The sequence below is a fragment of the Manis javanica genome, chromosome 9 (assembly GCF_040802235.1).
Source record: "Manis javanica isolate MJ-LG chromosome 9, MJ_LKY, whole genome shotgun sequence".
In the NCBI taxonomy this organism is placed as follows: Eukaryota; Metazoa; Chordata; class Mammalia; order Pholidota; family Manidae; genus Manis; species Manis javanica.
In genome coordinates, this window is record NC_133164.1 from 73707552 (window position 1) to 73779640 (window position 72089).

Sequence of the window (72089 nt, forward strand, 5' to 3'; positions counted from 1 at the left end):
GCCAGGTACTTTCAACTAGGACACAGGATACTTACACAAGAATAAAAGTACAAGTTATATGACAAATGTGATGAAAAAGAAGCACACAGAGATACAGGGAATTGGCCTACTTGGGAAGGTGATGATTGGCTGGCAATGAGCCTTTACCAAGTGCCAGCCACTAGTATGAGCACATTAAAAGTACCAATAATTCTGTGAAGAAGGTTCTGTAATCAGGCAGAGAAGTTTTCTCCAAACTTCACACCTGATGGTGGTGAAGAAAAAGGAATTAATTGGGCAGGTTCACTGGAATCTGGAAATCACTGGAATTCTCTGGTAGAGAAGCCATGTACAGAGGCCATATAGGAAGCACCATGGGTTCAAGGGAGTGAAAAGAAAGCAAGTATAACTAGAGCAAGGATAATAATGGGGAGAAGGATTAGGGGCAGGTAAGGGGCTAAAGAGATGGTAGGGGTCAGCCCCCAAAGCCTAGTAAATCCTATAAAGGATAGTACTCTTTGGTAAGTCATCACACAAGAGTGCTGACAGAAGAGCCGTGTTTAATGACAACCACTGGCTGATAAAGAGAAGAATTGCAGTTTGGGTTTAGTGATGTGTAGAGGTCCTGATGAATGGAGGTAGCGAAATACTGAACACTGGACGAGACTCAAGACATAGGGAGAAGAGGGTGATGAGTTCAGTTTGGATCATGTTAGATATCCAAATGACTTTAAGTAGAGTAATTGGAAGTACTGGTCTGGAGCTCAGAGGGGAGGCATGTGCTAGAGATTTGAATCCTCCATCTATTTCTGTGTTTATTAAAGCAAGGGGTGTGATGAGACCACCTGTGTCTAGCATTTGGTGTGGGAACAGGGCTTAGGACTGAGTTGTGGAGTTCCAACATTTAGGGGGTAGGCAGTAGAGGATGAGCTTGCAAAGGTTAACATGGTGATAGGGATAAAGTTCTCTATTAAGATAACAAAAGTGCAGGATCAAAAAGCAAAGGCCTTGGGGACACCCAGTCTCACTTCAGTTCCTTAATCTCAGGCAAGTCTCTGGGCAAGTTCCTGAATATGAGCCTGTTTTCGCATCATACAATAGGAAAACACACACTGACTTCTTAGGGTTGTGAAGTTACATAAAACATAATAAGTGAAAGTATTTAGTGCCAAACTGATACGGCCTATTGCTCCTCTCCCCCTTTGGGTCAGAGTAAGCCACAAGGGCTTTAAAAAAGTGTTGGAATATTTTCACAAATAACCAAACCAAGAAACTTTTATATATAACTGAAGATCACATAAAACAGATTTGCATAAACTTATCATTGCTTTGTTTATATTTAACTTGTATTTTTGTACAAACAAGATTGTGTAAGATATAAAGTTTCAGTGATTTAACAGTCTTTCCAACTTTTCCTGATTTTTATGAGCAGACTTTCAAGAAAACACTTGAAAATAAATTACATTGCCATGTGTCCATTAATCAGCAAATAAAACATAACCTTTAAAAAAATCTGCTAGTGGCTGAAAACACCCTTGGCCCTCACCTCTGGTGCAAGATTTGCAAGGGCCTAATTAGAACAACCTTTTGTTGCTAAGATTCTCCTCAGTCTGTTAGCTCCCTAAAATTCTCTCCAGTCTTGGCAAAATTCCTGCCATCTGAACTTCACTTTGTGGCTTAAGTTTTGAACCTTGCTAAAAGCCAAACCGCATCAAAAGATGTGGCTCTGTTACCAGTCGTTGGGGCTTGGGCAGGGAGCAGGTTTGGTGCCCAGGCAGTTAAGCGAGTTGGACTCAAGAAAATCTGGGGCCTCCACTGTCCAACCCAGAAACAAGGACGGAGGGGAGTTGTCCCTTCAGCCCCGCCCCCTCGTGGCCCCTCCCCGTCGTCTCACTCCAGGGTACCCCAGCCTCCCGAGCAGTAAGCTAGGGCTCCGGGTGGAGGAAGTTCGGGCTCCGTGCTCAGCCTGAGGGCCCTGGCGGGTGGCTCGCTGCTGCTGTGCGCCGCGCTGCTGACCGCAGGCTGCGCCCTGGGCCTGCGCCTGGGCCGCAGGCGGGAGGCGGCTGACCGCGGGGTGCTCAACTGGCTCTGCTACGACGCCCTGGTGCACTTCGCACTGGTAAGTACCTTCGCCACAGGCCTCGACAACACTGGTGGAGGCGTCCTTTGGGACCCCTCTTTCGCTCGTCCCAGGGAGTTTCCTAAAAAGGACGGGGACGGTTGGCCATCCAGCCCCTGTCGGGAAGTCTGAGGAGTCCCCTGAGGTCCCAGGAGGCCGAGGTGCTCGTGGCCTTTGACCAGGTGCTGCATCCCTCCGAGTTCCCAAGTCTGTAAAAAGCGCACCATCACCAGCGGTGCCAATTCCTCTACTAAGTCAAAAACAAAACTCAAAACTCTGAAAATTGTTATTTCTTTACCATGTTGTTGGTCGTAAGCTACTCAAAGGCCTTGGCTTACTTGACTTCGTAACCTACACAGTAAGTGTTGAACTGAAAATAACTGATGAGAGTTTTTGAGCGCTCCAGAAGGAGCAGGGAGAGGCAAGAGGCTCAACGCACCAAATTCAGGGCCAATACCAAAGCAAAAACCCCAAAACTCCATGTGCCCTTGGAGTAATCACCAGTTACTGGATAACGACTGTGTGACAGGCACAGAACTGTTTTAAAATTTCTGATCTATACAACACTCCATAAGCTAGTTATTGTTATCCCTATTTTACAGAGGAGAAAACAGGCCCTCCAAAGTTAGGTGGCTTGACAGTGCCACACAGCTAGCATGATTCTGTTAGTTTAATCTGGTTCCAAAGGTTGTACTCTTCATATTGACACAGGTTTTAGGAAATAACATACCTAAAAGTTCAACCCACTATAAAAAGCCAGTAGGGTTATATTTAAGGGAATTCTGTTGAAATGCTCCTCTCCCTCACCAGCTCACTTTTACGATTTTTTTATAACTGTACCAAAATATCTTTTTTGCAAATTTGACCTTGCTTAAACCTAGGCTATAGGCAACTAGTATGGAGCCAAAGTCTGTGATATGGGGAAAGAGAAAAACAGTAATGATCTAGTGTGTAGATGTTTATCAGTTGGATGTGTGCATGGACCAGATGTTGCTGAGATGATGTTTGGAAATAAGAGACTGAATATTCCCTTCAACTCCTTTATTTATGGAACTGATTTTTAAGCTGTCATTGAACAAAGGGTCTCCCAAAGAACAGGGCAGTAAAATAGGTTGCTAGGCCCACTTAAAGAAAAGTGTATTACAGCATACTTTAATCATGCAAAAACAGTAAAAAATACTAAAACACATACCCGTATGTCCACCACCTGGTTTAAAATAAAGCCTACTTTTCAAGCACAGATTGTTACAAGTAGCATCACAGACATCTCCATTCACAGTGCCGATGCATGAAGTCATTGCTCTGCTCTCTCCCATCCCTGTTCTGAAGGAAGTGTTCTCCATATCTCCTGCCATTTACCTGTCCAAGGTGCAAAAGATTCCACTCTATGAGTCATACCTTAGCTCTTTAATTCTAAAAATGCACATTTTTGCACATATTAGGATAATCAATGACATAACCACCGTGGGCTATTTTACTAATATGTCTCCAAAATTGGGATGTGTCTTACAATTGATGATGTATGATTATTTGAACAGCCCATATTAATGGGCAAGTCTTTATTTTTCTATTTACACACAGTACTTCAGCTAGCATCTTTGTACACTTAGAGATCAACGAGGAGTACACTTGAATGAAGTGGGTAAAGTCTGCAAGAAAAATGCATGCCCATATTATCTTTGGTTGAGAGTTTATTGCAAGAACACCCAGAAATGTGGCATGAGCTACCATTGGAATGTAAAGCCTCGTGGAGAATTGAAACCACAACTCACTTGTTCACACTAGAACCTGAGCTGGGGCTCCTCACCCCTTTAAATTTTACTCCTCAAATGGAAGGAGATGTTTGGATTGGTTGGCCACCATCAAATGCAGAGCTTCCCTATTGGACACAGTTTTAAGCCGAGCATTCCCAGAAATAGTTCAGCCCTTTGATGTCCAACGAGAATGTGGTTTTCCTTGTGAAACCATCATCACAGTGTGTATCAAGGATACCTTAATAAAAAAAGAAAGAAAAATATACTGAGAAAAAAAAATAAAAGCAATTGCAGTATTCTAGGAGTGAAATGAAAGATTGAAATGGGGAGGAAAGCTAACTATGAGAGATATTTCCAGGGGGAAGATTTCAGATGCCCAAGATATTTGCTCAAATATTATTCTGAGCATCTCTGAAAGAGTGTTTTTGGATTAATTAACATTTAAATTGGTAAACTAAATAAAGCAGATTGCCCTTCCAAATGTGGGTGGGCCTCATACAATCAGCTAAAGGAAGGTCTGAATAGAACAAAAGGGCTGACTTTTGCTTGAGTAAGCTAGAATTCCTCCTGCCTGACTACCTTCAAACTGGGACATTAGCTTTTCCTGTCTTCAGACTCAAACTGAAATAATGGCTTTCCCTAGGTCTTGAGCCCTAGGGCCTTTGCACTAGAACTACAACACTGGTTCTGGTTCTCAGGCCTCTGGACTCAGACTAGAACAACATCAGTTCTGCTGGGTCTCCAGCTTGCCAACTCACCCTGCAGATCATGGGACTTGTCAGCCTCCATCATAAAATAAGCCTTATGATAAATCTCCATATACAGCTGACTCTTGAACAACACAGAGGTCGAGGGTGCTCACCCTCTGTACAGTTAAAAATCCACTTATAATTTTTGATTCACCTAAAATGTAACTACCGATAGCCTACTGTTGACTGGAAGCCTTCCCAATAATATAAAGTCAATTAACACATACTTTATATATGTATTATATACTGTATTCTTATAATAAAGCCAGAAGAAAGAAAATGTTTTTCCAATTTTTGCAAATCTCTAAAAATATTTTCCAATATCTTTACTGAAAAAAAATCTGTGAATAAGCAGACCTGTACAGTTCAAATGTGTTGTTCAAGGGTCAACTGTATGTAATGTTTACATCTTACATATGCGATATACTATATGATATGATTCTCCATCCCATCAATTCTGTTTCTTTGGAGAACCCAAGCTAACATAAGCTGAGAAATGGTACCAAATTGCAAGCCCTGGGAAGTCCTCCAGATGACCTACAGTCTCTTTTTTAGGGTGTGGGTGGATAGCCCTTGTACTTGAGAAGATTTCAGTTTGTTTTTTAACATCATGAACAAGACATGTCACTTTAACAGTAGGTATGGATATCTATGTAGCCACAGCTCAGAATATCCTATTCTGCTGTTCCTTATTCCCACAGATACTTGAATGCCTACTCTGGTTCCAGGTGCTGTGCTGACAACAGGCCAAATGGACAGCCCTTGTCCTCTCAGTTATGAAATAGCAGAGTTTCTCTTGTTTGGTATGAAGAATAGTATTTACTGATGTCATTCTCAGTGTAACCCATTTGAGAAATTTATTTTGCATATAAGTGCTAGGAAAAGCTTAAACTCTCTTAAAAATCTGACTTGTCTATTCCTCTCTAACAGCAAGAACAATATAAGTGTTTCTTCTCACTTCTTGCTGCTTAGAAACTCAGATCCACGTTAGCCTCTATAATAACAACAAAAGGTGGTCTGCATATATACATTCTTACTGACCCCTGATTTGGATTCTTTTGCATTTTTATATTTTTATAACTAATATTTAAAAATTCTTATATTTTACCATTTTATTGAATGTTATAATTGACCTAAAATCTTTTGTAAAAGAAGGAAATACATGAAGACTTCCAAAAAATTTAATGCTACTAAAATTTATTTCCTTTAAAATGTAAAAGATACTCTAGGAAAATAGCTTGCCTTTTTCTCTTTGTAACACTTATAACAATCTGTAACTATTTTATTAGTCTTCCTCTGCCTCCAGTACCTGGGATGGTGCCTTGTTTGTAGGCGTTATTCTGGAATATTTGTCAATACTGAATGAATGGGAGAATGAGTCTATCTTTGATATAGTTATCAGTCACTTGAATTTTAAGTCTCAAATTGCTCAGATATCAAAAAGTGAGTTTTTTCTCTGTCAGACAGTCTGTTAAAACAAAATTTATTTAAATTGTTATGATCATTTGTGAAACATATAACATTTATGTATCTAAAAGGAAAAAACATAAAATTACCAAGCATAATTATTGTTAGTATTCTTAAGAATAGTCTTCTAGAATTTATATGAAAGCATATATCCAGATAAATGTTTTTCAGAGTTCTTTTTACCAAAATTCTTTCCTGCTTTTTTCATTAAACTATGTTCAGTGACTATCCATATCAATATCTCTTGAACTGCCTCATAATTTTAAATAACTGCAGAGGATTCCATTATACTTTATGTATACTTTGCTTAAACAGTCCCTAATTTTTGGGTTTACAGGCTCTTTTCAGTTGCTGGCAGTTACATACAAGGCTTCTTGTGCATTTTCATGTACTTGTCTAGTCATTTACTCAGGAAAAATCCTGAAAGTACAGTTGCTGGGTCTAAAAGAAGCAGCAATCCAGAAAGATAGTAGCCACTTATATTCCCATCAGGTACTTTCTCAAACCCATGCCAGTGCCATCACTATTGTATCAGTTACCTCTTTTGCACTGGCTCACGTCTTCTTGGCCTCATCTGACCCTGGTGATCTGCTGTGCTCTAGCCACCAGTACATCAACCAACTCTGACTTCATTTGAACCCATGCAGATTACACCTGCTCCCACTTCCTTCCCAGCCTCTTGGATGCTGCTCAGGTGGGATCCTTAAGACCCACTCAGCTCCCACATACCTGCCATGGGATGAACCTTTGACTGTGATATGTGGGAGCCATAGGATAAATTCTTTCTCCCTGCTGCCCCAAGATGGACTCCCTGGAGAAGAAATTCATACAATCGCTGGAAAAATTCAAGACTGACACCTCAAGAAGCTTGTTATTAAGCAGTGTTCCTAAATTGCAAAACTCAGTGATGCAACTTCATATCTGATTGGTCCTCCTTCTCTGTCTCATTTCCCATTCTACCTGCTTCCAGCCTCCCTGGAACAGCAGTCCCCATGAAAGTAGGACATAGTGTATTGCCTTCTGGGGGGACCCAGTCCAAAATACTCTTTTCCTTAATAGTTGCATGCTATTCTATAGAATGGAAAATTGAACCATCCATGCAACTTCAGGTTATTTCTAATTTTTTGCTACTAAAAAATAAAAAAGTATCAATAAACGTCCTTAAATAGGTATCTTTGCTTCTGTAGGACAAATTCAAAAACTGATATTTTGGGTCAAAAAGTATATCTAAGGAGAAAAATTTTTTAAATGCAAAATGTGTCATGTGAGATATAGCTCTTCTTTTATTTTTTATTTTGGTATCATTAATATACAATTACATGAGCAACATTGCAGTTACAAGATTCACCCCATTATCAAGTCCCCACCACATACCCTATTACAGTCACTGTCCATCAGCATAGTAAGATGCTATAGAATCACTGCTTTTCTTCTCTGTGCTATACTGCCTTCCCTGTGCCCCCCATATTATTATTCTTTTATTTTTATCAAAAATTTTTAAAAGGTAATACATGAGGTGATGGATGTGTTTATTAACTCAATGGTGGGAATCTTTTCACAATGTATATGCATATCAAATCATCATGTTGCACACTTTAAATATATTACAATTTTATATGTCAATTATATTAGTAGACCTGAAAAAAATAAAAATAAATAGGACTGGATGTAAGTCATAACACCATAAAACTCTTAGAAAAAAACATAGGCAAAATCTCTTGGACCTAAACATGAGCAACTTTTTACTGAATGCATCTCCTTGGGCAAGGGAAACAAAAGCAAAAATGAACAAGTGGGACTATATCAAACAAAAAAGCTTCTGTACAGCAAAAGACACCATCAGTAGAACAAAGACATCCTACATTATGGGAGAATATATTCATAAATGACATATCCAATAAGGGGTTGACATCCAAATTATATAAAGGGCTCACACACGTCAACAAACAAAAAGCAAATAATCCAATTAAAAAATGGGCAGAGGAGCTGAACAGACACTTCTCCAAAGAAGAAATTCAGATGGCCAACAGACACATGAAAAGATGCTTCACATTGCTAACCATCAGAGAAATGCAAATTAAAAGCACAATGAGGTATCACCTCACACCAATTAGGATGGCCACCATCCAAAAGACAAACAATAACAAATGCTGGCAAGGATGAGGAGAAAGGGTAACCCTCCTACACTGCTGGTGGGAAGGTAAATTAGTTCAACCATTGTGGAAAGCAGTATGGATGTTCCTCAAAAAACTGAAAATAGAAATACCGTTTGACCCAGGAATTCCACTCCTAGGAATTTACCCTAAGAATGCAGCAGCCCAGTTTGAAAAACACATATGCTTCCCAATGTTTACCGCAGCACTATTCACAATAGCCAAGAAATGGAAGCAACCTAAGTGTCCATCAGTAGATGAATGGATAAAGAAGTTGTGGTACATATACACAAGGGAATATTATTCAGCCATAAGAAGAAAACAAATCCTACCATTTGCAACAACATGGATGGAACTAGAGGGTATTATGCTCAGTGAAATAAGCCAGGTGGAGTAAGACAAGTATCAAATGGTTTCACTCATCTGTGGAGTATAAGAACAAAGAAAAAACTGAAGGAACAAAACAGGAGTAGGCTCACAGAACCCAAGAATGAACTAACAGTTACCAAAGGGAAAAGGACTGGGGAGGGATAAGGGAGGAAAAAGGGGCATTACGATTAGCGCACATAATATAGAGGTGGGGCATGGGGAAGGCAGTGTAACAGAGAAGACAAGTAGTGATTCTATAGCATCTTACTACGCTGATGCACAGTGACTGTAATGGAGTATGTGATGGGGACTTGATAATGTGGGGGTCTAACAACCATAATATTCATGTAATTGTACATTAATGATTCCAAAATTAAAAAATTAAAATAAAAAGTAAATAAATAAATTGAATTGGAAAGCTATCCTATCTAGGAGTGGGAAATTCAGCCTCATTTATTAGAGGTTTCTTTTGTAGGGTCTCATGAGAACCAAGAAGAGTTACATGATATCCACAAGAAGGATACTCATCTCTTTGCTGCATCTTGAAGACAGCTGATAGATACCCTCAGACAAATGTTCATGCCTTTTGAAAGTGGGCAACTCCACTCCTCTGTGCCAGGCTTTGGGACAGGGATCTGGGCTTTAGATCCTGGGAGTCCATCTCCTACGGCTCATTTTACTGTGGGGTTGTTCATCTATCCTTAATTTCACTTACATTTTATTGTGCAGTCTTTTTTTCTTTTTGGCCAGGAAAAATCTCAGCTCCATTTGTTAACGAATCCATTCTTTCTCCACTTACTTGAAATTCTACCTTCATAATATACTGAAGCCTTTTATATGCTTAGATACATTATTTTAAAACTTCGGTTCTATTTCATGAATCTTTTGGTTTCAGTTCTGACCACACTATTTCTTATATTTTAACCTTATAATGCATTTCAATATCTGTTCTGATAAAGCTAACCTTTACCACTCTTTTCCAAATACTTTGAAATATCTTATTTATCTCTCCATATGAGCTTTAGATTCACTTTTCCAACTTCTAAATCTTGGAATTTGATTTGGGATTTTCTTAAATGAACAGATTAATTTGAGGTTAAATGATATCTTTATAATACTGAGTCTCTTCATCTAAGAACTGAGTCTCAATTTGTTTAAATTTTCTGTTATGGTGTCTTAAAATTTACTTATGAATATTTTATATTTTAGTGTTACTACAAGATATTTTTCTTTTGAATTTTTACTGACTTACTGTTTCTATAAATGAAAACTATTGGGATATATATATCTATGGTAACCAGCCACTTTCCTAAATTCTCTTTGCCCCTCTCCACCTTTATTGTTGTAATTTATATACAATAAAATTTACCCCATTGTGTGTACTGTTTGATGAATTTTGTAAGTTGTATAGACTTGTGTAACCACTGTCATGATCACAGTATAGAACATCTCTAACCCTTTTTTTAATCAAGTGTAGTGGATGTGCAATATTATATTGGTTTCTGGTATAAAACAAAGTGATTTGACAATTATTTACATTATGAAATACCCACCACAATGATTACCATCTGTTACCATACAAAGATATTACAATATTATTGACTATGTTCCCTGTGCTGTACATTTCCTCTCCAAGACTTGTATTTTGTAATTGGAAGTTTGTACCTCTTTACTCCCTTGACCTATTTCACACATCTCCCCAATCCTCTGGCAACCACCCAGTCTGTTCTCTCTGTTTATGAGTCTGTTTCTGTTTGTTCATTTGTTTTGTCTTTTAGATTGGACATGTAAGTGTACTCATGTATTTTTTGTCTTTCTCTGTCTGACTTACTAAGCATAATACCCTATAAGGTCCATCCATGGTGTTGCAAATGGCAAAATTTCATTATTTTTTTGGCTGAGTAATATTCCATTATGTATATATACCACATCTTCTTTATCCATTCATCTATCAATGGCCAATTAGGTTGCTTCCATATCTTGGCTATTGTAAATAACACTACAATAAGCATAGGGGTGCATACCTTTTTGAATTAGTGATTTGTTTTCTTTGCATAAGTTCTTAGAATTACTGGATCACATGGTAGGTATAATTTTAATTTTTTGAGGAGTCTGCATACTGTTTTCCAATGACTGAAACAATTTACATTTCCACCAACAGTACACAAGGGTTCCCTTTTCTCCACTTTCTCACCAATACTTGTTATTTCTTGTCTTGTTGATATTAGCAACTCTGACTGGTGGGACATGATATCTCTTTGTGGTTTTGATTTGCACTTCTCTGATGCTTAGAGGTGTTGAGCATCTTTCCATGTGTCTGTTGGCCATTTGTCTCTCTGCTTTGGAAAATGTCTATTCAGGCCCTCTGCCCATTTCAAATCAGATTTTTTGGATTTTTGGTGTTGAATTATATGAGTTCTTTACATATTTGGATATTAGCCTCTAATCAGATATATCATTTGCAAATATATTCTTCCATTCAGTAGGTTGATTTTTTATTTTGATGTTTCTTTTGCTGTGCAGAAGCTCTTAAGTTTGATGTAGGCCCACTTGTTTATTTTTGCTTTTGTTTCTCTTGCCTGGAGAGACATATCCAGAAAAAAATTGCTGATGTCAATGTTCAAGAGTTTACTGCCTATATATATTTCTTAGGAGTTTTATGGTTTCAGGTCTTATATTTAGGTCTATTCCATTTCAAGGTTTTTTTTGCTATCATTAATGTACAATTGCATAAACAACATTATGGTCACTATACTCACCCCATTATCAAGTGCCCCCCACATACCCCATTACAGTCACTGTGCATCAGCGTAGTAAGATGCTATAGAATCACTACTTGTCTTCTCTGTGATATACTGCCTTCCCCGTGTCCCCACCCATACATTATACGTGCTAATTGTGATGCCCCTTTTTCCCCTTTCCTCCCTAATCGCTTTCCCTTTTGTAATTGTTAGTCCATTCTTGGGTTCTGTGAGTCTGCTGCTGTTTTGTTCCTTCAGTTTTTTCTTTGTTCTTATACTCCACAGATGAGTGAAATAATTTGATACTTGACTTTCTCTGCCTGGCATATTTCACTGAGCATAATACCCCCTAGTTCCATCAATGCTGTTGTAAATGGTAGGATTTGTTTTCTTATGGCTGAATAGTATTCCATTGTGTATATGTACCATATCTTCTTTATCCATTCATCTACTGATAGGCACTTAGGTTGCTTCCAATTCTTGGCTATTGTAAAAACTGCTGCGATAAAAATAGGGGTGCATATGTCTTTTTCAAAATGGGCTGCTGCATTCTTAGGGAAGATTCTGAGGAGTGGAACTCCTGAGTCAAATGGTATTTCTATTTTGAGTTTTTTGAGGTACCTCCATACTGCTTTCCACAATAGTTGAACTAATTTACATTCCTACTGGCAGTGTAGGAGGGTGCCTTTTTCTCCACATTCTCCCCAAGATTTGTTGTTGTTTGTCTTTTCGATGTTGGCCATCCTAACTGGTGAGAGGTGATATCTCATTGTGGGTTTAATTTGCATTTCTCTGATGATTAATGATGTGGAGCTTCTTTTTCATGTTTCTGTTGACCATCTGAATTTCTTATTTGGAGAAGTGTTTGTACAGCTCCTCTGCCCATTTTTTAATTTGCTTATTTGCTTTTTGTTTGTTGATGTGTGTGAGTCCTTTATATAATTTGGATGTCAACCCCTTATTGGATATGTCATTTATGAATATATTCTCCCATAATGTAGGATGTCTTTTTGTTCTACTGCTGACGTCCTTTGTGTATAGGTTAGACAATGATCCAGTTTCATTCTCTTACATGTAGCTGTCCAGTTTTGCCAACACTAGCTGTTGAAGAGGCTGTCATTTCCCACATTGTATTTCCATGGCTCCTTTATCATATGTTAATTGACCATATATGTTTGGGATAATATCTCGACTCTCTATTCTGTTCCACTGGTCTGTGGGTCTGTTCTTCTATCAGTACCAAATAATCTTGATTACTGTGGCTTTGTAATAGAGCTTGAAGTTGGGAAGTGAGATGCCCCCTGCTTTATTCTCCTTCTCAGGATTGCTTTGGCTATTCGGGATCTTTTGTGGTTCGATATGGATTTTAAAACTATTTGGTGCAGTTCATTGAAGAATGGTGTTGGTATTTTGATAGGCATTGCATTGAATCTGTAGATTGCTTTAGGCAGGATGGCCATTTTGATGATATTAATTCTTCCTAGCCAAGAGCATGGGATGAGTTTCCATTTGTTAGTGTCCTCTTTAATTTCTCTTAAGAGTGTCTTGTAATTTTCAGGGTAAAATTCTGTCACTTCCTTGGTTAGGTTTATTCCTAGATATTTTATTCTTTTTGATGCAATTGTGAATGGAATTGTTTTCCTGATTTCTCTTTCTGCTAGTTCATCGTTAGTATATTGGAAAGCAACATATTTCTGTGTGTTAATTTTGTATCTTGCAATTTTGCTGAATTCAGATATTTGTTCTAGTAGTTTTGGAGTAGAGTCTTTAGGATTTTTTATATACAATATCATGTCATCTGCAGATAATGACAGTTTGACTTCTTCTTTACCTATCTGGATGCCTTGTATGTCTTTGTTTTGTCTGATTGCTATGGCTAAGACCTCCAGTACTATGTTGAATAAAAGTGGGGAGAGTGGGCATTCCTGTCTTATTCCCAATCATAGAGGAAAAGCTTTCAGCTTCTCACTGTTAAGTATTATGTTGGCTGTGGGTTTGTCATATATGGCCTTTATTATGTTGAGGTACTTGCCCTCTATACCCATTTTCTTGAGAGTTTTTATCATGAATGCATGTTGAATTTTGTTGAATGCCTTTTCAGCATCTATGGAGATGATCATGTGGTGGTTTTGTCCTTCTTTTGGTGATGTGGTGGATGATGTTGATGGATTGTTGAACATTGTCCCATCCTTGCATCCCTGAGAAGAATCCCATTTGATCATGGTGTATGATCCTCTTGATGTATTTTCGAATTCAGTTTGCTAATATTTTGTTGAGTATTTTTGCATCTATGTTTATCAGCGATAATGGTCTCTAATTTTCTTTTTTGGTGGGGTTTTTGCTTTTGGTATTAGAGTGATGCTGGCTTCATAGAATGAGTTTGGAGGTATTTCCTCCTCTTCCATTTTTTGGAAAACTTTCAGGAAAATGGGTATTATGTCTTCTCTATATGTCTGGTAGATTTCAGTGGTGCATCCCTCTGGCCTGGGAGTTTTGTTCTTGGGTAGCTTTTTGATTACCGATTCAATTTCATTGCTTGTAATTGGTCTGTTTAGATTTTCTGTTTCTTCCTTGGTTAGCCTTGGAAGGTTATATTTTTCTAGGAAGTTGTTCATTTCTTCTAGATTTTCAAGCTTGTTGGCATACAGATTTTCATAGTATTCTCTAATAATTCTTTGTATTTCTCTGGGGTCCGTTGTAATTTTTCCTTTCTCATTTCTGATTCTGTTGATGTGTGTAGGTTCTCTTTTTCTCTTAATAAGCCTGGCTAGGGGCTTATCTGTTTTGTTTATTTTCTCAAAGAACCAGCTCTTGGTTTCATTGATTTTTTTCTATTGTTTTATCTTCTCAATTTTATTTATTTCTTCTGTGATTGTTATTATGTCCCTCCTTCTGCTGACTTTGGGCCTCATTTGTTCTTCTATTTCCAGTTTCAATAATTGTGACTTTAAGCTATTCATTTGGGATTGTTCTTCCTTCTTTAAAAAGGCCTGGATTGTTACATACTTTCCTCTTAGAACTGCCTATGTTGCCTCCCACAGAAGTTGGGGCTTTGGGCTGTTGTTTCCTTTGTCTCCATATATTGTTCCATCTCTGTTTTAATTTGGTCATTGATCCATTGATTATTTAGAAGCATTTGCTAAGTCTCCATGTGTTTGTGAGCTTTTTTGTTTTCTTTGTACAATTTATTTCTAGTTTTATGCCTTTGTGGTGTGAGAAGTTGGCTGGTAGGATTTCAATCTTTTGGAATTTATTGAGGCTCTTTTGTGACCTAGTATATGGTCTATTCTGGAGAATGTTCCATGTGCACTTGAGAAGATGTATATCCTGTTGCTTTTGGGTGTAGAGTTCTATAGATGTCTATTAGGTCCATCTGTTCTAGTGTGTTGTTCAGTGCCTCTGTGTCCTTACTTATTTTCTGTCTCGTGGATCTGTCCTTTGGAGCGAATGGTGTGTTGAAGTCTCCTAAAATGAATGCATTGCATTCTATTTCCCCCTTTAATTCTGTTAGTATTTGTTTCACATATGTAGGTGATCCTGTGTTGAGTGCACAGATAGTAAAAATAGTTATATCCTCTTGTTGCACTGACTACTTTATCATTATGTAATATCCTTCTTTGTCTCTTGTGAAGCCCCTGTCCCTTTAAGACTTTCAAAAAGCACTTGCTTTTCTTTTGTCCCAGGTGAGCCAGCTGCAGGCCAGGTGAGTCAGCTGCAGGGACCTGCTCACAGATTTTACTTTTCCATTTCCCTAATATCCAGCACACTATGTAATGTGTGTCTGCACTCCCAGTGCAGATTACTAGGGCTGGTTATTTAGCAGTCCTGCACTTCCACTCCCTCCCCACTCTGACTCCTTTCCTCCCACTGGGGAGCTGGGGTGGGGGGAGCACTCGGGTCCCACCAGACCACAACTTGTATCTTATCCCCTTTGTGAGATGCCAAGTTCTCGCAGATGTAGATGTAGCCTGGCTATTGTACTGTATCCTCTCATCTCTCTTTTAGGAATAGTTGTATTTGTTGTATTTTCAAAAATATGTATGGTTTTGGGAGGAAATTTCTGCTGCCCTAGTCACACCACCATCGTGGCTCACAAAGCTGGAGTCTTGTGTTTTAATCCATTCAGTCACTCTATGTATTTTGATTCATGCATTCACACCATTTACATTTAGGGTGATTATTGATAGGTATATACTTATTGCCATTGCAGGCTTTAGATTCGTGGTTACCAAAGGTTCAAGGGTAACTCCCTTACTAACTAACAGTCTAATTTAACTCACTTTGTATGCTACTTTAAACACATCATAAAGGTTCTTCTTTTTTCCCTCCTTTTTCTTCCTCCTCCATTGTTTATATGTTAGGTATCATTCTGTAATCTGTGTCTATCCCTTGGTTGACTTTAGGGGTAGTTGATTTGATTTTGCATCTACTTAGTGTTTAGTTGTTTTACTTTGCTGTGGTTTTATTTTCCCTGGTGACATCTATTAGCCTTAGGAATACTTCCATCTATAGTGTTCCCTCCAAAATGCACTGTAGAGGTGGTTTGTGGGAGGTAAATTCTCTCAGCTTTTGCTTATGTGAAAATTGTTTAATCCCTCCTTCAAATTTAAGTGATAACCTTGCTGGGTAGAGTATTCTTGGTTCAAGGCTCTTCTGCTTCATTGCATTAGATACATCATGCCACTCCCTTCTGGCCTGTAAGGTTTCAGTTGAGAAATCTGATGATAACCTGATGGGTTTTCCTTTGTATGTGATCTTTTTTCTCTCTCTAGCTGCTTTTAAAAGTCTGTCTTTATCCTTGATCTTTGCCATTTTAATTATTATATGTCTTGATGTTGTCTTCCTTGGGTCCCTTGTGTTGGGAGATCTGTGCACCTCTATGGCTTGAGAGTCTATATCCTTCCCCAGATTGGGGGAGTTTTCAGCAATTACGTCCTCAATAACACTTTCTCTTTTTCTCTCACTTCTTCTTCTGGCACCCCTATAATGTGGATATTGTTCCGTTTGGATTGGTCACACAGTTCTCTCGATTTTCTTTCATTCTTAGAGTTCCTTTTTTCTCTCTGGGCCTCAGCTTCTTTGTATTCCTCTTCTCTAATTTCTATCCTGTTTACCATCTCTTCTACTACATCTAATGTGCTTTTAAATCCCTCCATTGTATGTTTCATTTCAGATATGAAAATTCTTAATGATTGAATCTCCATCTTAAATTCGTTCCTGAGTTCTTGAATATTTTTCTATACCTCCATGAGCATGTTTATAATTTTTATTTTAAACTCTCTTTCAGGAAGATTGGTGATTTCAGTTTCATTTGGGCCTTTTTCTGAGCTTTGTGATATTTTGGTCTGAACCAGGTTCCTTTGATGTTACATAATTCTGTGTGCTGCCCTCTAGTGCCCAGAAGCTCCACTCTCTGGAGCTGCTCAGCTCTGAGAGTGAAGTTGAGGGTCATAGGGGAGCGGTTCTGGTGCCTGGGGGAAGGAAAGAGCTGTTTCCTGATTCCGGCTGCAGCACCTTTCTCCAGTATCAGAGCCAGTGGGCCAAGCACACAGGTGTAAGCATCTGTGCTTGGCATCTCTAGGTGTTGTAGGTGGGCCCTCCCTCTGGCTGGCCTAACACCAGCGCAGTGACTGCCAGTTTGTGAGCAGGTGCCAGCAGGCCAGGAGGAAGGTGCAGCAGGCTGCATGTCACACTGGGGGGCTTTGGAGCTGAGTAGGGAGCCAGTGGGATGGGGCTCCTGAAGCTCCTCAAAGTTCCCAACCTGCTGGGCAGAGTGCACCCAGACAACCTTGTTCCCCTATCCCTTCTCCCACATAGCAAGCTCCATGCAAACCCCACCCCTTCAGCAGCCCTCTCACTGCTAGGAAGCTTCTGAGACCCCCTGCCTTTCCTCTGTCCCAGAGCAGCCAGATTTGGATCCCCATCCTCCACAAATAGCCAGAATCTCAGTCTTTCAAGCACCCACCTGTCCCAGCTCCCCAACCTCAATAATCTCCAGAGCAGCACACAATGTAGGTCTGTGTTCCAATGCAGACATCCAGGGCTGGGTGTTCAGCAGTTCTAGGCTTCCAGTCCCTCCCTGCTCCATTTCTCTTCCTCCTGCTGGTGAACTGGGGTGGGGAAAGGGCTCGTGTCCCACAGGATCAAGGCTTTCCTACATTACCCTGTTTCGTGAGATCTGCTCTGTTCATGAGGTCTTCAGGCAGTCTGGTGCAGCCTTCTTTCCTGTTGCTGTTTTAGGGCTAGTTGTATTAACTATATTTTCACACAATGTGTGGTTTTGGGAGGAATTCTCTGTCTCACCTCTCATGCCACCATCTTGAATCCATCTTTTTCATTTCAAGTTTGTTTTTGTGTGAGATATAGACAGTGGTGCAGCTTTGTTCTTTTGTATGAAGCTCTCCAGTTTTCCCAACACCGTTCATTGAAGAGACTGCCTTTTCCACATTGTATATGCTTGTGTCTTTTGCATACATGAATTGACCATATAGACATGGGTTCATTTTTGGACTGTCTATACTGTCCCATTGATAGGTCTGTTTTGTGTTAGTACCATGCAATTTTGACTACTATAACTTTATAGTATAGTTTGAAATCAAGGAGCAAGGTATTTCAGCTTTGTTCTTTCTCAAGATTGCTTTGGTTATTTGGGGTCTTTTGTGATTCCATACAAATTTTAGGATTATATGCTCTAGTTCTGTGAAAAATTACATCTATATTTAGATAGAGATTGCACTGAATGTATAGATTGTTTTGGGCAGTATAGCCATTTTAACAATATTAGTTCTTCCTATCTATGAGCACTGAATACCTTTCCATTTATTTGTGTCTTCTTCAATTTCTCTCATCAAAATCTTATATTTTTCACAGTAGAGATCATTCACCACCTCAGTTAGACTTATTCCAAGGTATTTTATTTTTTTTGATGTAATTGTAAATGATATTGTTTTCTTAATTTGTCTTTCTGACATTTTGTTGTTTGTATATACAAATGCATCAGATTTCTGTATGTTGAGTTTGTATCCTGTGACTTTACGGAATTCATTTATTAGTTCTAGTAGTTTTTGGAAGAGCCTTTAGGGTTTCTATATGCAGTATCATGTCATCTGTATGTAGTAACATTTTTTACACATTTCTTACCAATTTAGTTGCTTTTTATTTCTTTTTCTCTTTCTGATTGCTATGGATAGGACTTCCAGCACTATGTTGAATAGAAGTGGTGAGAGTGGGCATGCTTGTCTTGTTCTTGTTCTTAGAGAAAAGAGCTTTCAGCTTTTCACCATTGAGTATGATGTTAACTTTGGACTTGTTATATCAGGCCTTTTTATTTTGATGTGTATTCCCTGTATACCCACATTATTGAGAGTTTTTATCATGAATTGATGTTGAATTTTGGTAAAAGTTTTTTAGCATCCATTGTGATGATAATATGGTTTTTATCCTTTTTGTTAATGTGATATGTCACATTGATTTGTGGATTTTGAGCCATCTTGCATACCTGAATTAAATCCCACTTAGTTATGAATAATCCTTTTAATGTGTTTTTGAATTCCATTTAGTAATATTTTTGTTGAGGATTTTGACATTTATGCTCATTAAGAATATTGGTCCATAATTTTCTTTTTATGTAGTGTGTTTGATTTTGGTATCAGGGTAATGTTGGCCTCCTAGAATAGGTTTCAAAGCATTCCTTTCTCTTCAGTTTTTTGGAATTGAGGAAGATAGGTATTAATCTTTACATGTTTTGTAAAATTTACCTGTGAAGCCATTCTGGTCCTAGAATTTTGTTTGTTGCAATTTTTTTTATTCACATTTAGTTTTGTTACTAGGAATCAGTCTATTCAGATTTTCTATATCTTTCTGGTGCATGTTTTTAAGAATTTTCCATTTCTTCTAGGTTGTCCAATTTGTTGGCATATAATTTTTCATAGTAACCTCATATAATATTTGTATTTCTGTGGTGTCAGTGGTAACTCTCCTGTTTCATTTCTGATTATATTTATTTGAGTTCTGTCTCTTTTTGTCTTGATGAATCTAACTAATCTTTTATCAACTTTGTTTATATTTTCAAAGAACTTGCTCTTACTTTCATTCATTTTTTTCTTTTACAAACTATTTAATATTTTTAAAAATTTATGTATGTATATAAACACAAATCTTACTATACAGCTCAATGCATTTTGGTGTGTGTGTGTGTGTGTGTGTGTGTGTGTCTATATATACACACACACACATTCATGGAGCCATCATTTTTTGTATTGTTTTTTTAGTCTATTTCATTTATTTCCTTTCTGATCATTATTATTTCTTTCCTTCTACTAACTTTGGAGTTTGTTCTTTTCTGGTTCCTTTAGGTGTAGGGTTAGATTATTTGAAATTTGTTTTGCTTTTTGATGTAGGCCTGTATTGAATAAACTTCCCTCTTATAATTGTTTTTGTTGCTTTCCAGAGATTCTGAAACATTGTTTATATTTTCATTAGTTTTCTGGTATTTTTCATTTCGTCTGTGATTTCTTCTTTGACCCTTTGATTATTATTCACATGTTTAGCCTCCAACATGTTTGTGGTTTACCAGGTGTTTTTCTTGTAACTGATTTTTGTTTTTCCTGTTGTGGTCAGAAAAAGATACTTGACATGATTTCCATTCTCTTAAATTTTTTGAGACTTGTTTGGTAGCCTACCATGTGATCTATCCTAAAGAACATTCCATTTGATTGTGAAAATAATGTATATCCTGCTGTTCGGGGTTGGAATGTTTTATATGCATCTGTTAAGTAAATCTGGTCTAATGTGTCGTACATCCCTGTTTCCTTATTGGTTTTCTGTCTGAATGACCTACCCATTGATGTAAGTGGAGTGTTAAAGTCATCTAGTAATATTGTATTACTCTTAATTTCTCCCTTTATGTCTGTTAATATTTGCTTTATATATTTAGTTGAGTGCATAGATACTTACAATTGTTTTATCTTGCTGGATTTAACCCTTTATTATTGTATGATATCTTTGTGTCTCTTTTTATAGTCTTTGTCTCTATGTCTATTTTGTCTTATATAAATACTGTTAGCTCAGGGGTTTTTTTCCATTTCCATTTATATGGAATATCTTTTTCCATCCCTTCAGTTTCAGTCTGTGTGTTTCTAAAGCATGTCTCTTGTGGGAAGGTTATAGATGGGTCTTTTTAAAAAATCCATTCAGCCACCCTGTGTCTTTTGATTGGAACATTTAGTCCATTTACATTTAGAGTAATTATTGAAAGGTATGTAATTTATTGCCATTTTGTTAAATGTTTCCTGGTTGTTTTTATAGTTCTTCTCTGATCTTTTCTTCTTCTCTTGCTCAGTCTTCCTTTCTGTGTGATAAACTTTCTTTAATGTATGCTTAGATCCTTTTCTCTTTACTTATTCTGTATCTGTTATGTTTTTGGTTTGTGGTTACCATGAGGCTCATATATGACATCCTATATATATAACAGTCTGTGTTAAGTTGGTGATCACTTAAGTACAAACACGTTCTAATAGCACTATATTTTCACTCCCCCTTCTCCCTGTTTTATAAATATAATGTCTTATTTTGCACCTTTTTATATAGTGATTACCCTACCCAACTTTTTAGATGTAATTGATTTTACTACTTTGGTCTTATAATGTTCATATTAACTTTTAAGTGACTGATATAGTACCTTTACTATATGTTGCTTTTATAGTACCTTTACTATATGTTGCTTTTATCAATGATATATTTTTCTTTCATAATATTCTTGTGTCTAGTATTCTAATATTCAACTTCTAGAGTCAGTAGAGTGGGAATGAATGCCTTCAACTTAAGTATATGTGGAAAATATTTTATCTTTCTTTTCATTCTGAATGAAAACCTTGCTGGGTAAAGTATTCATAGTCACAGATTTTTCCCTTTCAGCACTTTGAATTTTTCATGCCACTCCCTTTCAGCCTGTAAAGCTTCTACTGAAAAATCAGGTGGAAACTTTATGGGATTTTCTTTGTATGTAACATGTTGCTGTTCTCTTGCTGCTTTTTTAAAAAAATCTTTGACATTTTAATTATTAGATGCCTTGGTATAGACTTCCTTGGGTTCATCTTGTTTGTAGCTCTCTCTACTTCTTAGACCTAGATGTCTGTTTCCTTCCCCAGGTTAGGGAAGTTTTCAGCTATTATTTCTTCAAATAAGTTTGCCACACCTTTCCTTCTCTCTTCTCCTCAGACTCCAATAATGTGAATATTGGTACATTTGATATTATCTAGAGGTCCCTTAACCTTTGCCAATTATTTAAATTTTTTTTGTTTGCTGTTCATCGTGAGTGTTAGCCACTATGTCTTCCAGACTACTGATCTTTTCTTCTGAATACTTTAACCTACTCTTGATTCTCTCTGGTGTATTTTTCATTTCATTTATTGAATTCTTCAGCTCTGATAGGTGCTTTTTATATTTCTGTCTCTTTGTTGAAATCCTCCCTGAATTCATCTACTGTTCTCTCACGTCCAAGTGTCCTTTATAACCATTAGTTTGAACTCTTTATCAGGAAGATTGCTCAACTCTATTTCGTTTAGTTCTTTTTCTGAAGTTTTGTCTTGTTCTTTCATTTGAAGCATATTCCTTTGTCTCTTTTTTCCTAAATTTCTCTGTTTATTTCTATTTATTTAGATGAAACAGCTACCTTTCCCAGTCTTGAAGGAGTGGCCTAGTGTAGGCATGTCACCTGTGTACTCTGCACATGTTGGTTGGCTGGAGGCCAGAAAAGTGAAGGCTAGTGGTGGTTTCAGGCAGTGCTGGGCCATAGGGCACCCTGGCAAGCTGGCTGGGGACCTAGGGCGTCTCAGTATGTGCTAGGCCAGGGGGTATCCTGGTTAGGTGGCTGGGGGCCAAAGTGGCATGAAAGGGGAGAGTGCCAGTGTGAACTTGTGCTGGGTGGGTGGGGCTGTTGGATCTTGAGCAGGCACTTTGGCATGAGCTAGGGGTCACCGTAGGGGACATCTGGAGATGGTATAGGCATTAGAACCCTGCTTCTGTCAGTACTATCAATGTGCAGGGGGAACATAAACAATGGTGTTTGCAATTGACTGTCAAGTACTGTTAGTCAACTCCAATCCCAGAGAGAGTTCTAGCAGTTCCCCCACCTTTTGGTGGGTGCTCTACTTTTATACTAGTTTTATAATTTCTCTTTCTTCATTTTTAGTCTAGCTTCCCTTTAAGCAACTTTTTTGTCCCTGTGCCTCAGGGAAGGTGAAACTGTGTATGGGTTTTTCAGTGATGTCCCTCCTTACTTCAGGTTGCCACGTTGAGAGTGGGTTTCCCATCTTTACTTTGTGTCCATCTCTCTTGCTGTTTTTTATGTGGTCTCTTTATCACTCATTGTGCATAATGTGTTTACTCAGCTGTCAGTGCTTCTTCAGGATGAATTGCTCTGTGTAAGTGTAGATTTGGTGTATACATAGGAGGAGGTAGTTCAGGCTGCCATCTTGGACCTCCTCCTCCAACACTTTTTTTTTTTTTTTTTAGATATCTAAGAAAGGTCCTTCATTCGACCATGTGCTAGTTTACTAGGGAATGAAGATCTGTAAGCAAGTTGAATATACTCCTCTGTGACCTGGTCTACAATGGCAAATTTGATAGAAAGGAAGGGTAGGCTTTTAGTGGAATGCCTGAACAGGATACACGTATTTCCAATTTGGGCAAACTACCAAGATCTGGGCTAATAATTCAGGACAACCACAATTTTCTTGTTTCCTCCCTCAGATCCAGTTTATCAGCCAAGCAAATTGCACATGGTCATTAAGGCATGCAGTCCTTACCCACCTGGAGTTAAAATTCTCCTTTCTTGCTACATATGAGTAGTTATAAAGTACTTTAAAAACTCTCCCTCAAAGCTTGAACCTTTTGTGAGTACTCACAGTTATATTCTGTTGTTGTATGCTACTTGCTCAGTAAGATTGGCTTCCATTACTAAAAGTACTAACTGCATACCTTTTTTTACACCGATTCTTTTTATTTTGGTATCATTAATATATAATCACATGAGCAACATTGTGGTTACTAGATTACCCCCATTATCAAGTCCCAACCACATACCCCATTACAGTCACTGCCCATCAACATAGTAAGATGCTATAGAGTCACTACTTGTCTTCTCTGTGCTATACTGCCTTCCCTGTGTCCCCCAACCCTGGCTACATTATGCATGCTAATCATAATGGCCCTCAATCCCCTTCTCCCTCCCTCCCCACCCATCCTTCCACACCCCTCCCCTTTGATAACCACTAGTTCCTTCTTGGAGTCTTTGAGTCAGCTGCTATTTTGTTCCTTCAGTTTTGCTTCATTGTTTTACTCCACAGATGAGGGAAATCATTTGGCATTTCTCTTCCTCTGCCTGGCTTATTTCACTGAGCATAATGCCCTCCAGTTCCATCCATGTTGTTGCAAATGGTAGGATTTGTTTCTTATGGCTAAATAGTATTCCATTGTATATATGTACCACATCTTCTTTATCCATTCATCTACTGATGGACACTTAGGTTGCTTCCATATCTTGGCTATTGTAAATAGTGCTGCGATAAACATAGGGGTGCATATGTCTTTTTGAATCTGAGAAATTGTATTCTTTGGGTAAATTCCAAGGAGTGGGATTCACGGGTCAAATGGTATTTAATTGATTCTATTGTTTTATTCTTCCTGATTTTATTTATTTCTGCTCTAATCTTTATTATGTCCCTCCTTCTACTGACTTCGGGCATCATTTGTTCTCCTTTTTCTAGTTTCATTAATTGTGACTTTACACTGCTTATATGGGATCGTTCTTCTTTCCTGAAGTAGGCCTGTATTGCAATATACTTTCCTCTTAGCACGGCCTTCGCTGCAGCCCACAGATTTTGTAGTGTTGAATTATTGTTGTCATTTTTTTCCATATATTGCTTGATCTCTGTTTTTATTTGGTCATTGATCCATTGGTTATTTAGGAGCATGTTGTGAAGACTCATGTGTTTGTGGGATTTTTCATTTTCTTTGTGTAATTTATTTCTAGTTTCATACCTTTTTTGTCTGAGAAACAGGTTGGTATAATTTCAGTCTTTTTGAATTTACTGAGGCTTTTTTGTGAATTAGTATATGATCTATTCTTGAAAATGTTCCATGTGCACTTGAGAAGAATGTGTATCCTGTTGCTTTTAGGTGTAGAGTTCTATAGATGTCTATTAGGTCCATCTGTTCTAGTGTGTTGTTCAGTGCCTCTGTGTCCTTACTTATTTTCTGTCTGGTTGATAAGTCCTGCAGAGTGAGTGGAGTGTTGAAGTCTCCTAAAATGAATGCATTGAATTCTATTTCCCCATTTCATTCTGTTAGTGTTTGTTTCACATATGTAGGTGCTCCTGTGTTGGGCGCATAGATATTTATAATGGTTATATCTTCTTGTTGGATTGACCCCTTTATCATTATGTAATGTCCTTCTTGGTCTCTTGTGACTTTCTTTGTTTTGAAGTCTGTTTTGTCTGATACAAGTCTGCAACTCCTGGTTTTTTTCTCCCTATTAGTTGCATGAAATATCTTTTTCCATCCCTTAACTTTTAGTCTGTGTATGTCTTTGGGTTTAAAGTGAGTCTCTTGTAGGCAGTATATAGATGGGTCTTTTTTTTTTAATCCATTCAGTGATTCTATGTCTTTTGATTGGTGCATTGAGTCCATTTACATTTAGAGTGATTATCGATAGCTATGTACTTATTGCCATTCCAGGCTTTAGATTTGTGGTTACCAAAGATTCAAGGTTAACTTCCTTACTAAGAGTCTAACTTAACTCACTTAATATGTTATTATAAACACAATCTAAAGGTTCTTTTTTTCCCTCCTTTTTCTTCCTCCTCCATTCTTTATATATTAGGTATCATATTCTGTACTCTTTGTCTATCCCTTGATTGACTTTGGGCATAGTTGATTTACTTTTACATTTGATTAGTAATTAACTGTTCTACATTCTTTACTGTGGTTTTATTACCTCTGGTGACAGCTATTAAAACTTAGGAATACTTCCATCTATAGCATTCCCTCCAAAATACTCTGTAGATAGGGTTTGTGGAAGCTAAATTCTGTCAGCTTTTGTTTATCTGGAAATTGTTTAATCCCTCCTTCAAATTTAAGTGATAATCTTGGAGATATAGTAGTCTTGGTTCAAGGCCCTTCTGCTTCATTGTATTAAATATATTATGTCACTCCCTTCTATCCTGTAAGTTTTCTGCTGAGAAGTCTGATGATAACCTGATGGGCTTTCCTTTGTATGTGATCTTTTTTCTGTCTCTGGCTGCTTTGGTAGTCTTCCTTATCTTTCATCTTTGCCTTTTTAATTACTCTGTGTCTTGGTGTTGTCTTCCTTGGATCCTTTGTGTTGGGAGATCTGTGCACCTCCATGGCCTGAGAGACTGTATCCTTCCCAGATTGGGGAAGTTTTCAGCAATTACCTCCTCAAAGACATTTTCTATCCCTTTATCTCTCTCCTCTTCTTCCAGTACCCCTATAATGCAAATATTGCTCTATTTGGATTGGTCATATAGTTCTCTCAATATTCTTCTTAGCAATCCTTTTTTCTCTCTGTGCCTCAGCTTCTTTGTATTACTCTTCTGTAGTTTCTATTTCATTTATTGTCTCCTCCACCATATCTAATCTGCTTTTAATACCCTCCCTTGTGCTCTTCAACCATTGGATCTCTGACCGGAATTCATTCCTGAGTTCTTGAATATCTTTACGTACATCCATAAGCATGTTAATGATTTTTATTTTCAACTCCCTTTCAGGAAGATTCATGAGGTCAGTGTCATTTAAATCTTTCTCTGGAGTTATATTAATTTTACTATGAACCAGGTTCCTTTTGCATTTCTTATTTGAATATGGAACCCTCTAGTGTTCAGAAGCTCTACTCTCTGGAGCTGCTCAGCCCCTGAAGCAATGTCGGGGTTCGCAGGGGAGTGGTATTGGTGCCTGGGGGAAGGAAAGAGCTGTTTCCTGCTTACTGGCTGCTATGCCTGTCTCCACTGCCTGAACCAGTGGGCTGAGCAGACAGGTATAAGCCTCTATACTTTGCGTTTGTAGTTGCTGTAGACAGATATTCCCTCTGGCTGGCCTAACACCAGGATAGGGTTTGCCTGTTTGTGTGCCAGGTGGGGCTGGCTGGGAGAAAGTTGCAGCAGGCTGCGTATCATGGAGAGGGTCCTTGGAGCTGTGTAGCCAGCCAGGGAGCTGGAGCACCTGAAGATCATGAAAACTCCCAACCTGCTGGGCAGAGTGCACCCAGATAATTTTGTCCACCTTTCCTTTCTCCTGAGCAGGAAGCTCTGTGTAATCCTTTCCCCTTTAGCAGCCCTCTTGCTAAGGGCTTCCCTGTTAGGGAGTCTCTCAGACCACCCAGCTTTCTTTTGTCCCAGAGCAGCCGGATATGGATCCCTGCTTTCCACAAGCAGCTGGAATCTTAGTCTCTCCAGGAATTCTGTCTGTCTTAGCTTTCCAATCCCCTAATCACCAGAGTTTCATGCAAGCAGCATGAAATGTAGGTTTGTGCTCCCAGAGCAGATCTCTGGAGTTAGGTATTCAGCAGTCCCAGGCCTCCACTCCCTCCCCACTCTGTTTCTCTTCCTTCTGTCAGTGAGCTGGGGTGGAAGAAGGGCTTGGGTCCCTCTGGGCCACAGCTTTGGTATATTACCCTGTTCCATGAGGTCTGCCCTTTTCTCCAGGTGTATGCAGTCTGGTGCAATCCTCTTTCCTATTGCTCTTTCTGGATTAGTTGTATTAATTATATTTTTGTATTATATGCAGTTTTAGGAGGAAGCCTGTGTCTCACTTCTCCCACACCATCTCTAATCCTCTCCTTCATTGATTCTTTCTACCTTTTATTCTTGTCAATTTTATTTATGTCTGTTCTAATCGTAATTATGTCCCTCCTATGACTTTGGGCCTCATTTGTTCTTCCTTTTCTAGTTTTGTTAATTGTGAGTTTAGACTGTTGATTTGGCATTCTTCTTTCCTGAATTAGGCCTGTGTTGCAGTATACTTCACTTTTAGCACAGCCTTCGCTGCATCCTACAGATTTTTGTGGTGTTGAATTATTGTTGTCATTTGTCTCCATATATTGCTTGATCTCTTTTTATTTGGTCGTTGATCCATTGATTATTTAGGAGCATGTTATTCAGTCTCCATGTGTTTGTGGGCTTTTTAATTTTTTTGTATGTGTAATTTATTTCTAGTTTCATGCCTTTGTGATATTAGAAGCTGATTTGTACAATTTCACTCTTTTTTAACTTACTGTGGCTCTTTTTGTGGCCTAGTACATGATCTATTCTTGAAAATGTTCCATGTGCACTTGAGAAGAATGTATATCCTGTTGCTTTTCGATGGTGTGTTCTGTAGATGTCCATTGGGTCCATCTGTTCTAATATGTTGTTCAGTGCCTCTGTCTCTTTGCTTATTTTCTGTCTGGTTGATCAGTCCTTTGGAGTGAGCAGTGTGTTAAAGTCTCCTAAAATGAATGCATTGCATTCTATTTCCCCCTTTAATTCTGTTAGTATTTGTTTCACATATGTAGGTGATCCTGTGTTGGGTACATACATATTTATAATGGTTATATCCTCTTCTTGGACTGACCCCTTTATCACTATGTAATGTCCTTCTTTGTCTCTTGTTTCTTTCTTTGTTCTGGATTCTATTTTAACTAATACAAGTACTGCAACTCCTGCTTTTTTCTATTAGTTGCATAAAATATCTTTTTCTGTCCCTTTACTTTCAGTCTGTGTATGTCTTTGGGTTTGAAGTTAGTCTCTTGTAGGCAACATGTAGATGGGTCTTGTTTTTTATCCATTCAGCAACACTGTGTCTTTTGATTGGTGCATTCAGACCATTTACATTTAGGGTGATTATCAATAGGTATGTAATTATTGCCATTGCAGGCTTTAGATTCATGGTTACCAAAGATTCAAGAGTAATTCCCTTACTATCTAACAGTCTAATTTAACTCACTAAGTATGCTATTACAAGCACAACCTAAAGGTTCTTTTTTTTTTCATCCTTTTTCTTCCTCCACTCTTTATATGTTAGGTATCGTATTCTGTACTCTTTGTCTATCTCTTGATTGACTTTGCGAATAGTTGATTTGATTTTGCATCTACTTAGTAATTAATTGTTCTACTTTACAGTAGTTTTAATTCCCCTTGTGACATCTATTTAGCCTTAGGAATACTTCCATTTTTGCAGTCGCTTCAAAATGCACTGTACAGGTGTTTTGTGGGAGGTAAATTCAGCTTTTGTTATCTGAAAGTTGTTTAATCCCTCCTTCAAATTTTTTTAAAATTTATTTTGATATCATTAATCTACAATTACATGAGTAACATTATGTTTACTAGACTCTCCCCATCATCAAGTCACCCCCACATAGCCGGTTACAGTCACTGTCCACCAGTGTAGTAAGATGCTATAAAATCAATACTTTTCTTCTCTGTGTTGTACAGCCCTCCCCATGCCAACACTACATTATGACTCCTAATCATAGTGCCCCTTTTTCCCCCTTATCCCTCCTTTCCCACCCATCCTACCCAGGCCCTTTCCCTTTGGTAACTGTTAGTCCATTCTTGCGTACTGTGAGTCTCCTGCTGTTTTGCTCCTTCAGTTTTTTATTTGTTCTTACACTCCAAAGATGAGTGAAATCATTTGATAATGGTCTTTTTCCACCTGGCTTATTTCACTGAGCATAATACCCTCTAGCCCCATCCATGTTGTTGCAAATGGTAGTATTTGTTTTGTTCTTATGGTGGAATAATATTCCATTGTGTATATGTACCACATCTTATTTATCCATTCATCTACTGATGGACACTTAGGTTGCTTCCATTTCTTGGCTATTGTGAATAGTGCTGTGATAAACATAGGGGTGCACATGTGTTTTTCAAACTGGACTGCTGCATTCTTAGGGCAAATTCCTAGAAGTAGAATTCCTGGGTCAAATGGTATTTCTATTTTTAGTTTTTTGAGGAACCTCCATATTGCTTTCCTCAATGGTTGAACTAGCTTACATTCCTACCAACAGTGTAAGAGGGATCCCCTTTCTCTGCATCCTCACCAGCATTTGTGGTTCTTAGTCTTTTTGATGCTGGCCATCCTAACCGGTGTGAGGTGATAACTCATTGTGGTTTTAATTTGCATTTCCCTGATGATTAGTGATGTGGAGCATCTTTTCATGTGCCTGTTGGCCATCTGAATTTCTTCTTTGGAGAACTGTCTCTTCATATCCTCTGCCTATTTTTTAATCGGGTTATTTGCTTTTTGTGTATTGAGGCATGTAAGTTCTTTATATATTTTGGATATTAACCCCTTGTCAGATAATGTCATTTACAAATATATTCTCCCATACTGTAGGGTGCCTTTTTCTTCTGTTGATGGTGTCCTTTGCCGTACAGAAAATTTTTAGTTTGATGTAGTCCCATGAGTTCATTTTTGCTTTTGTTTCCCTTACTCGAGGAGATGCTTTCAGGAAGAAGTTGCTCATGCTTATATATAGAATATTTTTGCCTATTTTTTTTCTAACAGTTTTATGGTTTCCTGACTTAAATTCAGGTCTTTGATCTATTTTGAATTTTCTTTTGTGTATGGGGTTAGATAGTGATCCAGTTTCATTCTCTTACATGTTGCTGCCCAGTTTTGCCAACACCAGCTGTTGAAGAAGCTATCATTTCCCCATTATGTGGCACATGTGTCAGCTGGGAGAACAAAGTCCCTTCCTGCTTGCTGGTTGACCTGCCCCTCTCTGCTGCCTGTCTCGGTCGGTCACCATCACACCAGGAGCAGAACCTGAGCTGTCACAGGTGGCGCAGCACAGTGCCCTGTGGGGAGAGGCAGGCACACCATGTGTGCTCTCCTGTGAGAATGGCACCCCTTCGCACCATGCTCTGGCTTTCTCTGCCTGCGCTGGGCAGCTGTGTGCCGGCAGTGGCCCTGGGTCTGACCTGGGTGGCTGCACACCAAGAGGAGACTCTGGGCAGCTGCTGTGGGTGCACCCGCTCTCAGGCTGCTCGGCCGCTTTAGCGCGGCCATGCCAGAGGGGGAATGAACGGCAAGCTATTTATCACCATGAGGAGTTTCAGAGCTGCACTGCCTCCCAGGGGCATGCGGCTTCCACAGCTCCTCAGAATTCTCAGCCTGCTGTGCTGTGTGTTCCAGGACGATTCTGTCCAGCTGTTTGTTTACAACAATTATTTCTTCAGAGCACTTTCTGTCCCTTTTTTTCTCTTCTTCTTCTTCTGATACCCCTATAATGTGAATGTTGTTCTGTTTGGCTTGGTCACACAGTTCTCTCAATATTCTTTCATTCCTAGAGATCCTTTTTTTTCTCTGGTCTCATCTTTGTATTCCTCTTCTCTAATTTCTATTCCATTTACTGTATTTTCTACTACATCCAGTCTGCTTTTAAATCCCTCCATTGTATGTTTCGTTTCAGATATGGAATTTCTTAATGATTGAATCTCCATCTTAAATTTGTTCCTGAGTTCTCGAATATTTTTCTGTACATCCACAAGCATGGTTATTATTTTTATTTTCCAGTCTTTTTCAGGAAGATTGGGGAGTCCAGTTTCATTTGGCCCTTTTTCTTGGGTTTGTGAGATTTTTGAACCAGTCTCCTTTGACATTTCATATTTCTATGTGGTGCCCTCTAGTGCACAGAAGCTCCAGTCTCTGGAGCTGCTCAGCCCCTAGAGTGAGGTTCAGGGTTTTAGGGGAGCAGAGCTGGTGCCTGCAGTGAGGAAAGAGCCATTTCCTGATTCCCTGCTGCAGTGCCTGTCTCGTGTCAGAGCCATTGGGCCCAGCACACAGGTGTAAGTGTCTGTACTTTGTGTCTGTCACTGCAGTAGGTGGGGCTTCCCTCTGACTGGCCTGATGCCAGCTCAGTTAGTGCTGGTTTGCAAGCCAGTGCCTGCAGGCCAGGGGGAAGGCACAGCAGGCTGTGTGTCATAGTGTGGGCCCTTGGAGCTGAGTAGGCAGCCAGTGGGATGGAGCACCTGAAGCTCCTCAAAGTTCCCACCCTGCTGGGCAGAGAAAACCCAGACAACCTTGTTCACCTATCCCTTTCTCCATGTAGAAAGCTTCATGTAAACCCACCCCTTCAGCAGCCATCCCACTACTAGGAAGCCTCTCAGACCGCCTGCCTTTCCTTTGTCCCTGATTGGCCAGATGTGGTCCCCTTCCTTCACAAATGGCTGGAGTCTTTTTCTCAAGCACTCCACCTGTCCCAGCTTTCCAATCCCACCAACCTCCAGAGCACCACACAATGTAGGTTTGTGCTCCAAAGCAGATCTCCAGGGCTGGGTGTTCAGCAGTTCTAGGCTTCCACCCACTCCCCACTCCATTCCTCTTCTTGCCAGTGAGGTAGGGTGGGGGAAGGGCTTGGATGCCCTGGATCAAGGCTTTAGTATGTTACCCTATTTCGTGAGGTCTTCTCTGTTCGTAAGGTCTGTATGCAGTCTCGTGCAGCCTTCCCTCCTGTTGCTGTTCCAGGGTTAGTTATATTAACTATTTTCATACTATATGTGATTTTGGGAGGAGTTCTATCTCTCACCTCTCATGCCGTCATCTTGAATCTCCCTGCACTAATCTATTCTTAAAGCTCTCCATTGTATGTTTTACTTCAGATACCGTATTCTTCAGCTCTGAGTGGCTCTTTTTCAGGTCTTCTATCTCTTTGTTGAAGTCCTCCTGGAGATCTTGATACTTTCTGTAAGTCCATGAGCATGTTTATGACTTTTATCAAGAAGATTGGTGATCTCTATTTCATTTAGCACTTTTTTTGGTGTCTTGTCCTGTAGTCTTGTTTGAAATATATTCCTCTGCCTACTCATTTTTTCTTAGTTCCTGTGTTTCTTTCTTTGTATCAGATGGCTCTGCTATGCTTCCTGGCCTATAGAGTAATAACTTCAAGAAGAAGGTGTCCTACAGTGTCCAGAAGCCCAAGACGTTACTTTCCAGTGTCTGGTTCTACTTTGCAGGAGCCCCAGCTATTTGCATGCAGCTGGTGGGGTCACCTCTTTATCTGTCTTCCATAGGTGTCTGAGACTGTGCTAGCAGTTTGCTTCAGCCATGCCTTTGTGATCCGAGCAGAAGTCTCTGCTGAGATCGCTGTGGGTCAGGCCCCCCCTCTGCCTGACCTATAGCAATAGTGGGCTGCAGGGTTAATGGGATGGGAAGGCTGATATGTGGCTCTGCTGTGTCTGGACACACGACAGCAGATTTGGACACCCACGGGGAGGAAGGAGCTCTTGGGCTGGCTCCAGAAGGCAGATCCCTGGTTGGGCTGAAACAGAGCTGAGAGAGCTGGGAGAGTCTCCCTCTGTCAGGCAGCAAAGTCTAATGCTCCTGCTAGACTGAGTGTATTGGCTCATCAGCAAGTGCACAGGGAGACAGCTCAGGACTGTGTTGCCAGCAAGGGGGTGGAGCTCTGGGGCTCCCAAGAGTTCCCAACCTGTTTGGCCAAGGGAGTTATGGGGAGGTATTCTACACCTGCCCTTACTCCTAAGGGGAGAGGTCCATCCAACCTTCACCCCTTGGGCACCCTTCCCACTGCTGACAAGTCTTTAAAACTGCCAACTCTACTTTTGTCTCAGGGGTACTGGTGGAGCATCCCTGTTCTCCACAGTAGCTGGAGTCAGCCTCCCAGAATGTCATCTGTCCCTGGTGTCCAGCCCTGCTAATCACCAGGATCCAATGTAATGTCTGCTTGTGCTACTGGAGCAGATCTCCTTGGCAGGTGTGCAACAATCCTGGGCTCCTATCTCCTCTGCACTCTGTTCCTCTTTCTCCCACCTGTGGGCTTGGGTTGAGGGAGGTCTTGAGTCCCACTCAATCACTGCTCTGCTACTTTACCCTTTTCTGTATGGTCTTCTCTTCTTCCCCAGGTGTAGGGGGTCTGTTCTGCAGTCCTCAGGTCATTTTCAGATTTAGTTATATTTGCTGTATTTCTTCTTTTATGTGTTTTTGGGAGGAGGTTTCCAGCTTGCCTTCCTATTCCTCAGGCTTTTTCTCTCAGCATACATCCCTTTTATAATAATTTTTAATGGTTAAAGTAGTAAAGGTACCCTACCTGAAGCATGTCAGCACTTCCAACACCACAGGATCCCTCACATGTTCCTTTTTTAGCCATTGGCATGTACCCTCCCTCACTTCCTTCAGTGCTTAACCCCCAGAAACCACTAATATGTCCTCTATTTCTAAAATGTATCATTTCAAGAAGTGTTATATAAATGGATCAGAGTGTGTAATCTCTTGGAGTTGGCTTTCTTTACTCGGCAGATTCCCTGGAGATCCATCCAATTTGTTGAGTGTATCAGTAGTTGGTTCCTTCTTATTGCTGGAGAGTACTTCAGGGTATAATGTGCTGTGGTTTGTTTAACCATTCACCTGTTGGATGACATCCAGTTTTTAGCTCTTACAAATAAAGCTGCTGTGAACACTTTTGTTCTTGTTTTTGTGTGAGCATAATTTTTTATTTGGGGAGATAAATGCCCCAGAGTGCAGTTGTTGGGTCACATGGTAATTGCATGTTTAGTTTTAGAAGAAACTGCCAACCTCTAATTTTCCAGAGTGGCTGTTCCAGTTTCTCCACATCTTCATCAGCATTTGGTGGAGTCACTATTTTTTATTTTAGCAATTCTGATAGGTGTAATATCTCCCTGTGGTTTTAATTGTCATTTCCCTGGTGACTAATGGTGTCAAAAATCTCTTCACATGTTTATTTGCTGTCTGTATGTCCTCTTTGGTGAAGAGTCTCTTCATTTCCTTTTGCCTGTTTCTCATTCTTTGGGTGTTGGGTTTTGTTTGTTTTCTAAACTCTCTTATTTCCCCAACATTACCCCCTTCCTCCTTTATTTCTTATTCTTTTAGTAAATATTTATTCACATGTACCATCTATTAGGCTTTTGTTATACAGAGACAAAAGACAAAGACTTTTCCTTAAAGCAACTGACAGTTTTGAGGAGGAAACAAATAAGCAGAGTTCTGTATAGGAGACACACCTACTTCCCATCAAGAGACTCAGTGAAGGCTTGCTTCCTGGAAGAGGTAACATCTGATCAGCATTTGGAGGCATGAATGTATTATTACACTTTATATTATACTGCCTTTATATTTAGGACATTAAGATAGTAAGAAATATACACTACCTTCTAAAAGCTCCAGGGGCATCATTCTTTCTAAGTAATTAATTATGTGAACTTGTCGTTAGTTCAAGGTTAGCAAACACTGAACACAAAATATTTTCCTGAGTTCTTGAGGATTCCAAGACAGAGACTACAGCATCCCAGACTCCAAAGATGTGTGATCTAAGAACCATAACTAGCAGACAGTTGATTACAGAAACTCACTTTTAGTAGCAATGGAAAGTAAGAAATTAATCCTCACCAGGGCCTTGGGAAGGTTTCTTGGAAGAAGAAGGATTTAAACCGAGATTTGAAAAAGGAGTAGAAATTCAACAGGTGGATATAAAAGGGAACAAATTTGTTATATACTCATAGGTCCCTGCATGTTATAGATTGCTGGGTCCCCATCTTGCTCTTACCCACAGAGTTGCTCTAAGGTCCTGGACCTAATGTCAGAGTCCATGATTTACTAATGGCTCCTGTTGAAAAGGCTGCTAGTGGAAGTCAAGTCTAGTTTTAGGATGAGATCCACAATCTAATTTTAGGTGATCCTTAGTCTTACAGATACATGAACTGAGGCCTAGAAAGAGCCAAATTCAGCCCATCCTCATTGCCCCTGTCAGCCAGGCCAGTAGATATGTTTTGTCTAGAAAGTTTCCAGACCCAGCCAGGGAAGTGATGTGGATTTCCTGCTCTCACTGTACTAAAAGTAAGAAATGAATTGGTGAAAATAAAATGTTACAAAGTGAATGGGGAGTACTTGTTTTAAAACGTTGTTTATCTCATATGTAATTTTTTTAGATCTCCTTTGAAGAATACAATTTTTTGTATATACTCTGAGATAAACCACATTTACCAAATAAGTAACTTACAGAGCATCAAGAAAAGATAAAGTAACCCAGCTTTACAAGCCTCTGTTAAGTAGAGATTAGAATGGTCAAGGATCTGGAAGATACTAGTGAGATGGGGAGAAAGTCCAGTCAGATTTCTTCTCTCAGAGGAAAAGAAAGGCAATCATGTACTGTAGCATAAGCAAAATTATCAGAAAGTCAAGGTCTAAATATGAAGCAGACTAAAATTAGCATGATTTTGAAGAATCTATGAGTGTAATAAAGGATATTCCATCTCCCACACTATCTTTAAGTGACACATGAATCAAGATACTGGATTTGTAGAGAAAGAGGTTGTGGCCCATTGCAGTGAATAATATTTGCATAATCACCATATTGTAAATGCTATTCGTTGGCTTTTCAGCTTTTAGAATCCACTTACAGATAAAATAGAGGAGACAAGTGTGTTTATAGAACAAGAATGGAATTTAATCAATCGCAGCAATGTACAAGCAAAGCAGACACAAACGGAGAATTGGAAATGGGGCAGGGAGCGTGGCGGGGGTTAATGCTCATCTTATGTGGTAAGAAACCCAAATGCTGAGCATCACTGATGAATGAGTAAGGGGAGATTTTAAGTTTATTATTTCAGTTAAAAACTGGGTAACTAAAAGAAGAATTAAAAAGAATACTGTAGCTATCTGAAGGGAGTCAGAACATGCCCCCTAAAATGTCCCACTTTTGCATACTAATTGCTTTGAGCTGAAGACAGTTGCAAAACTGCAGCTGCAGGAAGGGCTGTCTCACCTACTCCTTTCTACCTAAAATCAAGTCACTAAATCCCCCCAAAGAAAGGTGCCCTCCCTCCCTATGCCAAGAAAAAAAGGGTGATTATGACCAATGACCAGTAGCACCAAAAATGGACCTATATGAACAAACCTACTAGAATAGCCCTCATTTTCCTTTAGTTTCCCCCATTTATTTCTTCCTCACTTTCCCAGAATTTACTATCCCTAGTCCAAGCCTCTTTGTGCTGTCATATCCCCATAATTTATTATTCTTTGTGTTAAAAGATATATAAGGTTTGGGCCTAACAGCTTCTGCATGTGTTTGTGTTCCTTTTGAAGACTCCCCTGTACACGCAAATATATTAAATAAAATATGTTTTTCTTCTCTTAATCTGTTTGTGTCAGTTAATTCTTAGACCATCTACAGAACCTAAGAAAGTAGAAGGAATATTTCCTTCCCTGCACTCTCCAAAACTGGAAGGGCTGGAATGGGGAGGGGAAGAAATATAAATTAAATCAATTTTTTCAGGATTGGCAATTAGTTGATAATGTTTAAAGAAACAGCAATGTAAGTATGTATGAAGATAATCCCCAAAGCTAAAAACAGAAGTGATTGTCACTGATAACCTCCAGAAAGTGGGACTGGAAGTAAGCAGGGATCAGGCAGAGTCATAATTTTAATGTCATATAAGCAACTGCTTGATTGGTTCAGAGGAACAATGTGACAATCAGATATCCCAGTGAATTCTAATTAGTTAGTGTTTAAAATACTAGTTAAACACTTCAGCCATGGGGAAATACTAAGTGTAATTGCAAGTATTTCATTACATAACAAAATGTAGCTGGTATTTTTTAATTTTCCTAAATGTGCCCTTACGCAGTAAGAAGATCTAGTTCAACTCTGATATAAATATGTGCATGCCATTTTAAGAGAGATCTTGGGTTTATTTGAGGTGAGACATAACGAGCTTCTATGAGATACTTCTGAAAGGTGTAAAATCTCTGGAATGCTCTGGAATACCATCTATTTAACACAACATTTAAGATCTTTCCTTGTGTAAGTATTTCAACTTATTTTCCCCCTGAGAATACATCTGTGATTTTATAATGCCAATCATTGAAAAACAGCATTTATTATATAAACATTTGCTTTGGACATACCTATTTCCAAGGTTGGAGCCAGGCTCCAGGATCACACCTTATGAGTTGTAGGTGCCATGCTGACCAGGATGTGTAGTCCAGGAGGATACTGCCATGCAATGCCATGTATCTGCAGTGCCATCCTGTGGTTGTGATGCTAATTAGAGCATGTTTTCATTTTCTTCTTTCCAGGAAGGCCCTTATGTCTACTTATCCTTAGTAGGAAACATTGCAAATGCCAATGGCTTGATTTCTTCATTGTGTGAGTAATTTTAAATGTTTGCATTTAAAATGTTTGAGGAGATGAAATGCAAGTGTGTCTGTCAATTGAGTACCAGTGTCACATATTATGTGATTTCAGGTTATGCTTAACAGAAATGAGGGGTTGGAGGAGGAGGAATTGGAGGAAGGTGGTCAAAAAGTGCAAACTTCCATTTCATTATATGAAATGTCCAGAATAGGTGAATCTATAGAGATAGATTATAGATTAGTGGTTGCCTGTATATGGGAAGGGGACTGGGAGGGATGGAAAATGACTGGGTTTCTTTCTGGGGTAATGAAATGTTCTTAGATTATACTGATTCAAATCTGCCATTTTACTAAAACCCACAGAACATTATGTGTTAAGTTGGTGAATTGTATGGCAGGTCAATTATATCTCAATAAAGCTGTATGTGAAAAATATAGTGAACACAGACTGAAAAGCTTACAGTATTAAAACTGGGTGTTTTTCATACTTTTAATATCAGCTTTCATGTATATATATCTGTAGTCTTCAGATAACTTCCAAAAATCTTCCTTCTCCGCAGAGATATTAACTAGTTTTCCCTATCTTCTTCATGCTCACTGTAAATCAGTCAACATTCAGTAAATTAGTATTGACCCCCTTCAATGTACTATGCTAATTTTGACAAATAAATAAGCCATGCAACAGCAGGGTCCTTTGCCACTATTATAGAGCTGCCTTGTGCAAGATTAATTCTTTCAGATTTTGCATCTAAAATTCTGTATTTTTATCTCATTTCTTCCATGGTTCTGAAATAATATCCTCCAACCTGGATCTGTGTTGGGGCTCTTATTCACCACTAGTGTTAGACAAGTCTTTAGAGAATTGAGTCAGGTGCAGTTAATGCTTCTCTAAGCAAAAGGATCATCTTTGATGCCTCTCAGATCCTAGCTAGTGGTAGTTCAGGGAGCCTGAGCCCACAGGCCTGCAGGGACTAAGTGAAAGGCAGCTATACATTTTCTTGGTGAGCAGGCCAGATTAAACTGTGCAGAAGAATTACTAGGGAAACCCAGGGGCTGAGGGACCCCAGCCTAAATCATTGTCCCCCCACCCTGGTGGCCCCATCTACCATCAAAGAAAGTGAACAGCCCACATTTGGCTCAATCTCATGAAATATAAATGTCTAACACAATCTTTATTAGTCATCTCCAATTTATATTTTTGCCTTTAAAAAGTGAAAATTCAAGAGGATCATGGGAAGATGGTGGCATGAGGAGTTCAGAGGAAATCTCCTCCCCAAAACATATATATTTATGAAAATACAATAAATACAACTATTCCTAAAAGAGACACCAGTGGATGCAGTACAACAGCCAGGATACATCTACATCTGTGAGAACTCAACATCACATGAAGGGGGTAAGATACAAGCCGTGGCCAGGTGGAACCCGAATGCTCCCCCACCCCAAAACCCAGCAGGAAGAAAGGAGTCAGAATGGGGAGGGAGTGAAAGCCCAGGACTGCTAAACAACCAGCTCTAGAAATCCACACCTGGAGCGCAGACACAAGGTACACGGGGTGCTGGATATTAGAGAAATGGGAAAGCAAAACATGTGGGAAGGTCCCTGCAACCGGAGCCCCTGAGACAAAAGAAAAGCAAGTGCTTTCTGCAAGTCTTAAAGAGACAGGGACCCCATAGCTGGAAGAAGTCATCCCGGCACACTTAGCCAGCAGCTGGGAATCCCGGGGAAACTTAGGCGGCCTAAACCCCGGGGAGACAGCACAGCTCTGAAGCCCCTCACGGCACTAAGCAGCCTGCCAGTCATACCTCCAACTGGCGCAGACCCCGAGCCACCAGCCCAGTAGAGGGAGAGGGGCAGCAGGTGCTGGGGGCAGTGGCGCCAGAAGGGACCAGGAGCAGATCGCATGCACCAACAGTGCCAGAGGGGACCAGGAGAGGCTTGTGCAAGCCCACAGCGGTGGCCACCAAACAGCCCGGGTGTGGCTTGCGCACACCGGTGGCAGTAGAGCCAGAGGAGCCTGGTAGAGGCCCGCGTGGGAGAGCCCCGCATGCAGCTGCAGTGGAGCCAGAGGGAGCAGGTATGCTCCCAGCAGCTGACCAGAATCCCAGCCCAACACACAGCCACCCGGGCCAGACCCAAAGACCTCTGCTGGCACACAGCTGCCCGACAGGGGCGCCATCACGGAGGAACACACCTGGCGTGCCAGCCACTCCCTGCAGGGCTCCACGCTGCTCTGATGGAGACCCCGCCCACAGCAGCTTAGGGGACTAACCTGGGGGCTGCTCCAGGAGTGCAGGTAACTGACACAGGGAGCAGAGAAGGACAAGGCATCCAGCAAGCAGGAAAGGACTTTCTTCTCCCAGCTGACACACCCGCAACCTGCCTACAGCCACCATTATCACCATGAAAAGGCAAAAAAATTTAGTCCAGTCCAAGATAGTTCAGACAACACCTGAGAGGGGATCTGCAGAGACAGACCTAACCAGTCTCCCCGAAAAAGAATTCAAAATAAAAAACATGAACATGATGACAGAACTGCAGAGAAATATGCAACAGCTAAGGGATGAAGTCCAGAGGGAGATTACAGAAGTGAAACAAACTCTGGAAGGAGTTATAAGCAGAATGGATAAGATGCAAGAGGCCATTGATGGAATAGAAACCAGAGAACAGGAATGCATAGAAGCTGAGGCAGAGAGAGATAAAAGGATCTCCAGGAATGAAACAATATTAAGACAACTGTGTGACCAATCCAAAAGGAACAATATCCGCATTATAGGGGTACCAGAAGAAGAGAGAGAAAAGGGGATAGAAAGTGTCTTTGAAGAAATAATTGCTGAGAACTTCGCCAAACTGGGGGAGGAAATAGTTGCTCAGACTACGGAGGTACACAGAACTCCCGAGAGACGGGAACCAAAGAGGACAACACCAAGACACATATTAATTAAAATGGCAAAGATCAAGAACAAAGACAGAGTATTAAAGGCAGTGAGAGAGAGAAAAAAAGTCACCTACAAAGGAAAACTGATCAGGCTATCATCAGACTTCTCAACAGAAACTTTACAGGCCAGAAGAGAATGGCATGATATATTTAATGCAATGAAACAGAAGGGCCTTGAACCAATGATACTGTATCCAGTATGATTATCATTTAAATATGAAGGAGGGATTAAACAATTCCCAGACAAGCAAAAGTTGAGGGAATTTGCCTACCACAAACCACCTTTACAGGGTATCCTAGAGGGACTGCTCTAGATGGGAGCAGTCCTAAAAAGAGCACAGAGCAAAACACCCAACATATGAACAATGGAGGAGGAGGAAGAAGAAGGAAGAGAAATAATAATCAGACTGTGTTTATAATAGCTCAATAAGTGAGTTAAGTTAGACAGTAAGGTAGTAAACAAGCTAACCTTGAACCTTTGGTAACCACGAATCTAAAGCCCGAAGTGGCAATAACTACATATCTTTCAGTAATCACCCTAAATGTAAATGGACTTAATGCAACAATCAAAAGACACAGAGTAAAAGAATGGATAAAAAGCAAGACCCATCTATATGCTGCTTACAAGAGACTCACCTCAAACCCAAAGATATGCACAGATTAAAAGTCAAGGGATAGAAAAAGATATTTCATGCAAACGACAGATAGAAAAAAGCACTTGTTGCAATACTAGTATCAGACAAAAAACTTCAAAATAAAGACAGTAACAAGAGATAAAGAAGGACATTACATAATGATAAAGGGCTCAGTCCAACAAGAGGATATAACCATTATAAACATGAGCACCAGCATATGTGAAACAAATACTAACAGAATTAAAGGAGGAAATAGAATGTAATGCATTCATTTTGGGAGACTTTAACACACCACTCACTCCAAAGGACAAATCCACCAGACAGAGAATCAGTAAGGACACAGAGGCACTGAACAACACACTAGAACAGATGGACCTAATAGACATCTATAGAACTCTACATCCAAAAGCAACAGGATACACATTCTTCTCAAGGGAACATGGAACATTATCCAGAATAGACCACATAGTAGGCCACAAAAAGAACCTCAGTAAATTCCAAAAGATTGAAATCCTACCAACCAACTTTTCAGACCACAAAGATATAAAACTAGAAATAAATTGTGCAAAGAAAGCAAAAATGCTCACAAACACATGGAGGCTTAACAACATGCTCCTAAATAATCAATGGATCAATGACCAAATTAAAATGGAGATCTAGCGATATATGGAAACAAATGACAACAACAACACAAAGCCCCAACTTCTGTGGGATGCAGCAAAAGCAGTCTTAAGAGGAAGGCATATAGCAATCCAGGCATATTTAAAGAAGGAAGAACAATCCCAAATGAATAGTCTAATGTCACAATTATCGAAATTGTAAAAAGAAGAACAAATGAGGCCTAAGGTCATCAGATGGAGGGACATAATAAAGATCAGAGAAGAAATAAATAAAATTGAGAAGAATAGAACAATAGAAAAAAATCAATGAAACCAAAGAGCTGGTTCTTTGAGAAAATAAACAAAATGAATAAGCCTCTAGCCAGACTTATTAAGAGAAAAAGAGAGTCAACACTCATCAACAGAATCAGAAATGAGAAAGGAAAAATCACGACGGACCCCACAGAAATACAAAGAATTATTAGAGAATACTATGAAACCCTATATGCTAACAAGCTGGAAAACCTAGGAGAAATGGACAACTTCCTAGAAAAATACAACCTTCCAAGATTGACCCAGAAAGAAACAGGAAATCTAAACAGACCAATTTCCAGCAATGAAATTGAATCCATAATCAAAAAACTACCCAAGAACAAAACCCCCAGGCCAGATGGATTTACCTCGGAACTTTATCAGACATACAGAGAAGACATAATACCCATTGTCCGTAAAGTTTTCCAAAAAATAGAAGAGGAGGGAATACTCCCAAACACATTCTATGAAGCTAACATCACACTAATACCAAAACGAGGCAAAGACCCCACCAAAAAAAGAAAACTACAGACCAATATCCCTGATAAACATAGATGCAAAAATACTCAACAAAGTATTAGCAAACTGAATTCAAAAATACATCAATAGGATCATACACCATGACCAACTGGGATTCATCCCAGGGATGCAAGGATGGTGCAACATTCGAAAATCCATCAACATCATCCACCACATCAACAAAAAGAAGGACAAAAACCACATGATCATCTCCATAGATGCTGAAAAAGCATTCGACAAAATTCAACATCTATTCATGATAAAACCTCCCAACAAAATGGGCATAGAGGGCAAGTACCTCAACATAATAAAGGCCATATATGATAAACCCACAGCTAACATCATACTGAACAGCAAGAGGCTGAAATCTTTTCCTCTGAGATCGGGAACAAGACAGGGATGCCTACTCTCCCCACTGTTATTCAACATAGTACTGGAGGTCCTAGCCCCAGAAATCAGACAAAACAAACAAATACAAGAAATCCAGATTGGTAAAGAAGAAGCCAAACTGTCACTATTTGCAGATGACGTGATATTGTACATAAAAAACCCTAAAGACTCCACTCCAAAACTACTAGAACTAATATCAGAATTCAGCAAAGTTGCAGGATACAAAATTAACACACAGAAATCTGTAGCTTTCCTATACGCCAACAATGAACAAATAGAAAGAGAAATCAGGAAAACAATTCCATTCACAATTGCATCAAAAAGAATAAAATACCTAGGAATAAATCTAACCAAAGACGTGAAAGGCCTATACCCTGAAAACTACAAGTCACTCTTAAGAGAAATTAAAGGGGACACTAACAAATGTAAACTCATCCCATGCTCATGGCTAGGAAGAATTAATATTGTCAAAATGGCTATCCTGCCCAAAGCAATATACAGATTCAATGCAATCCCTATCAAATTACCAACAGCATTCTTCAATGAACTGGAACAAATAGTTCAAAAATTCATTTGGAACCGCCAAAGACCCCAAATAGCCAAAGCAATCCTGAGAAGGAAGAATAAAGTGGCGGGGGGGTGGGGGGTATCTCACTCCCCAACTTCAAGCTCTACTACAAAGCCACAGTAATCAAGACAATTTGGTACTGGCAAAAGAACAGAGCCACAGACCAGTGGAACAGATTAGAGACTCCAGACATTAACCCAAACATACATGGCCAATTACTATATGATAAAGGAGCCATGGACATACAATGGGGAAATGACAGTCTCTTCAACAGATGGTGCTGGCAAAACTGGACAGCTACATGTAAGAGAATGAAACTGGATCACTACCTTACCCCATACACAAAAGTAAATTTGAAATGGATCAAAGACCTGAATGTAAGTCATGAAACCATAAAACTCTTAGAAAAAAACATAGGCAAAAATCTCATGGACATAAACATGAGTGACTTCTTCATAAACATTTCTCCCTGGGCAAGGGAAACAAAAGCAAAAATGAACAAGTGGGACTATATCAAGCTAAAAACCTTCTGTACACCAAAGGACACCATCAATAGAACAAAAAGGTATCCTACAGTATGGGAGAATATATTCATCAATGACAGATCCGATAATGGGCTGACATCCAAAATATATAAAGAGCTCACACACCTCAACAAACAAAAAGCAAATAATCCAATTAAAAAATGGGCCGAGAAGCTGAAAAGACAGTTCTCTAAAGAAGAAATTTAGATGGCCAACAGGCACATGAAAAGATGCTCCACATCACTTGTCATCAGAGAAATGCAAATTAAAACCACAATGAGATATCACCTCACACCAGTAAGGATTGCCGTCATTGAAAAGACCATCAACAACAAATGTTGGTGAGGTTGTGGAGAAAGGGTAACCCTCCTACACTGCTGGTGGAATGTAAATTAGTTCAACCATTATGGAAAGCAGTATGGAGGTTTCTCAAAATGCTCAGAATAAACTTACCATTTGACCCAGGAATTCCACTTCTGGGAATTTACCCTAAGAATACAGCACTCCAAGTTGAAAAAGACAGATGCACCCCTATGTTTATCGCTGCACTATTTACAATAGCCAAGATATGGAAGCAACCTAAATTTCCATCAGTAGATGAATGGATAAAGAAGATGTGGTACATATACACAATGGAATATTACTCAGCCTTAAGAAAAAAACAGATCCTACCATTTGCAACAACATGAATGGAGCTAGAGGGTATTATGCTCAGTAAAATAAGCCAGGTGAAGAAAGACAAGTACCAAATGATTTCACTCATATGTGGAGTATAAGAACAAAGGAAAACTGAAGGAACAAAACAGTAGCAGAATCACAGAACCCAAGAATGGACTAACAGTTACCAAAGGGAAAGGGACTGGGGAGGATGGGTGGTAAGGGAGGGATAAGGGCAGGGAAAAAGAAAGAGGGCATTACTATTAGCATGTGTAGTGCATGGGGGGCATGGGGAGGGCTGTGCAACACAGAGAGGACAAGTAGTGATTTTACAGCATCTTACTACACAGATGGACAGTGACTGTGAAGGGGTATGTTGGAGGAACTTGGTAAAGGGGGGAGCCTCGTAAACATAATGTTCTTCATGTAATTGTAGATTCATGATACCAAAATTAAAAAATATAAAATAAAATGCAAAAAAAATGAACTGAAAATTCAAATAATGGTGGTATCCTATATTCTCTAGAAAGTGTCATCCAATAGATAAGGTAAAGTAGTGCTTCTGGAAATATCACCATAATGGGGGGTCCTGCAGTTAGGGGAGAGGGGAAAGAGGTTTGGTTCTAATACAAATACAACAAGGACAGGTGGAAATTTATAGCCAAATTTCAGGGTTGGGGTCAGTGGATGGAAAATTACTGAGAAGAAACATCAAGGCTAGAGAGATTCTTGATGGAATGACTCAAGTGGACCTTCCTGAAAGCAGGCCAAGCTAATAAGATACAGAGGGGTGGGGGCTGAGGAATTTGATCAGATATCTGCACACCCATGTTCATAGCAGCAGTATCTATAACAGCCAAGATACGGAAAAAACCTAGGTGTCCATCCAAGGATGAGTGGATAAAGAAGATGTGGTACATCTATGTGGTATGTATATATATATAATGGAGTATTATTCAGCCATAAAAAGGAAGGAAATCCTGCCATTGTGACAACATGGGTGGACCTAGAGGGCATTACACTCAGTGCAATCAGGCAGGCAGAGAAAGACAGTTACTGTATGATCCCTGTTATATGTGGAATCTAAAAACAAAATCCCCAGACTCACAGATAAAGGGATCAGATTATGCTTAACAGAAATGAGGGGTTGGAGGAGGAGGAAGTGGAGGAAGGTGGTCAAAAGGTGCAAACTTCCAGTTGTAAGAGGATATGGGGATATGTCGTACAGCATGCTGACTAGTTGCCACTGCTCCATGGCACAGAGGAAAGTTGTGGAGAAGGGATCATCAGAGTTCTCATCACCAGGAAGAAAACTACTTTTCTTATTTTTTGAGATGACAGATATTAACTTACTGTGGTAACAATTTTACATTATATGTAAGTCAAGTCATTTTACTGTATACCTTAAACTTTAACAGTGCTGTATGTCAATTATATTGCAGTAAAACGAGGGGAAAAAAGAATGATCAGTTGCCAAGAATGGAGGATTTTCACTAAACTGACTCAGATGGATTCTAACTAAACCCATATTTAACCAGCCAGGGACAAAGCCCAAAGCTAAGGCTTTGTGTGAAGAGGGGTGGGAGGAGTCTGGCCAGAGCTCGGTCTGGAAGAGCCAGTCACCCCCACCATCTCTGCAATAAGAGATCAGCCTGGGCTCAGGTGCTGGAAACCTACTCCAGCCTTTACCATGCATCTTTTTCTCCAACCTCTGCCTAAGCCTGGCAGTCAGTCACAGAATAAATGAAATGATCACATCATTAGGTTTACTGATGCTTTCTGCCCTTTAAATATGCCATCTCAGTGTTTAACCAGCAAAGAGCTGGTTACAGTTCAGCAGTAGAGGAGATGCAAGAGGCTTGATGTGCTGGGGCTGGAGGATGGCAGGGCCAGCCTTTACTGTCTCCCCCACCCTGCTCTCTAGCATTAACTTTGGCCCCCATGCAAGCACATACATGCACTCACACACAGACACACACAGTCTTCTTAAGTTTACTGAATTACCTGTAGTTCCAGATCTCATGTGTTCTCTCAGCTCCAGGCCTTTGCTTGTACTCCTCCCTGACACACTCTCCTCCTTCACCAAGTTCAAGTCATTATGTGCAGAATCTGAAAACAAACCCAAACTCACAGAGAACAAGTCAGAGCTCTTGTAGTGTGAGGCTGAAATTAGGATCCATTATTATGTGTGCCTTGACATCTTATAAAATCCAGAAGGCCTCAAATGGCCTGATGGCAGGTCCCTTCCCAACTCTGCTTTTGCACATAAGGTCCTGAAGCCAAACGGCTCTCCTTGTCACAGTGATGCAGGGGTTCTTGTTCGTGGAGTCAAAGAATGAACTTCACAAACACTCAAGGTAGGAGAGCAAGTAAGAGGCTTTTATTTAGAGAGAAAGTGTGAGACGACAGAGCTCCTGGCTCATGCCAGGAGGGGACAAGAGAGCTCCAGGGTGGTGCATTATCTGGGGATTTTATAGAAGGTTGAGAGACAGAGGGCTAGGGATGCACACCTGCTAAGTCGTCCCAAAATATTTATCTTTGAAGATACATTAATTTTCTTATTATTCTTCCTGGTTATTTACAAGAAATATACGGCTCTGATTTCCTCCCAGGATAGCAGTTTCCTGGTCTGGGAGCATATCACTCAAGACTGCCTGCTTTGCTCCCAAAAACTGGGCTGAGTTATTGTCTGTTTGTTAAAGAGTATGTTAGGAAACTTACTTTTTAACTAATTGAGTTTCAAAATGCAATCTTATCTTCAAGATGGAATCCTTCCTGTTTTTACTACATTGTTTTGGACTTGCTTGTTAAATTGCCTAGGTTGAAAATCACCTGATTAGGGCTGGAGGAGGAAAAGCAGCAACTGGGTAAACTCAGAAAAATAAACTGAGTCCCCCAGCAAGCCAAAGCAAATCTCACAATGGATTATTTTGCTTTGTTTTTTCCAGAGACCCTCACCTTTGTCTGTCTAAGCCCATGGCCCCTGTCTCAACAGGAACCAGGTACAATGCCTATGTGTCCCTGAGTACTGGGCTTCAGTTTCCTGCACACCCTCAGAATATTCAAACGAGTCTGTCACCTCCTGCTCCAGGAACCAGAGGGCACTCTATCATCTTAACAAAGCCCGCTTCCCATAGCCTTCCTGTTCATTCCATTTCCTGCCACAAGTCCCATGTAGCCCTGTGTGGTGCACTGTCCTCCTTCCACAGGCTGTGAGTGGATGTGCCCAGTAAACTGCCATCAGCCTCATGTGTCCAGTGTTGTGTGTTGTATGTTTGGCCATCCCTGTGACCCTAGCTGGAATGTCCCCTTCACCAACAGAGTGAAGAGAAAGTGACCAGAACACCTCATCTCCCTCGTCTGACTTAAGTGCCACTTCCTCCATATCCCCGTAGTTTGTCCCCATCACTGATTGCATAATTTGATGTCACCAGAATGTGAGCCACCAGTGGGCCAACTTTGTACTCTAGTCAACACTGCATTCTGGAGGTCCAGCACAGACAGAGCTTTCCATGCATTCTGAAAAGTCCATTGAATTAGAGAATGACTGAAAATGATGTTTTGAATGTCTAAACTCACTAATGTCTTAGTTCCTAAAGCACTGACATTTTACTTAAATGATATTTCCTTAGATTTTGGATGCACTGGAGGGTACATTTCAACTCTTATATGTATGTATTTCAATTTGGAGAAAAAACTGCTTTGACTATTATGTTCTTTTGCAGTTAGTTCATAGTTGCAGTTGGCTAAGGACAGGCTGGACAGCTCTACATGGCCTGCCAGTGGTGTCTGGCCTTGCAGAGTCTCCTCAGCATGTGTCTTATCTCATTAAATGACTACTCCTGTTGACTGGCTGTCCTTTCTCTCAGAACAGCCTTTCCTTGGAACCCTTTGTCCCTGGCCCTGAGGGATCCTGACTCTGACCATTAAGAGGTAGAGTTTTGGTCCTGTTCAGATCAATCAAGTAACATAGTTAATTTTTGATCATTCATACCTTTTCTAAACAATGTGAGAACAGTATTGAGAAGGAGGGAAGAGTCAGAGACTTTCGTGTTTTTACTATGACCATTTGAAATCTTAGGACCAGCATGTATTACTTTGATAAATTAAGAGAGAAAGAGAAGGAAAGAGGTAAGAAAAAAGGAGGGATGTAGGAAGGGAAGGGAACCCAGCGCATGGCTCTCAGTCCAGCTCTAAAAAAGACTTTCCAACCTCATAGTGCTTTCTCTAAGAAACCATCAGATAATGGGGCCTGCAAAGCTTTCTTAGGGCATACTTCCTCCTTAGTCAGTGCTATTGAGGTTTTTGGGGGGACTGTCATCAGTGAGTCTTGTCTGTACAGTGGACTGAAGCACCCCCTTGTCCATTTGGATTCATGTGAGAGTCCAGGCTCTATCATTCTTCCTGCACTCAAATTTTCTCTAATTATTAATAAACACATTTTAATAAACTTCCTTAATAACAATTTCCCCACATCTATATTATACTTATGGATTTTATATTGAAATTTTGAAATAAGGAATTGTAATGCATTTAGCAAGATAATTATTAAATTTTGTCTTTTAATGAATTTTGAATTCTGCTACTTATAATGAGATGGGAGGAGATGAGAATACCTATGGGAAAGCACTTTGGAAACTGAATTATTTTACAGATAGGATATGATGTTGTGATTACTGCACCTGGGGGCAAAACCATTTTAGTCTTAGTGCTTCTCCTGTCTTCCACAAAGGCCTGATGAAGAAGGAAGGGATTGACAGTTTGCTTTTTTTATCTCCTCTTTGAGGGAAGAAAAGGGCATTTCCATTGACTGTTGTAACAATTATTGCCAGAGGAGTAACAAAATGTATTTTTTTTTTAGGGAAGGAATATAGCAAAGCTGATGCAAGGTGGCTTCATTTTGATCCAACCATCATGTCTTTGGAAATACTAATCATTTTCCTGGGTGGGTCTCGGGCATTGGTTCTCATTTATGCCATAGTCAAAGAGAAATATTACCGGTGAGTGGCCTGAAAAGAGGAGAAGCAGCTTTCCCAGCACCTAAGTGACATATGAAGTAGATTATGACCACATTTATTTGTTAGACAAAAAGTGATGTATAAATGAAAATTGTTTGATATTACATAAGGATCAATGGTGCCACCAGGATAATTTCAGACCATTCAAAAAACATATGAGAGATAAGACTGTAGTAACAACTTGGTTGCTCTGTAAGCAGAAACAGTGTTAGCAGCAGTGGGTGGTTTCCTACCAATATTTTGGAGAATAAAAGGGTAATTTTTCCATCCTTCACCAAGTAAACTGTTTTATGTCATTTGGTGTTAGACATGAAGACAAATGAATCTTTTCAGAAGCCGGCTGTAGAGGATCTGCAAAAGGAGGAAAATGTAAGATTAACCATCCATCAGTCAGACTCAGACTTGACCTCAAGCACAATTATATTCAATTTTTCACCATATTGTATCAAAGAAATCTTATTTAAAGCTTCACCACAAAATTTCAGATTTGAAAGAAACCTCAAAGGTCATTTAATGTACTTTTCCCTCACCCAATTTTAGGTAGATAATTGGCAAGAAAAATTAAATTTCCTCTTGGTATCTTGACATATCTTTGACTCTGTTATGTTGGTTGTAGACTAATTGCCTGTGTCCATTTATTTATTATTTCAAACATTTGTAATTTCTGCTTTGTTAAGTGCTTACTGTTTTCCAGATGCAGTGCTCAGCCCTTCATCTATATATCTCACTCTCCACAATATTCTTTAATGAAGGGGTTATTATTATTGTTCCCAACTCATAGCAAGATTCACATCCAGGTTTCTCTTCTGGGTTAGGTACAACCTCACTAAATCTTCCTAAGAATAGAACAGGACACCTAAGAAACCTTATTTACCAGAGAATAATCTTCTGGGAAGGGCAGAATTGCTTCTTTAAGGGAAGTATGGACCTTCATTAATTATATTGACTTGCCCAATCAAAGAAGCTCTATTGAAAACCAGAGATCAAATTTAAGTGAGGTTTTCTGTCATGGAAGATTATATTCATGCTGCCAATAAAGAAACGATGTCAGGATTCAGCATGTCCAGCTGTGCTGAGCCCAGTTTCATCCTTTGTTTCTTTCTCTCTAACAGGCATTTCATACAGATTACCCTGTGCATGTGTGAATTTGTATGGTGGGTGGATGACCTTCTTTCCAGACTGGCTTATGGGAAGCCCCAACTTCAACACCAGCAGTTGGCTCTACTTTTGGGTCTATCTGGTATTTTTCAATAGTGTGTGGGTTCTGATCCAAGTACAGTTACTGTGGCAGTCATGGATAGAACTCAAGAAACTGCATTACAAAGGAGCCAGTTCAGGGAAAAAGTTTCAGTGAATTTTCAAAACCACAAACCCTGTTATCTTGCTGTATAAGCCAGAATGGATCATACCTTTTTGTCTAACCAATATGTAATACATTCTAGCTTATACTTTATTTTATATTGTTACTGAACAACCTATTTCAAATTGATTGTAGGGTGGCAAATTTCATTGTTATTGTTATTATTTGCAATTAAATGGAAACAGAATAAAATTTCACTTCTAATAATAACACATTTAATTATATATTTTTTTGGCTAGCATTCATTGTTCTACATTAATAGAGCCAATTATCATAAAATACTGTAGAACATGTTACATTAATCTTTTATTCCAAAGAACATGTTGTCTTTGAAAAGTTGATATTTTTCATTTCCTTGCTAGTCCTTTGGTTACCAAAGTATAACCAGAAATGAAATGAATGCTTCTATTTTACATTTGTACTTTCTCAAATTTGTGAAGTCAACAAAAAATGATAGTGACCAGAACTTGTGAGCAGGCTACCTCCCCATGGGCCAACACTGGAGTTTCTCACAGACAGATGATTCACATCTGTCCCTTTTTAGAGAGAGATTTGAGAAACCTTACAGAAACACATACTGCGTTATGATAAAAAATAACTCAGGAGGAAGGGCACTCAAGATGAAAGGATGAGTAGGGCAGCAGAAATCTCCTCCCAAAACCATATATATATTTTGAAAATACAGCAAATACAATTATTCCTAAAAGAGAGACCAGAATATACAGTGCAACAGCCAGACTACATCTACAACTGCAAGAACTCAGCATCTCACAAAAAGAGTAAGATACAAAGATGTGACCCAGCAGGCCCCAAGCACTCCCTCCACCCCAGCTCACTGGCGGGAGGAAAAGAATCAGAGTCAGGAGGGAGTGGAAGCACAGGACTGTTAAATAACCAGCCCTAGTAATCTACACTGGGAGCACAGACACACATCGCATGGTGTACTGGATATTAGAGAAACGGGAAAGTAAAATCCAAGATGGAGACTGCAGGCGGGTCCCCACAGCCGGCTGCCCTGGGACAAAAGAAAAGTGGGTGCTTTAAAAGTCTTAAAGGGACAAGGGTTTAACAGGTGGACAAAATCGTCCTGGCACACTCAGCCCAGCAGGCTGGAATCTTAAGGATCTTCAGGTGCCCTACCTCCTGGGTGGCAATGCAGCTCTGAAGTCCCTCAAGGCAATAAGCAGCCTGCCATTCATTCCCCGTCACCAGCACTGCAAGCAAACTGGCTGACCCACCACTACTGCAGACCAGCCGGGAAGCAGCCCCACCAACAGAAACCACACATAGTCTTCTCCCAGCACAAACTGGGAGACCCAGAAGCTGCTGTCTATGCACAGCTGCCTGGCACAGGCAGAGGAAGCTGGTGCAAGGTCCAGAAGGCATGAAGGGGTGCCGTTCTCACAGGAGAACACACCTAGAATGTCTCCTATTCCCCACAGTGCCCTAGACTATCCCAAGAGCTGACCTGCCCGTGGCAGCTCAGGAGATTCACCCAGAGATGGCTCCTTGTGTGCAGGTAACCATCACAGGTGGCAGAGAAGGGCAAGGCAACCAACAAGTAGGAAAGGACTTTGTTCTCCCAGCTGACACATGCGACACTTGCCAATGATCACCTCTATTGCCATGAAAAGGCAGAATCTGGTCCAGTCCAAAATCACTCAAAGAATGCCAGAGAGAGGCCCCGGCTAGACAGATATAACCAATCTTCCTTAAAAATATTTCAAAATAAAAGTCATAACCATGCTGATGGAGTTGCAGAGAAATATGCAAGAGCTAAGAGATGAAGTCCAGAGGGAGATAACAGAAATGAAACAATCAATAGAAGGAATTAAGAGCAGACTGGATGAGATACAAGAGACTGTTAATGGAATAGAAATCAGAGAACAAGAAGAAAACAGAGAAGCTGAGGCAGAGAGATAAAAAAGAATATCTAGGAATGAATGAATGTTAAGAGAACTGAGTGACCAATCCAAATGGAACAGTACTTGCATTATAGGAGTACCAAAAAAAGAAGAGAGAGAAAAAGGGATAGAAATTGTCTTTGAAGAGATAATTGATGAAAACGTCCCTAAGCTGTAGAAGGAAATAGTCTCTCAGACCATGGAAGCCCACAGATCTCCAAACACAAGGGACCCAACGAGGACAATATCAAGACATATAATAATTAAAATGGCAAAGATCAAAGACAAGGACAGGGTATGAAAGGCATCCAGGGAGAGAAAAAAGATCACCTACAAAGGAAAACCCATCAGGCTATCATCAGACTTCTCAACAGAAACTTACAGGCCAGAAGAGAATGGCATGATATATTTAATGCAATGAAGCAGAAGGCCTTGAACCAAGAATACTGTATCCAGCAAGATAATCATTTAAATTTGAAATAGGGATTAAACAATTTCCAAATAAGCAAAAGTTGAGGGAATTTGCCTCCCACAAACCACCTCTACAGGGTGTTTTAAAGGGACTTCTCTAGATGGAAGTACTCCTAAGGCTAAGTAGATGTCAACAGAGAAAATAAAGAAAGCAGACAAACCATATAATAACTAAAGGCAAAAAATAAAATCAGATATGGACAAAAGCAGTACAGAATAAAACACCTAACATATAAAGAGTGGAGGAGGAAGAATAAGAAGGGAGAGAAATAAAGAATACTCGGACTGTGTTTATAATAGCATAATAAGTGAGTTAAAGTTAGACAGATAGTAAAGAAGCTAACTTTGAATCTTTGGTAACAAATCTAAAGCCTGCAATGACAATAAGTACATATCTATTGATAATCACCCTAAATGTAAATGGACTGAATGCACAAATCAAAAGATAGAGAATAATAGAATGGATAAAAAAGAAAGACCCATTTGTATGCTGCTTACAAGAGACTCACCTCAAACCCAAAGACATTCAGAGACTAAAAGTGAAAGGATGGAAAAAGATATTTCATGCAAACAACAGGGAGAAAAAAGCAGGTGTTGCAATACTTGTATCAGACAAAATAGACTTCAAAATAAGGTAATGAGATAAAGAAGGATATTACATAATGATAAAAGGGTCAGTCCAACAAGAGGACATGACCATTATAAATATCTATGAAACCAACACAGGATCATCAACATATGTGAAACAAATACTAACAGAATTAAAGGGGGAAATAGACTACAATGCATTGATTTTAGGAGACTTCAACACACCACCACTCCAAAGGGCAGATCCACCAGACAGAAAATAAGTAAGGACACAGGAGCACTGAACAGCACACTAGAAAAGATGGACCTAACAGACATCTACAGAACTCTACACCCAAAAGCAGCAGGATACACATTCTTCTCAGTTGCAGATGGAACATTTTCCAGAATAGACCACATACTAGGCCACAAAAAGAGCCTCAGTAAATTCAAAATATTGAAATTTCTACCAAACAACTTCTCAGATCACAAAGGCATAAAACTAGAAATAAATTGTACAAAGAAAAAAAGGCTCACAAACACATGGAGGGTTAACAACATGCTCCTAAATAATCAATGGATCAATGACCAAATTAAAACAGAGATGAAACAATATATCAAGACAAAGGAAAACAACAGCACAAAGCCTCAACTTCTGTGGGAGGCAGCGAAGGCAGTTCTAAGAGGAAAGTATATAGTAATCCAGGCCTATTTAAAGAAGGAATAACAATCCCAAATAAATAGTTTAAAGTCACAATTAGTGAAACTGGAAAAAGAAGAACAAATGAGGCCCAAAGTCAGCAGAAGGAGGACATAATAAAAATCCAGAGAAGAAAGGAAATAAAATTGAGAAGAATAAAACAATAGAAAAAATCAATGAAACCAAGAGATGGTTCTTTGAGAAAAGAAACAAAATAGATAAACCCCTAGCCAGACTTATTAAGAGAAAAACAGAATCTACACACATAAACAGAATTAGAATGAGAAAGGAAAACCATGATGGACACCACAGAACTACAAAGAATTGTTAGAGAATACTATGAAAATATATATATGCTAACAACCTGCATAACTTAGAAGAAATGGACAACTTTCTAGAAAAATAAAACCTTCTGAGACTGATCAAGGAAGAAACAGAAAATCTAAACAAACCAATTACCAGCAACAAAACTGAATTGGTAATGAAAAACTACCCAAGAACAAAACAGATGGGCCAGATGGATTCACTGCTGAGTTTTATCAGACATTTAGAAAAGACATAATACCCATTCTCCTTAAAGTTTTCCAAAAAGTAGAAGAGAAGGGAATACTTCCAAACTCATTCTATGAAGCCAGCATCACTCTAATACCAAAACCAGACAAATACCCCACAAACATGGAAAATTACAGACCGAGATCTCTGATAAACATAGATGCAAAAATACTCAACAAATTATTAGCAAAACGAATTCAAAAATACATCGAGAGGATCATACACCATGATCAAGTGGGATTCATATCAGGGATGCAAGGATTCAAAAATCCACCAACAACATCCATCACATCAACAGAAAGGACAAAAACCACGCTATCATCTCCATAGATGCTGAAAAGGCATTCAACAAAATTCAACATCTATTCATGATAAAAACTCTCCACAAAATGGGTATAGAGGGCAAGCACCTCAACATAATAAAGGCCATATACGATAAACCCACAGCCAACATCATACTGAACAGCGAGAAGCTGAAAGCTTTTCACCTAAGATTGGGAACAAGACAGGGATGCCTACTCTCCCCCACTTTTATTCAACAAGTACTGGAGGTTCTAGCCATGGCAATCAGACAAAAGAAAGAAATAAAGGCATCAAGAAAGGTATGGAAGAAGTCGAACTGTCATTATTTGCAGATGACATGATATTGTACATAAAAAACAAAAAAAACTGTCATTATTTGCAGATGACATGATATTGTACATAAAGAATCCACTCCAAACTACTAGAACTAATATCTGAATTCAGCAAAGTAGCAGGATACAAAATTAATACACAGAAATCTGCTGCTTTCCTATACACTAAGATGAACTAGCAGAAAGAGAAACTGGGAAAACAATTCCATTCACAATTGCATCAAAAAAATAAAATACCTAGGAATAAACCTAACCAAGGAAGTGAAAGACCTATACCCTGAAAGCTACAAGGCACTCTTAAGAGAAATTAAAGAGGACACTAACAAATGGAAATTTATCCCATTCTCTTGGGTAGGAAGAATTAATATCATCAAAATGGCCATCCTGCCTAAAGCAATATACAGATTCAATGCAATCCCCATCAAAATACCAATAGCATTCTTCAGCAAACTAGAGGAAATAGTTCTAAAATTCATAAGGAACCACTAAAGACCCCAAATAACCAAAGCAATCCTAAGAAAGAAGAATAAAGTAGGGGGGATCTCACTTCCCAACTTCAAACTCTACTACAAAGCCACAGTACTGAAGACAATTTGATACTGGCACAAGAAAAGACCCATAGACCAGTGAAACAGAATAGAGAGTGCAGATATTAACCCAAACATATATGGTCAATTAATATATGATAAGGAGCCATGGATATACAGTGGGGAAATGACAGCCTCTTCATCAGCTGGTGTTGGCAAAACTGGACAGCTACATGTAAGAGAATGAAACTGGATCATTGTCTAACCCTATACACAAAATTAAATTCAAAATGGATCAAAGACCTGAATGTAAGTCATGAAACCATAAAACTCTTAGAATAAAAGATAGGCAAATATCTGTTGGACATAAACATGAGCAACTTCTTCATTCACATATCTCCATGGGCAAGGAAAACAGAAGCAAAACTGAACAAGTGGGACTATATCAAGTTGAAAAGTTTCTGTACAGCAAGGACATCAATAGAACAAAAAGGCATCCTACAGTATGGGAGAATATATTCATAAATGACATATCCAATAAAGCACTGACATCCAAAATATATAAAGATCTCATGGACCTCAACAAACAAAAAGCAAATAATTCAATTAATAAATGGCAGAGGAGCTGAACAGAAACTTCTCCAAAGAAGAAATTCAGAAGGCCAACAGACACATGAAAAGATGCTCCACATGGTTGGAAATGATTGGAAAAATGAAAATTAAAGCCACAGTGAGATATCACCTGACACCAGTTAGGATGGCCACCATCCAAAAGACAAACAACAACAAATGTTGACAAGGAAGTGGAGAAAGGGGAACCCTCCTACACTGCTGGTGGGAATGTAAGTTAGTTCAACCATTGTGAAAAGTAGTATGGAGGTTCCTCAAAGAAACTAAAAATAGAAATACCATTTGACCCAGGAATTCCACTCCTAGGAACTTACCCTAAGAATGCAGCAGCCCAGTTTGAAAAAGACATAAGCAGCCCTATCTTTATCACAGCACTATTCACAATAGCCCAGAAATGGAAGCAACCTAAGTGTCCATCAGTAGATGAATGGATAAAGAAAATGTGGTACATATACACAATGGAATATTACTCAGCCATAAGAAGAAAACAAATCCTACCATTTGCAACAACATGGATGGAGCCAGAGGGATTATGCTCAGTGAAATAAGCCAGGTGGAGAAAGACACGTATCAAATGATTTCACTCATCTGTGGAGTATAAGAATAAAGAAAAAACTGAAGGAACAAAACAGCAGCAGACTCACAGACCCAAGAATGGACTAACAGTCACCAAAGGGAAAGGGACTGGGGAGGATGGGTGGGAAGGGAGGGATAAGGGGGAAAAGGGGGCATTAGGATAAGCACACATAATATGGGGGGAGCACGAGGAAGGCAGCACAACACAGAGAAGAGAAGTAGTGATTCTATAGCATCTTACTATGCTGATGGACAGTAACTGTAATGGGGTATGTGGTGGAGCCTCGATAATGGGGGGAGTCTAGTAACCATAATGTTGCTCATGTAATTGTACATTAATGATACCAAAAAAAAAGGAAATCAGGAAATGGAAACAAAATTAGAGTGAGAATTAATACAATGAAACTATGGTTAATATGCAAAATGCATACCATAATGTCATATGCAATTGGTAGATGTAAGACACAAATTTGGCACTTACCCCTTGTGTCGGTCTCTGCCTGACTCTGACCCACAGATAAGGGAGGAGACACGATAAGATATCAAAGATCTGAAAGGACCAACCAAGGGACTCAAGGCTTAACAGTGCAAGAATGGTGCTGAGAGGATACCTCTCATATTTATTGATCAAATGGTTGTTAACAACAATAAAATTCTATATAGGGGACTCAATACACAATCATTAATCAACCCCAATCCTAATTCTCAACAGTCTCCAATCTTCTGAAGCATAATGAACAAGTTCTTACATGGTGAACAAGTTCTTACATGGTGAACAATGCAAGGGCAGTCATAACACAGAAACTTTCGGTTTTGATCAAGTATAATGAACTATAAACAATCAAGTCAGATGTTTATTTATTTGATTTTTATACTTGATTTATATGTAAATCCCACATCTAGTACCAGTAGGGACACATGACCACAGTGTGTTTCATAAAACACTTCTTTGGGGAGATGATTACAGCAATGCTGTGGAGGGCAGGTACTAACAATAACTTGTTCAACACTTGCTTTTCTTACTCGACTTTAAGCTCACAGATGTGTTCTCTGGCACATAAACCAGGTACTTGATCAGCCGTGGTAGATACCGACTCATATAGCTCAGTCTGCATTCCCCACTTCTAGGTTGGCTTTCATATTGTGCAAAGGCTGTAGGCTGTGGTTCTGGATGTGAAATTGTAAGTAATATAAAAAGATGTAAGTACCACCTTTGAGAGGTACTTACAAGAGATTTTGAGGGTAAAAGTACAGAGGCCATTTTCAACTGTTCCTGTTTTTTTTCACTGCTGCTTTATGATGAAAAGTGAGGTCATGGAAAGGTGAGGGGTTTTGGCATTAGCACACCAAGTGTTCAACTTTCTGGTTATTGAGAGGCAGTGGGATTTTGGCAGCAAGAACAGAGGGTTTGTGGAGAGTCATTGCCAATAAAGGGTCATTGGTGGCCTCATTGGTACTGCCTCCCTCGGGAGGGTCCATGTGGGCACCTGGGAGTCATTCCTGGATCTCAGCCAAGCATCTGTGCCTAGGGCTCCCCAGTGATTTTTGTAACTACCTAATTCCCTGCATTAAATCTTCCTCAAAACATGGTGAGTGATTTCTGTTTTTTGTACTTCATCCTAACTTACGGGATTTGTTGAATGCTGAAGAAGTATAGCCAAATAAATTTGAGGAATATTACGTCATAATGCTCACTAAAGGCTTTAGAAGTCCTGCAATAAAGAACTTCATTAACTTGTTTAACCCACTTTCCCCAACCTCTATAACAAGTGGGATAGTGTTTGATGGGTTATCAGTTAAGGAAGCACCGTGTAACATAATACAGTTGACTCTGGAACAATGTGAGAATTAGGGATGCTGATCCCCTGCATAGTCACAAATCCACATACAACCTTTGACTTCCCTAGAACTTAACTACCAATAGCCTACTGTTGATTGGTAGCCTTATCAATAACATGAAGTCAATTAACACATATTTTGTATGTTGTGTATTATAATATACTGTATTCTTACAGTAAAGCAAACTAGAGAAAAGAAAACATCTTTTCAAACTGTTGTCACATTTCCAAAAAATTTTCTAATATATTCATTGGAAAAAAAATCTGCATGTAAGTGGACCCACACAATTCAAACCTGTGTTGCTTAAGGGTCAACTGTATTGTACCCATGAAATTAAAGACAAACCATTTGCGAATGAACAATTAAAACAATTTAAATGCCATTTATTATCTCATCAAAACATTCTGATGTTTAGGGAAAAAATGAAAGATGTGCAAGACCTGCATAGGAAAAAACTATGAAACATTGAGATAAGTTAATAAGACCTAAATAAGCAGAGATATGACATTCATAGATGAGAAGGCTCAATATTGTAAGAAAAGTCAATCCTCCCCATATTTATCTATAGATTCAATGTAATCCCAATCAAAATCCCAGGAGATTTTGAAAAAAATGTAAGACAACCTTGTAGAAGACCAAAGTTGGAAGATTTATTCTACTGAACCTCAAGTCTTAATATAAAGCTACAGTACAAGGCAATGCAGTATTGGCACAGGAATAGTTAAATAGACCAATGGAACATACTAGCGTCCAGAAACAGGCCTTCTCATATACGGACCCTGGAAGTATGACAAAGGAACCACAGTACAGCAATAGGGAAAGGATGGTCTTTTCAATAAATGATTCTGATCGTGTGTCCATATAGGGAAAAAAATGAATCTTAATCCTTGTCTCATACCATGCAAAATAGTACCAATTTCAGTTGAACTGTTGATTTTAATGGGAAAGGCAAACAGTAAATCTTCAAGAAAATAAAATAGTATATTTTTTAAAAAGAGACAAAAAGCTATACTAAGTTTGGCTCCATTAAAATTAAGTACTTTTGTTCATCAAAAGACACCATTGAGAGTGAAAAAGGAAGTCACAGGGTAGAAGACATTTGCAGTACATAAAACTGACAGAACCATCCCAAAGAGTTAACTCTCATAAATCAATTAGAAAAACACAGGCAATCTAATAGAAAAGCTAACAAAATATTTGAATAAATACTCCACAAAAGAGAGTATCCATATGGAAATTTGGGAAATGATAAGACCACAATAAGGTGTAACTATACACCTATCAAAAGAGCTGAAAATAAAAACGGTGACAATAATGAGTGTTGGTGAAGATGAGGAACAACTGAAACCCTCATTTAGGGCGAGTGGGAATGTAAAGTGGAAGTGGTTTTGAAGTAACTATTAAAACTGAACTTGCATATGCCCTATAACTCGACAATTTGACTTAGGTGCATACCTCACAGAAATGCTTACTATATGCACCAGAATGGCAGCATTATTCACACTGACCCCAAACTGGAAACAACCTAATGAATACACTGTGGCATACACATACAGTGGACTGCTATACAATGAAAATTAACCTACTGCTACTCCTAACAACATGGATGAATTTCACAGACATAATGAAAATTTAAAGAAGCCAGAAAGTCAAAATACATATTGTGTGATTCCATTTATGTAAGGATCAAAAACAGATGAAACTATGTTGTTAGAAATAAGGGTAAATTTTGCCTTTGGGGAGAAGGGTGGGTGTAGTGATGGGAAGAAGTCATGAGCAGTCTTATGAGATGCTAGTAATGTTCTGCTTTTTTTCATTTGAGTGGTAGTTACAATTTGTGATAATTCATTCACTTACCTTTCTGTTTATATGTTATACATCAATTTTAAAAGTTTATTTTTTTAATTCCTGATATGAAGACCTGAAAAATGTCTCTGATGGGTCCTCATTAACATTATGCTGTGTCCTTGACAACAGGTTCAATACAACTGAGGCTGTTTCTAACCATGTTAGCTGAAGGTGGGATGCCAGAGAGTCTATAAAAGGCTTTCCATAAGGGATTACTGTTTTGTTTCCAGTACTTTGCTCTCATTGATCTGTCTCAATCCAAAGAAAACAGGAGAGAAAAAATGTATGGGCTGCATATCCTCCCGGCAGTCCTAAAAACCTGATGTCTCTCAACTGAGTTTTTGCTGAGTGTTGAATGGGACAAAAACGGGGGTTTTAGACTCTGACAGGCAATTGGAATACAGATACAATGTGTGGCCAAGTCAGGACAGATCTAAATGTCCTAACAGTTAAGTACATTGGGAGAAGGCTTGGTGTCTGGATGAAAGTCTAACAAATCACTGTTTTTTGCCCATCTCTCCAACCCATGGCAGTGGGAGCAAGGTGAGAAAGTAATGTATTTCATTGATTCTAAGGTAGATTTTTTTCCCCCAAACTTTAACATTTTAAAAATTAGAATGCATTTTACAGTTGGTGTATCTTTCTTCATTCAAAAATATGATGCATTTTGAAATTGATGGCATCTTAGATTCAATTAAATAAGTTACTACCTTCAATGTTGTTCCCCTCTTCAAACTTCAGTATCTCCAGCTATTTGGAAGTGATTGTTTGAATTTATTTTAAGCTTAAATTTTACTTGGAACCTTGGGGTTAATTACTCTAGTACTCTCCCACCCCCACCCCCCACCTCCATCCTATCCCATTTATTGCCAGGGATCTGGCTGTAGAAAGCAAGCTTTGACAGATATATAACATGATTTACAATGGGTTACAAATTATTTATAATGCAGGTAGCTAGGTTTCTGCAGACAGTCCATCCCTCCCCACCATTGTTTATGTTGTAAATTTCCTTTGCAAACTCTTTCTTTCTGGATAATGAGGCAAGTATCAGCATATCCAAACTAAAATCAGAGTCAAAATGATGCAGTTTCTTTGTATTTAATCATGTCAGTTTTACAGCTCCTGAAGTGCTAGCACAGGACGCAAGGAAAAGTCTGCAGATTGCAATATGAAATTATAAAATAAAACTTGGGCAACGTAGGCTTGATGGAAACAAAAATCCAAAAAGTTTGGAGATGAATCCTTAGTTTTTCTTTATTTTTGAATTATTATCAAAATCTATGAACCTTTTTGTTATGAAAGCTGGAGTTTTAATCTAAGGATAAATACTTTAAACAAAATAATTAGGCAAAGCATTACATTTGAAAGGTTAACTGTTGCCATACTTATTTTAACTGAATGCCTATTACCTTGTGGTAATAGGTGGAGCCTTGCAGGCGCCTCCCGTACTGCCCTTTTAGAATTTCTACACTTTCTCCTCTCATTTCCACTGCCTTTGCAATTTCACACATTCCAGACCTAACAAAATCCTTTTCCTACCATCACTTCACTGCAGGAAACAAATTGCATCTATTAATTAACTTAAGATATTGAATTGATGAGCATTTGATATATTACCCTTCCTGAATGCATTTGCATTTTAAAATGTATTATATAATTGATACATGTTCATTGCTTAAAAATGGAAAAATCAGAAAAGAAAAAAATTACCTTCGTATCATCAGTGAGAATCACTATTACAAACAGTTTCTAGATTTCAAGTGCTTGTCTGTGCATGCATTAACATTTGGGGAGACTTCATCACTTGAAGGACTCTGACACACCTTCACTTCTCTTCCTTGCCCTAAACTTACCATTCAAGAAGTAGCAGTCTTCAAAATGGCCATCCTTCCCAAAGCAATATACAGATTTGATGCAATCCCTATCAAATTATCAGCAATAGTCTTCAACGAACTGGAACAAATAGTTCAAAAATTCATATGGAAACACCAAAGACCCCGAATAGCCAAAGCAATCCTGAGAAGGAAGAATAAAGTGGGGGGATCTCACTCCCCAACTTCAAGCTCTACTACAAAGCCATAGTAATCAAGACAATTTGGTACTGGCACAAGAATAGAGCCACAGACCAGTGGAACAGATTAGAGACTCCAGACATTAACCCAAACATATATGGTCAATTAATATTTGATAAAGGAGCCATGGACATACAATGGGGAAATGACAGTCTATTCAACAGATGGTGCTGGCAAAACTGGACAGCTACATGTAAGAGAATGAAACTGGACCACTGTCTAACCCCATACACAAAAGTAAATTCGAAATGGATCAAAGACCTAAATGTAAGTCATGAAACCATAAAACTCTTAGAAAAAAACATAGGCAAAAATCTCTTAGACATAAACATGAGTGACCTCTTCTTGAACATATCTCCCCAGGCAAGGAAAACAAAAGCAAAAATGAACAAGTGGGACTATATTAAGGTAAAAAGCTTCTGTACAGCAAAAGACACCATCAATAGAACAAAAAGGTACTATACAGTATGGGAGAATATATTCATAAATGACAGATCCAATAAAGGCCTGACATCCAAAATATATAAAGAGCTCACCCACCTCAAAAAACAAAAAACAAATAATCCAATTAAAAAATGGGCAGAGGAACTGAACAGACAGTTATCCAAAAAAGAAATTCAGATGGCCAACAGACACATGAAAAGATGCTCCACATCACTTGTCATCAGTGAAATGCAAATTAAAACCACAATGAGATATCACCTCACACCAGTAAGGATTGCCACCATCCAAAAGACAGACAACAACAAATGTTGGTGAGGTTGTGGAGAAAGGGGAACCCTCCTACACTGCTAGTGGAAATGTAAATTAGTTCAACCATTGTGGAAAGCAGTATGGAGGTTCATCAAAATGCTCAAAACAGACTTACCATTTGACCCAGGAATTCCACTCCTAGGAATTTACCCTAAGAATGCGGCACTCCAGTTTGAAAAAGACAGATGTACCACTATGTTTATTGCAGCACTATTTACAATAGCCAAGATTTGGAAGCAACCTAAGTGTCCATCAGTAGATGAATGGATAAAGAAGATGTGGTACATATACACCATGGAACATTATTCAGCCATAAGAAGAAAACAAATCCTACCATTTGCAACCACATGGATGGAGCTAGAGGGTATTATGCTCAGAGAAAGAAGCCAAGCGGAGAAAGAGAAATACCAAATGATTTCACTCATCTGTGGAGTATAAGAACAAAGGAAAAACTTAAAGAACAAAACAGCAGCAGAATCACAGAACCCAAGAATGGACTAACAGGTACCAAAGGGAAAGGGACTGGGGAGGATGGTTGGGCAGGGAGGGATAAGGGGGGGGAAGAAAGGGGGTATTATGATTAGCATGTATAATGTGGGGGGTGGGAGAACGGGGAGGGCTGTGCAACACAGAGAAGACAAGTAGTGATTCTACAACATTTTGCTATACTGATGGACAGTGACTGTAATGGGGTTTTTGGGGGAGACTTGGTATAGAGGAGAGCCTAGTAAACATAATATTCTTCATGTAATTTTAGATTAATGATAACAAAAAAAAAAACAAAAAGAAAGAGAAAGAAAAGGGGGATTACTCCCTGATAGGATAAAACTAACTGCAAATCAACAATTAATGCATGCTTTACATATCCTTAATTTTGATCTTTCAAAGGGTGTCAGATGATCAATTATGGGAGTATATTTTTCTGATAATATTCCTTTCTCTTAAAAAAAAAGCAGTTCCTGTGTAGTGATCTCCAATAGGTTCTTCACAATGGTATAAAGGTCATATCAAAGTGTGGGCAAAGGGGTTGTTTATGTTTATACAGAGGATCAAAGCCTAATTTGGCTACACAGAAAACGAATTAAGATACGATATGAAGAAGAACTTCCAACATCAACATCCTCTGGAAGAGTCATTCCAGAAGATGAACATCAAAAAAACTTCAACAAAGATCCTGGCGCTGCTGCAGTTGTAGCTGCATTCATCCCACCGGTTCCTGGACTTGCCATTGGAATGAAGAAGGAGATATCTAAGCTGGCCTGTGCATACAGTAAAACAACAAATTAGACTGGATCTAAACTGTTGGAACTCAACCAAGGGGGAAGTGCAAGTTGCAGTGCTCCAAAATCATGCGACTATAGACTATCTACTGTTAAAAGAACACATGGGATGTGAACAGTTCCCAGGAATGTGTTGTTTTAATTTGTCTGATTTTTCTCAAACTATTCAAATTCAGTTAGACAATATCCATCATATCATTGATAAGTTTTCACAAATGCCTAGGGTACCTAACTGGTTTTCTTGGTTTCACTGGATACGGCTGGTAATTGTAGGTCTGCTTTTGTTATGTAGCTGTATTTCCTATTATGTTAATGTATGTACGCAATTTAATTAGTAGTTTAAAACCTATACATGCTTATGTTACTCTACAAGAAGATATGTCAAAGAAATAATCAATCTTCCCATGTTTTCTTCTGTCTGCTACTTCTATAGCTTTTCATCTTCCTTCCTAATTACAACCCTTTAGTAGAATTAGTGCCTTATATCAAAAATTACAAGTATCATAATTCTTCCAAGTGGTAAAGATACCTCAAGACAAATGCTGGGCATAGAAGCCACAGGGCATAAATCTGCAAAGAAGTAAAAAGCTAACCTTTTCAAAGAATATTGCTTCTCTCTCGCTTACCAACTTTACGTTTCCCTGTGTGGCTCCAGAAGATGACTGGTTAGCCAGAGACGGGTAAGATTCCTCAAGGGAGGAACAACCTAAGACAGGCACAGTTGCAGGGGGGCCATCAGGTGAGAAATTGGGGACCAACAGAGGGGAGGCTTAGAACCTCACCCGTCCCTGTTTTGAGAGAAATCTTCTGCATCCATGGATGTTTTGTTGCCCTTGTCTAGCTTGGATTAATACTTAGTCTATAGGCACAGAGCTGATCATCTACATTTGCCCTCTTACAGCACTAAATTATGTTTTCTACCTTTATCTTGCATCTACCTACCACTTCAGCATTTTATTAAAAAAATAGTTATAATAATAAGGGAGAAATGTGGGATTCACATATAAATCAAGTATAAAAATCAAACGAATAATCATATCTGTCTTGATTGTTTATAGTTCATGATGGGTGATCAAAACCAAAAGTTTCTGTGATATGACTGCCCTTGCACTGTTCACCATGTAAGAACTTATTCACTGTGTAAGACCTTGTTCACCATGTAAGAACTTGTTTGTTATGCTTCAGAAGATTGGAGACTGTTGAGATATAGGCTTGGGGTTGATTAATGACTGTGCATTGAGTCCCCTATACAGAATTTTATTGTTGTTAATAACCATTTGATCAATAAATATGAGAGATGCCCTCTCAAAAAAAAAAAGAAGTAGCAGTCTTACATGTATATGCAATACTATCTGCATAGTATTACAGAACTCCCCCAACTCTTGAGGACATCATGCCCTTACAGAGGTTGATAGGTAGCAATTATCATTTATTTTTGGAAACGAGTTTCCTTAGATGCTAATGTTGACACAGATCAAGTTGACATCTTAAAATACATAATTGGCCACCTTCCAGCTCTTCAAGGGACAGATCAAGTGTGCTGAGCATGCTGCAGAGTTATGCCCTAGGTATTTAATCCCTTCACTTCCAGAAACCTTCCCTCAGTTCCCTGGGAGTCAGAAGCGGAGGACTCTGAATTCTTACAGCCCCTTGTGTCACTTAGTGGCCCCGGGTGGGTGTTATTCTTGACATCCACCTTCACAACTGTACAGGTGCCTCTCAAGGCCACCCTTAGAATCCTAGAATCTTAACATTGCTTAAACAGGCCTTGGAGAAGTCCAGTTTACCCATGAGAAGTCAGGCTCAGAAAGATTAGATAACTTGCCCTAGACCACACAGCTTTTCAGTGAGCTAGGACCCAGTCACTTAAAAGTGCTCTTTCTAATCCAACTTTACACATCTTCCCAGGAGCCTACAAGTCATGGAAATTATTCAATTTTGTGGATTTCTTTCTTGTGGCCTAAAAAATTTAAACATATTTCTGATCATCTGGCTCTGTTCATTATACTTGAGTAGCCTCTCAATTTCATTATTTGATTTTGTGTTTTGTATTGTCCTGTTAGTATTTTTCACTGGTTGGACCAAGTTGTCAGGTTAGCAGCTGTTAACTTGTAATGTATTGGTTTTCCTAGGAGGAGGGGTGACAAAAGTAGACAACATGCTCTGAGAGGTCCCCACTTTTTCAAATTTGAGCAACACGATAGTATAGCACACTACTTGTTCTCCACAAATTTTGTTTGTTGATGGTGTATTTTAATAAGAAATAAGTTAAACATTCATTCTGTCTTGGCCTCTCATTTCTGATTAACAGTATTGTATTGAGACTAAGGGTGAACAGATTCTTGGCATTTTTTTACTATTTTGGGAGTCAGAATGATTTTAGTACTTGGGGATAGGATCTAATTAGTAAGAACTTGAGGCAAAAAACAGATCTCACCTGTGTGCCCCGGCATGCCCATGGTTTAAACTGTCTCCATAAATTCAGTGCCTGTCTGCAGATCTGGCCACAAATGTTTATGCTCCTGTAACAGTGACATCTGGTGGCCCTGGTGTATTAGGACAGCAGTTGAGTGGCTGGTCTGTGGACTTAGATGAAATGACCTCCTTCTATACAATAAAGCAGTTGCCTGTTGCCATGGGGGCCACTGCTTTTTCCGTAGGCGCCCCCTCCCTTCCCAAGACACACTCCCCTCCAACCACCCACACCCAGTTATGACCTCTGGTGGGAGAACACTTTAGCGTTCTCTGCCTCCTCAGGGCACACGCTTCCCTGCTGCTGAGCAGTAGATAGACTATTGGCAGGACTGATTGGGAAGAGGTGAACTTATCGCATGAGCCTCATCAGCTGCTATTGGCCATGTTAGGCCAGGCCCAGCCTGGATTTTGGTGCTTGAGGACCTCCTTATTGTGGGGTCTCTTTCCTAATGTCCCATGGGTTTAAAGGCTCTTGGCTCAAGGGTCCCCACTTTAAAAACTATGTCTTCTCGCATCTGTCGGCCATTTTTCTTTTCCTAGTCAGTTTGGAAGCAAAAGCTAGAGAACTTGATATCTTTGGGGTGCCACGTATCTCAGAAAAGAACTGGGTTATATTAATGCCCTGCATGTGTATTCATCCCACTTCAAAGGTCCATTGTCTCCACTGATCCTCACAGTGACCCCATGATCGGCACACAGTGATTGTCACCTCCCTTCCTATGAAGAGGTACCTGGTAAGAAAAGATGAGCGATCAGCCCAGTGCCACAGGGAGCGCACGTGGCTTTGCCACCAAGCAGTGCTGAGTTAGAGCCTGCTCTTGCCCACAGGCCTGAGGATGAGTGCATTCTGTGAAACTCTATTTCTGAAGACTGTAAATTAAGTGCTGTTGATTCACAGTATTGTATTGAGACTAAGGGTAAACAGATTCTTGGCATTTTTTTTACTATTTTGGGAGTCAGAATGATTTTAGTACTTGGGAATAGGATCTAATTAGTAAGAACTTGAGGCAAAAAACAGATCTCACCTGTATGCCCCGGCATGCCCATGGTTTAAACTGTCTCCATAAACTGTCTAAGCAACAGCTTAGATGACTCAGTTTCCTTATCCAGAAATAGAGAATGAGGTACTTTGCACATACAGTTGTGAGGATGTTTAATAAAACACTCCATAAGCTGTTCTTATCTCAGCCAAATACAAACCTTGAGTGGGTCCATAGCCAAGACCCCTGCCTTCACATGATTGACAAGCTCAGAACCAACTGTTCAGCATCCCAGGGTGCCTAGGCATGGAGTAGAACAACTGGCCAAAACCTGGGACTTCTGAGTAGGCACATCAGAGGGAATAAAAGGTAAAAACTAAAGAGGCTGTGAGCCCATCTTTGTCAGCTAGACCATCTGAGACTGGATTTGGGGTACTTGGTGCTGTTATTTGGTAGCATGAATGCTGAGTGGGTCCATGGTAAGGGCCCTGACTATACAGCATTGCCACTGCCTGCATGTGACAGTCTCAGAACCAGCTCTTCACCCAGCCCCTGCCCTGAAAAGTGCTGTCAGTAGTGCTGGAGTCCAGGGGTAAATTCTGTGTAGAAAGGGTTCATGATCAGTCTCTGAGATTGGCTCTCCCCATCAACATGTTAAGGGTTCTGAGACATCCTGCAGTAGAGAATCCTCATTAAGTCCATTGTGCCTAGCATGTCCCAAGCTTGTTGGACCATAGAACCCTTTTTCAATTCAACAGCACTTAATTTACAGTCTTCAGAACTAGAGTTTCACAGAACACACCTTGGGGAGTACTGGCCAAACCACACCACAGCCACCCTGTGGTGGCCGTCTGCTGCCCTGACTGCATTCCACCCCAGATGGCATCTCCCCAGATGCCAGTCCTTCCTGAAAGTGAACCTGAGCTCATCCCATCCTCAGCCAGCCCTCTCCCCAGTCCTAATCCCACTGAGCCCTGGATTCCCACAACAGGCCAGTTCACCTAGGAGCTGAGCCATTGTAGGACAGCAGGGCAGAGAGGAGTCCCCTGTGCCTTCACACAGTCGCTGTCCCCATTCGGGTCAACACCCAGAGGACACAGCTTACCTCAAGACTGGAGGCCCATTGGACAGTGATCTTACTTTTCCTTGCTTCCCTCCCTTGCAGTTCATCCCAACTCCCCAGCACATGCTTGGAATGTTCTGGACCTGGGAGGGGCTTTATTAGGTGAGCAGATCAGCAAAGCCTCATTCCTGGTTTGGGAGACTTAAGCTAACCTGGTTAGCATTGTGAGAATGTATTACTCCATTTTTTTTTCTTAAATCCAAACACGTTGTGAACCACAGCCCTTGAATCTACCTGTTCTTCCTGGCTGGTTTCCCTCCTCTCATTCACCCCATTCCCTAAGCTTTGGGTGAATCTCTACCACCCGGCATCCTCCTTCCAAGAGGAGCTGACACTGCAGGAAGGACAGAGGTACTTTGTTACAGAGCTGGGTGCAATGAAATCCCAGTGGGTCCTGCCCAGCTAAGGTGCATTTCCCCTTATGCTGCATGATGGTTTCTTCCTCTGCCTTCATCAACATTATACAGGAGTCACTGCCCTGAATCCATTCCAGAATCTCTCGCTTCTAGAACCTGTATTTTAAGATGTTCTGAAATTTCACAATAGTGTGTTTATGTGTTTATATTGGGCACTCCATAGGCACTTTCAAGTTGGAAATTCATGTGTTCTGGGAAATGTTCATTTTATTTATCCAGTAATTTATCCCACCCCATTTTTCTTGTATTTCTGGAACATCCATTATTCTGCTTCCAAACTTTTACAAATCCTCATTTTTCATCCTTTGTCTTTTTATTGTACTAATTAGGAGATTTTTGTTTCTACATTATCTTCCAATTTTGTATTCAATTTTTTGGCATAGATTTCCTGCTTGTTTACCTGCTTGTTTTCTAAATTTCTTACAACAGTCTTGCCTCATCAATATGATATTCTGTTGCTTCTAAGGATATTTATTGTTTGGGGAAAGTTTTCTTTTGCTTTCTGCAACGATCTCATTCCTCTGAGTTTCTGTGTTTGTTTTTGTCTTTCTCTCACATGTTGGAAGCTTTTTCTCAGATGTCTTGTCATCCTTAACTAAACCCCCAAAATGGAAGAGAGTTTAATGACCAGGGCCAAATATGAATCGTCTGTTCATGTTTGAGTCCTGCATTGAACAGTATATCTATTTGCACTGTGCCAGGTGTAACCCATGTTCTCTTGCAAAGGGAAAGTATACTTTTACAGTGGAGAGATCTAGCTATCTCTACCTGTACCAAGAGACCAAACTTTGCTCTACAACTAGCGAGATATACAGGCGTGATGTGATGCAATGTGAAGCAGAGAACTTCATTACTGTGTCTTGCCAAAAACATCCGATCTGAATCTAGTCATGCCTTTACATCTAACCTCTAGTTGACAGGATTTACAAGAGATACAGGGACAAGTGAAATGACACCACAAGGAGACAGACAAATAATATGTGAGAACTGCCTTCAGTTAAGGACTGGTGCCCTTCAAAAGGCAACAGCACAGGGCCAACAAAAGAAAGGAGGACTGTGCTAGGAAGGAGAATAAAGAGACATCGTAACCAAATGCAGTGACAGTCTAGGAATGGGGAGGGAAGATATTAATACAGATTGAATATTAAACTATGTTATGGAATTATTTTAAATTTTCATAGGTATGATAATGGATTTAGGTTATGCATGACAGTGACCTTATTTGAATAGAGATACGGAAATACAGAGCAGTGAAATATCATAATGTCTGCAACTCATTTTCAAATGGTTCATAAAAACAATTTATATACACATATCTAAAGATAAAGCAAATATGATTAACAATTGTAGAATTTAAGAGTTTGGTATACAGGTATTCAACTGGTGAGCCAACTATGTCATCGGACGACCTTTTAATGTCGATGTCATATTCCTTCTCTCCAGCTGGTCAGAATTCCTAGAGAGGGGCTTGCATCCTTGTCGGATTATGTGAGCCTCACTGCCAGCACATGGGTGCTGAAGGGGGAAGCGGTCCAAGCAGCTTCACCAGTCTGCTCGCAAGCTTTCACTGAAATCTCCTGTTTTTTTAAATGTCTCACCCTTCCTCATCTGGATAATGCCTCCAGAGGATAAACCAACAGTTTATTTCCAGGGAGCAGAGGAACAGTTGCCTGGCCTGAATAAAATAGCAAAAGGATCTGAAGGCCTGTCTCTTCATGTAGACT

The 72089-nt window shown here is 39.5% G+C and overlaps 1 protein-coding gene across 1 annotated transcript; it reads left to right on the forward strand.

The window, feature by feature from the left end:
- The first annotated feature begins 444 nt into the window (after nucleotides 1–444).
- On the forward strand, nucleotides 445–51019 carry EBPL (EBP like). Its single transcript, XM_017679833.2, is given in 6 exon segments — nucleotides 445–500; nucleotides 1909–2098; nucleotides 37441–37510; nucleotides 49501–49639; nucleotides 50770–50803; nucleotides 50805–51019. Coding segments are annotated over 6 exon segments (696 nt in total). The 3' UTR covers nucleotides 51012–51019.
- Nucleotides 51020–72089: the final 21070 nt, after the last annotated feature.